Below are 68,135 nucleotides of genomic sequence, written 5' to 3'. Positions count from 1 at the left end.
AAAAAATTAAAAACTTTTTTCGTTATACAGAATCTACCAAAAGAGAGAACAAATAGCATGCTCCCCAATGATTTTACACTTCTACATCTAATGAAGCACATCAGACCCGGAATTCTCCATCAAAACGACACGAAAAGCATAAGAAAACAATCCAAAACAATTAACATCAATATTGAGATTTATGCATCTATATGTAGGTAGGTACCACACCTCCTCAAACTCAAGCAATAATACCTAAAGTTAGTATATGACACGTGGCAGCTTTGTTCCTCAGCACTCAAGTTAGCTGGCTTTCGCTCATCACTAGGATGCTTCTCAAGATCCACAATCTTCCTCTGATTTCACTTCTTGTGCTGTAGAAGAACCAGGAGCCTCGGTCAGAAACTGCTGCCAGAAGACGTCGTTTAGACCAGCTGCCACAGATGGGATGGCGCCATCCTGCTCTTGATCTTTTGGCATTCGATTAACAGCAGTCTTGGTTGGGCTCATGTTCACATCAATCCCTAGTGGCTTTAGCCTGGAGTCAAGATCAATGCAGATTGAAGATATCTCAGGGCTGCCTAGATAAGTCGAGGATGCAGCCAGCTCCGGGGAGGAATTGCAATCTCGTGAAGTTGATGCTGACATGTGGCAACCGCGCGAGGCATTATCAGAATCTCCAGATGATGCTGTGATGACAGGCGAACGCGTGGGGTGCAGCCTAAAGTCATGAAAGCCTTCAGCTGGAGCCTCAACTCCATGGATGAACTTCTCCCAAAAATTTAGGGATGAATCTATTTCCTCAACTTGTTCCAAGTTCATGAATGGAAGAGACAAAGCACCTGAATTTTCTAGGCTTTCGCCTTGCAAGAAATGCAAGGCCGTGGACCTTCTTTTCTTGCTCTGAAACCCCGGCTGTTCCATGGTGCTCGGCTTCTCCAACAGCTGAGCTAGGCTGATCATCAACTGACGCTGCCTGTGGTCAATGTTCTGCAATATCTGCCGTAAGGAATTGAGCTGATGCTCGTATCCTTGACTCTCGTGCCTACGCCTCTCTACTTCCGACTGAAGCATAACCTTTTCTCCTTTTAGCTGCTGAATCTCTTTCTCAAAATGCTCCCGTTCTGAATCAGTTAGTGGAGCCACATTTCCTTGACCTGAATGACTATGGATCGGCTTTCGCCTGTATATATTCTTCAAAAGATGTTTCTGCCCTCGGATAAACTCGTCATTTGCAAACTCCCATTGATCAGGATCAGTCTTTCTAAAACCCTGCAAATTTCAAGAAAATGTTAGGCCTATATAGTGAAGAATCCAACTAGATCAAACTACCTAAATCAATCTACAATCTGTATCATTCTTCAATCAGATCAGTTTCATATACTTGCTTTCTTCAAAGCAACCAAACAAGCTCTACGCAAAATAACTCAACACAAACAACACACAGCCTAATGGAACAACAAATGAAGCGAAGAGCGAGAAATGTCTTACATATGTATTCAATTGCCTAATGAAGCTGGAGAAATTGTTGTGCTTGAAATACTTAGGCAGCAAATCTCTAGCAAACTCAGGTGGATTCCAAACAACAAAACTATGGCCAGTTAGACTCCAAGATACAACAGAATTTGTCATTGGATCATCCACCATCTCATAAGTCTTCACCAGAAATGGCGCCGGCGACCAAGAACTGCCATTTGATCCATCCATCACTAATGATCAAAACTACAAACCTATAAACACGACACCCTTGACTGAATCTTTCCAAAGAGCTCAATATAAATGCTTCTTTTTCCAACTTCAGATTTCCTTCACTCATTCAAGACTTAGACTTCAACAAACAGACAAATCAATACCCACATAAAATTCAACTCAAAGAACCAATCTTTCTTGATTGATTGATGAACAGAACACAATAAAATCCAGCAGAAAAGAACAGACTTTTTCAAAACCCTTTTGATTATCACACGTGGTTGATCGATTACAAGTGAAAAATCTTGAAAACAGACAAACCAACAGCTAGTTAAGAAAACAGTGGTTTCTTGGATAAACCCCGAATGAAAGAGCTATAGCCTATATATATGTAGACAAAGCAGAGTGAATCATAATCGTCGGTGTTGGAGCCTTTGACGATAGGGGCTGAGGAGTGTGGGGATTGACTTTCAACAGCCCGGCAGAAAAAAGATTATTCGAAATTTGGGGAAAAGGGAGTTGTAATAAATTGTTTAAGATTGTTTCTTCCACAAGGAAATGATTATAACTACATGGGCCACGGGGATTGAGTTGAATTTTCTAAAGATTCTTGTAGCATTTTTGTTTTTATTGAAAAAAGCAGAGATTGTTGAATTCAGCATTGGTGGGTAAACGGTAAACCGAGACGCAGTCGTTGCTTTGTCTTTATTGACTAGAATCAATTACTCTTTGCTTCATCACTCGTATGAACTCCTACGACTGCAATCTATACAATTTTTTTTTTAAATGCAAAGGAATTGAATAAAAAATAAATAAAATGTAAATCTTATTCTTATATAAGTGTAAATAAAACGAGTTAAAAGTACTACTAGTATATTGTTTATATAATAAATGAAATATATAAAATATTCCACTTCATTAATTAAGCAAATTACCTTCGAAAAGTATTCCAGAGATTAATTTCATGAGTATTCCCTTTTAATTCAATACTTCTGATTAATTAAAAAAAAGTACTCATTCTTTCTCCACTTGGGACCAATTAGATCTATACTATTTATTAATTGCGTGCATGCATATGTACTTAATTGATTTTAATATTTACATTCTATACTGTACTAAATTTCCAGCTAGTTGGTTTTGTCCAATGCAAATAGGTCAGTCACTCTTTCTCCCTACCACGTCAGCAGCACTAAAAATCCACCTACCACATCAGATTTAGGTCAGTCATAGACTAGCCATAGGCTACCTATAATAAAAATAATTCAAAATATACTACATTTATCGAATTAAAATTACGATTAAATTACTGAATTAAATTTACAAGACATATAAGGGAAAATTCATTAATTTTATTTAAATAAAAAAAAGTACATTAACTAAAAATCAAAAAAATTGCATAATAAAAAAAAATCCGGGCTTCCACACACGAGCCACCGCCCCACTCTACTCCTCACTAATTTATTAAAAAAATACATTAAAAAATGTTAGTATGCCTTGAATCTATTATAGTTTGCCGCTTAGCCGAACGGTATGACATGTTTCTGTTTTAGGTCTTAATTTTGTATTGGGCTAGTTGTTGTTGTCCATCGCTAGATGTTGCTCTTGTACAGAAATTTAGAGATAGAGAAAATCGCGTTTATATAGTTTTTCAAAAATTTAAAAAAAAAAGAATTAAAAAAAAAATTAAAAAATAGCGCTGGCCGATCGGCACGCCACAATGGCGGCCAGCGCATCGCCATCGGCTAGCCCACGCCGAAATTTTGGCCGATTTCCCGCTGGCCTACTCCAATGGTTCGGCTAGCCAACCGGCTATCGACGCGAATCGGCTAGCCGACATTGGAGATGCTCTTAAAATAAGTAGGAGTACTATCCGCAGTTCAATTCTTATGGCTGTCCCAGTTCACACTTGTGTTTTATAAAAATATCCAGTATTGAATAAAAAATATTCTTTCAATTCATAATCCCACCAATCTTATATAGGTTGTCCTTGTCCCAACAAAATATAGCTCTTAATTTATTTTTCAATATTTTACCTGAGAACTCATCTCCTATTTCATTTCATCAAAATCCAATACATACGTGGACGGTGGAACACACTACACCAGATTTAAACACAATAACTCAACAGTTACAATGTACATATACATCAACAGTTTTGGATAACCATCAAATTTAAAATCCACAACTGCTCTTCTTCAGTATAAATGACTCTAACAAGTGGTGTTAGTATACAAACTTCACATAACTTTCTTTGAGTGTTAGAAGAAGAAGAAAGCAGCAGCTCTGATTCATATGCATGGCCATGATCCACAAGCCTTTAGCCAGCTTGACGACTCCAAACTCGGTGTCACTTTTCAAGAGTTGAATTCAGTTCTCCACTTGAACCTTGTTGAAAGCAATTTCTCGCAGCACCTGTTAGATCGTGTTTCTAGTTTTGCTCCTCTACACTACCCTGTATTTCCAATTATAGGAGGATCAAATTGCATATTGGAGTAATAAGACATCACTGAACTGAATTCAAGAAAGAGTAAGGGTGAGCAAATGAATTCAAGAACATTGAAAACCAACTAAAAAGGAAAGTGAGTCATCTTCATTGGGAAAAAGATTGGGACAGAGGGAGTATTTTTAGTATTTTTTCAAAGGCTGGAGAAAAAAATATAAATATAGGCCAAATTATACAAGCAGCACTTGTCTGTGAAAAAAAGGTATATGATGTACAGAGGCAACATAACAGAAATACCACACATGGAAAATGTACAAGTCAATCGTGTTAAATAAGAAGATAGAACAGGATTTATCAAGAATAATTATGGGAGTATAGCATCCAGAATCCTGATGAGACCACCGAGATTCATAACCAAGCTATGCTGTAACATTTGAGCAACAATCAACACGCTGAATAAAGCAAGCAGGACTTATGTCGAGCTTAGATGAGATATAAAAGTGGTGCAATATGGCATTCAAAGAAAATGTTCCCTGAACGGGTGGTCGGTATATGGTGTTTCTTACCTTCAGTGCGAAAGCCAAGATGAAAGGGCAACAATTGGGAACATCAATGCTACACCACAGTTAACTAAATTATCTATTTGTGTAATCTTTTCCATCCGGCCCAGAATTGTATTCCAAGTGTGTGTAAATGGGCAACCAACTTGTTTAGCCTGCAACACAAATCCCTCCTTTTCAGTAAAATTATGGTGGTAAAACAATAAGAGTAAAATTCAGCCTTCGTGCACCAGTAAGTATGTAGATTGTAGAGGTCTCACATTTAGTTTAGAGTCAGCCAATTCTTCTAGAATGTCTGAATCTTCTAATGCTCGTCGGTTACCCCCACCAGATTGATCCGAAGGCATCTCAGTTTTAGATTTCCTGTAGTATCGGTTTGAGAAGGCCCGATAAGGTGAATCCGTTTGGATGGTTTCCATGACAGAACCAAAGAAGTTGGTCACTGGTACCTACATCAGCAGGTGGGGCAAAAAAAGTTATTTGAATGTCTATAATAGCATTTTGACCACAAAGATACTTGTCCTCGTAGGCTGTCATGCATAATTCATCTAATTTTAGATAGTAAGAGGGTGGGGGCATATTCTGAAAAATCCAAATCAAGATTTATATACACCAAATCCTGCAAGTTCCTCTAAGGACTTTTATAATTTAAACTTGTAGATTAGAAAAAGGCCACCATAACAAATATACAGCATTCAACATGCACGTTAAATGAAGATGGAATAATATCACACTCGATGCTAGTAAAACCAAAAGAACAAACACATAGAAAACCAGTATCTATATTCTATATACCTCCTCCAATCGTCGTTGGTATAAATCAGTTCGATAATATGCAGTTGACATCAGTGTATTTGGATTGTACGAAGTGAAAAGACTGCAAAATGAAGTGGGTCAACCCAAAAGTTATTATCAGTAGTGGAGACATCATAGGCCAAACTGGAATTTCATCCTAAAGCAAAAAATCCAAAATAAGAAGGTCCTGCAAAATTGGTGTATACCTGCTCAATGAGGCATTGTCATACATATTTAACCTCTCAAAGAAGGCAAGAGTATAAAATGTAAATCGGTCTACAACAGATACACCAACCTGCAAGAAGAAACAGTATAAAAGTCAAAACCAATAAATCCTGAAGAAGGTACATTTACTACCCAAGGAATAAAAAGTAATAGCAATATAACATCTCCTAGAAATACCAATACCATCCCTTAAGCATGATGCCAGTAAAATATCAATACTTACGTCAGAGTCCAAGTGATGTGAATATGAATTCTCTCCTTTCTTGCTACTTCCAATAGCCAAAACACCAGGTGATTGTAGCTGCCGAACATTAAACAGACCCATTAGTATACGAACTACAACTAGGATAGCTAGAAAGTCGATGTTCACTCATAGTGCTTACAAAAAGAGATAAGTTGCAACACTCTATAGAAAACACACACACACACACACACACAAGATCAAAAGGCAACACTTTCCGAAACAATAACTCACCTGGGAAAATAGAGTGGCTGCCTGGCAAGTATCTACCATTATCAGCAGCTCTTTAAATCTGGAAGCCATAACAGAAACAAGCAGATGATTTATGCAACTCCATTTTCTCCAGTTCTTGGCCATGTTGTGAAAGCAAATAATTGGAATAAATGTGACTTAAATACTCCTTAGTTATATGATATCAGGATACCTGCGCTTTTCCTTCATTTGTTTCACTGCATCAGCTAAATCATGGCTTTGAAGCTCCTCTGAGTCTTGAAATTTTAGAAACTCATCCCCACCATGCCCAGTCATGTAAAGAAGTATATGACTTCCTTCATCACTTAGTAGTCGTTTTGACCTTGGAACTGCTGTTTCATGGCGCCCAGTCAATATTCGTAAAAAGTTTTCGACAGTCACTTCATAACCTCGGTAGTCTACCTAATATTTGCAAAACATTTTCAGAATAAGCAATCGTATCATTTTGCAGAGCGGAAAGATCGAAATGTTAAAGTGAAACAGTCTGTATTGCATACTCTTCTTATGACAGTGTTCATGGAAAAGCAAACAAGTTCTGCAATGCATAAATGAAAAATGAACGTTTATCTTTTAAGTTTCCCTGAAATGTCTTAGAGTTAATAACAATTCATGTCATAACATGTGACTGCTTCTTAGTCCCATAAAATAGAGTAGAAGGGTTTACACACTAAAAGTTTGAGCCCACCTCAACATTGTCTCCATACAAGTTGAGTCGGTGGTTTTCATTGTTGAAGACCTGGGCAGGATACTTGTTCCGAGCATTGCAAGCCATATCATCAGCCAGCATGAGAATTATCCTCTCATCTGGAATTCCTAATCGTTTCACCGTTCTAAACACGAAGAGTTTATAAGCCAAAATCATTTACTACTATATAATTTGTTTCCTAACACGTTAGTAGTAACAAATAAAAAACCAACACACACACATTGGGATGAAGAATAGATCCTGCTTACCTGTATAAGGATAAAGTATTGGCCATATGCCTATAATTAAACCTGAAAGATAAATTTTGGGAAAAATTGAATTAAATGCTGGTTACACGAACAAGCTGAAATAACAACAATGTAGAATCACTACTATAATAGTTCAACAGCATAGATAATAAATCTAGCATTCGATTTGCTTTACACTCAAAATTAAAAACAGTAATTCGGTCATACAGTAAACATTTATGGTTGCCACGAAGAAAGTCGTTGTCTTTTCTTATCAACTGATCTACCAACAACATGTTCCCTATCAAAAGATCATTCCTTTACGAATTTTTACAAAACAAACCATACAGTAAGAGCTCCAATAACTCGCCTACTATTTCTAAGGTTCCTTCATAACAAAATTCTCCAGAAATTTTCAGCAATTCAGCCAAAATCGAATAAATCGGGATAAAGGTGGAGTACAAGAAAAGTACAATACCAGAAGCGGGAGGTACAGACAAGAATAGCCCAATTGTTGGTGTGCATCGTGGTAGAAGAAGAACCGGACGCACTTGAGGCGATTGCATTGTAGAGGAAGAGTAGAAGGATCGAAATCGTCAAGGGCTTGAATTTGAATGATGTCGCCATTTGAGGTGCAGTTCGAAAAATATTTTCCGAAGCCTTGTATACGACTCCTATGTTCTTGTGTAATTAACCCTCTAAACCTATCATATTACACAGTACTTTTATACTCCGTCCACCATTAAATGTCTTATTTTTCCTTTTTCTCTTCCGTCCACTAATAAATTTCTCATTTTACTTTTAATATATTTAGTAAATGGACTTTACATATAAAATCAATATATAAAATAGGTCTCACATTCCAATAACTTTTCTACCAACTTTACTACTCGTTTAAAGTCAAACTCCTTTAAAGTCAAACAATTTCCGATCAAATATGAGACATTTAATGACAGGATACTCCTACTTGCAATTAAAAATATAAATTATTTTCACTTATTCGTCTCTTAAAATTAGATTATATTATAAAAAAATAGAATACCCTTCTTTTCTTTCACTTATTTATTTATTTTCTTTTGGGAGAAAAAATTACAACAAGTGGTACTTAGAAAGAGGTTGTAATTTCTACCCAAAAAAAATGAAAGAGGTGGTAATTTTCGAATGGAATTTATCTAAAACGTGATGGAGATTACTTTTTACCTCTACAAATGGCCGATTAAAAACATGTAACAAGGGGAAATCAAGTCGAAATTCATTAAGACCGAAACACGAACTGAAATTTATCTCAACTATTTATACAATTGATTAGTAGTAAAACACATGCTACTGCAGAATTGATGAATCTCAATCACTTGCTTGATTCACAAAGTTTCACACTCTATTGAGGAAGAATCGGAACTCAGGCCATTTGGACATGTTTTGCCGCACACAGTGGTAAACCTGGATGCTACAAGTGATGAGGTTACAAAACTCCACAAAATCTGGGAAGATACACATTAGAGGGATTTTCCACCATGCCCTCTTTATTTGATGTACAAAATCAGCGAACCACTGACAAATTGTAAGCCTACACGTATGGCTATATTTTGCCCAGAACCTGCCGATTGTCCTAATGAGTAATCAAATTTACTTGAGACATTGTTGGCTTCATAGATGGGGACAGGCAAAAATTCACATAGCGGTATAAATTAGGCCAGTTGGTAAAAAGTATCTTGAATGCAAAAATGGGAAGCACACAAACCTTGTTGCATAAAAATACAAGCTTCATCTTTTCTCACAAGATTGAAGACTGATCTGCGAATAAAATCAAATGGACACAGAAGTGCCTCTTTTAGATTAAAACTAAATGGGAGTGATTAAAAACACCAAACTCTCATCCACACAATACCCCACCAAAACGTAGAGAAATTATTGATTTTTTTTCTGTATTTTCAGGAAATGTTCACCATCCCCACTCGAGCATCTTCTGGCAAAACAGACCAATTTGGAGATTGCAGTGCCCTCAACCATCGAAAATCATCCACGTTCGCCCAATTCCCGGTCTCCTCGTCAAGATTTGCCTCTGCCAAATCCTCCTCTATCCCTCTGTAACTCAAGCAATACGGCGCGAACCTAACGCCATTACTGTCCTCGATTATAGGTCTGCTCCTCACCCGAAGATAGAAGCTGCAGTTCTTAGCATTATGAATCCTAATCTGATGCGAGGCCAGCACGAACACACACCCTTCCGCTCCCTCGATCAAAACCGAACCCATCACCGCCCCAACATACACCTTACACTTCACCACATTATCCACAAACAATGCCCTCAGACACCCCTTCAATCTCACCTCACAATCCCTCAAATTCGACAGCGTGAACTCCCCATTTCGGCCATCCACCTCGCCTCTCTTGAATTCCATCTCCAATTTCTCTTTATCCTTGTTCCTGAACCCGGGAGCACCGCTCGAATCCATAAACCCTAACTTTCCCAATTTGGGGATGATCTTACTGCCCTCCACTTCAGAAACGACTTCACCCTTCTGATCTGCGCTCTTCTTCGATGATTTATTCTTGAAGGAGAATTTCTTCTTCGGAGCGACGGCCGCGGAGGCGTCATCTAGGGTTTGCCTGAGTTGGGCGATGGCGGTGAGGGAATTGCGGACTTCGTAGGGCGGGAGCAAGTAGGAATGCTCCGCGACCAGCTTCTCGAGGGCAGAGATTTCGAGGGAGATAGCCTCAAGCTCGGCCTTTTCAGGCGGGTTGGGTTGCGTTCGGATCCGGGAGATTTGGGCGTCGATTGAGAGCTTCGATTGCGAGAACTGGGAGAGGAACGACTGTGTGGATCCGGATGAGTTGGAGTCGGGCTTTGCCGTGGCGCGGGACTGGTGGCGGTTCGCCAAACGCTCCAGCATCGCTGCGTGCTTCTGCTGGAGGGCGGCGGCGGCAGAATCATGCGACGGTTGCTCGTTGTCTTCCATTTCGCGTGCCGGAAACTAGTCCGCAGCTCTTGCCAAAAATTTGTTTTTTTTTTCCTTCTAAAATTGAACTCGAAATGTACCTATCAAATTATTTGCGCTTAATTGTTGTATTTGTGTATAATTCACTATAAAAATTTTAAGGGCATAAATAGAGGGTCATTAGAGTGCCACCATATTTCACAAGTGACAATCTACCATTAATCCTAGCCCTTGGATCTATAAGATGGATCTTAGGATTGAATTGATGAAATAGAGTTTGGATTGCAGTTTTATGTTTAGTCAATTGTCAAAAATTTAAATCAAAAATAAATTTGGTAATATTTAAACTGCAATATTTATAGAGTAATATTGCAATATGATAAAGTGAAAGACCATTACGAATTATCAGACACGTAACAACGCTATATTCATAGAGTAACACTACAATCGGGTAAGGTAAAAAACTTACGAATTTTGCACACGTAATACTGCAATATTCATAGAGTAAAACTACAATATTCATAAAGTGAGATTGCAAGCTGATAACTGACTGAAAATAAAGAATACCAATTTTGCAATTCAACGTTTTTATCTTCCAATTAAATTAAAATAGGCTGCCATGTGGCAGCTTAAAAAACACACGATCTTTAAATCTGACGGTCTAAATTAGTGACATGGTGTTACTATAAAAAGTACTATTATATCATATTAATACATCCCTATAAACAGATGCACACTACAGCCATACAAATAATAAATCAAATTATAAATCATACTAATGCTCAATCATAATCATAATCATAATCATAATTATATTCGAAGTGTGCCTCTATCACTCTTTGTTTATATTCGAAGTTTGCCTCTTTCACTCTTTGTGCGTCTTTTAATTATATTCGAAGTGTGACTCTTTGTGCTTCTTTTAATAATATTCGAAGTTATATTCGAAGTGTGCCTCTTTTAATGATGCACGTCCGGATAATCAAAATGGTAATGTACAAAAGCTACAAATTGTAATTTACAAAAATGTGCACAAGCAGCAAATATTGTGACTAGTCCTATTTGTGTTACTAGATGTTTCAACTATTGCACCAGTATAAAATAGTTAGTACTACTACTATGGAGTCAATACACTGTCGAATACATAAACCCAAGAAAGCAGACAAAACACAAGACATTCTAATTCTATATACACAGTTGGTTGGGAAAATTATAATACTAGTACTAATTACTAGGTGTAGCTGCTGCCTGCTGCATCATAATCAGCTTCCGGGATCCACAACTCTATCTTGATTTGAAAGGGAAGAATCAGAAGCATCTGTGGACATGCTAAGGCTCACACTAGGATGCTGCCAGAAGTGGTTTCTTATGGCCTTGTACTTGGAGTCTGCCGTCGAGAATCCCGGGTCGGACAGCAAATCCTGCACAGCTGTCCGACCCTCCAGCATGCTCACCACTTGCGACATGGTCGGCCTCAGGGTTGGGGCAGCGTTCGTGCACAGAAGAGCCACATTCAGCACCACCATTGCCTCTTCCGACGAGTATGCTGATCCCAAATCCGGGTCGACTAGCTCTAGTAGACTGCCCCTCTCTTGGAGAACATAAGCCTGATCCACAGAGTGATTGACTAAGGACGTTGTTTCGTTTTCTATGCAATCATTAAACATAGAAAAAAGATGGATGATATACCCAGTCAAGAAGGTATACGAAGTCTTCCTTGGGCCTGTAGTTGGTGTTGCTTTTACCACTGACTATTTCCAGCGCCACCACGCCGAAACTGTAGACGTCTGCCTTGTTCGTGAGGTAGCCACGCATCGCGTATTCTGGTGCCATGTAACCACTGCAATGTGCAAGCTCTCAGTATGCATAAAAGGAATCATACTATTAGAAGAACACATCAACATTCAAAAACTTACATAGTCCCAGCAATCCTCGTACTAATGTGAGTCTTATCATCCTCGTTCAGCTTTGCCAGCCCAAAATCAGATATCTTTGCGTTCAGATCCTTGTCCAGCAATACGTTGCTTGTTTTGATGTCGCGGTGGACTATCTTCACCATTGAGTCCTCGTGCAGATAAGCCAAACCTCTAGCTATGCCGAGGCAGATTTTCCTCCTTGTGGGCCAATCCAGCAGGTGCTTCTGAGCCGCGCCCTTCCCTGTAAGAAACGAGGATGAGGAGTTTGTCCGGTCGCATCATAATCTTGGTTGATTGGAAGACGAGGCTCACCAAAAAGAGCACGAGAGACGCAGTTGTTTTCCATGTACTCATACACCAGCATCAGGTGATTCCCTTCGACACAGCAACCGTAAAGCTTCACGAGATTCGGATGCTGCAACGCAGATATCATTCCTATCTCGTTAACGAATTCCCGCGTTCCCTGTTTGGACTTTGAGGATAGCTGCTTTACAGCAATTATGGTTCCATCTGACAGCAGCCCCTGTCGAGGAGAGGAGGAGCTGGTTTATGTTTCAGACGAAACGAGAGATCACAGTGAATGCTGGAAAATAAGAGTACCTTGAAAACGGAACCAAAACCGCCCTCGCCAATCTTGTTGGCTGGATCAAAGTTATTTGTCGCGGATTTGATCTGTCGTAGTGTGAAGATACCAGTTTGTAGATCGAGGCCTCTAAGCTCTTCTCATGAAGCAATAATAAGTTCGACTTAACTCACATGTTTCACATTAAAAGAAGTGAAATTATGTAGTCCAGTTTTTTAAGAAAACAATACTACCTTTATCTGTAGTGGATTTGCCTCCTAAATAGCCTTTCTTGTGCAAGAAGCCTAGAACCAAAGCTAGAAGGCAAACACTTCCAGCAATTGTTCCAGCCAACAAAGTTGAACTGATCCTTTTGTGATGAACCGGGGGTCTGAAGTCTGCAGCAAAATAAGAGATCAACATCCTCTAATTCGGTTCCTTTAGTAGACGCTGTTGACATAAGAGTCGATAACATACTAGGATCGACTGATATGGCTGATATCAGAGGGCCATAAGTTCCTCGAAAGGGGATGCCTGTAGTCCCTCTTCCTGCCCAGTAAAGATGGATTTTGAGAGTGTGGCTCGTCACAGAGACGGTGAAATTTTTTATAATGGGCTTTCCTGGTCCACCAGCCGCCTCTGCAATGTTAAAATCCTTCAAAACCAGCTTCCCCTGCATTCATTCGTGGTGGTGCATATTCATAAAACTTCCATCTTTGTAAAGATAATGTCAATGCCATATATATGCACTTACCTGCAAGTACACATCAAATATCCTCCTCCCAAGGCTGTTGAATGAAGTGTCGTTTGTAAAAGCAATCTCCGCGAAATGGAGTGTCACTGTGTAGTTCCCGTTCAGGAGGCAAAGGCCATAGTAGGTCAGGGAGAGGGGAGATACGCGTGCAGTTGTGTAAAGCTCTGATACTGGCGGGGCGGTGTTGTAAAGCGTGGAAACATTCGTGACAACATAGTTATCAGAGTCGAGATCATCATCCATGAAGTTCCCCGTGCTGCTAAACGCCCAGTTCTGCGCCTGCCCCATGTAGAACATTGAAGCACCTCTAGCTTCCGAATCAGCTTTGTATGTGGTGCCATTTGCAATATCTACATCCTTGCCACCACAATTGATGCGCAACGAGTAATTCTCTGTAGGTCGATAGATTCATATGATTAACTATAGCTCTCATATAGTCGAGAAAAAAAAATACTTGCCTTGATTTTTTGTATCAGAACAAGGAAACTCTTGCTTCATACATGGATGCACACTGCAAAGGTATAAAAATCGAGATTATTGACATGGTTCTGGAAAGCTATTGGTTTTTAAAAGATTTGATAAAAACAGATGCAGCTTACAATTTATCAGAGTGTGTTGACAGGCTCTCCACCAGGTTTCTGATGTAAATTAGCAGAAGATGTTAGGATGTCATGCAAAACAAAAATCATAGAAAGATCAAGAAGGAATTTGATGAAGATACTCACACACTCCCTCTCGGGCATTCGATTGGTCCAGATGTGAAATTATTATACGAGAGATCACTGCACGTGAAATAGCTTGATTAGTATGAGAAGCAATGTAACTAATGTAGCAATATGAGAAAGTAGATAGCAACTGAAATGAAACAAATGTGCACTTGATGTGAAGCACTCACGCATTCTTGTTTCTCTGTAAAATCCAATCTGGAATTCGTCCTGTGAGTCTATTTCTCGTCAGGAACCTAGCAAAACAAATGGGGATGGTTGAGCCTCAATTTGCCCGTGAAGTAAGGAATAAAGGGTGCATCAGTCGAAATAGAAAAGAACTCAAAAAGAATAAGAAGTACTTACATAAAATCAATTTTTGTAAGCTGATCAAATGATTCAGGAATTTCTCCAGTCAAATCATTGAAACTGAGGTCCCTGCGTTGCCAAACGCAATACAATATTTCAGTTCATAACAACGAGAAGAGTCGATCAGGCAGCAAGATATGCTTATAGTAGTAATACTCACAGATTTTTCAATTTTTCCATGGTTCCAATATATGGAGGGATCTCTCCATGTAACAAGCAACTTCTGAGTATCCTATATAGAAGAATCGAGTTGAGTGATCGTAGATCAAAGCACAATATCATCAAGATTGAGGGGAAATGTTTAAAACTCACAGCACTTTCATGGATTTCATTTTGCTTAGTTGGGGAAAAGTTGATTCCCCACCTGTTAAATCACTAATCCTCCTGAAAGTCGAAAAATGAAGGGAAAGATTAATGCACTCATACATGAAGAAAGAATTGAGTGAAACAATGTTTAGTCACTCACAAGTCACTTAAGCTCGTTAGGGAAGATATGGAAGAAGGAATCGGGCCCTCGAGAGAGCAACCTTGCATGTGCCTGCAAAAGTTAACCACGGAGATCTTGCTCTTTTACATTTCTTCAAAGTTAACTATCATGCAATTCAGAACTAGGAAAGTAGCTACTGCAGCAACTTACAGCTTTTGAACATCTTTCCAGCTGTTGATATACTCGGGGATCTTTCCTGTGAAGTTATTGTCACTAATCCTCCTAAAATAAGGCATCGACACTCGTCACACTCAGAAACAACTATATTTAAAAGAATCGAACAAGCCAACTTTGAATAACTGTATATAAATGCTGAAATTTAACGAATAGAAATGTACCATTGCCAATAACTAACTGTTAAAGTAGAATCACAGGACTTTTTCATTCACTAAACGCAAGTGCTATTGTTCAGCTCAAACCAAAGGAAATTTGAAAACAATATAAGTGGACTCACATGTCAAGTAGTGAGGTCAGTTTGGCCAATGCCGTTGGTAAAGCTCCTGTGAATGCATTTGAAGATAACACACTGAAAAAAGAGGCGTAAATATAAGCAGAACAACTAACTAAAATATGGAAGCTGGAAGCAGATATCAGTTAGTGGAATCCAAAACGAGTGAAAAAAAGGCTTACAGCTTTTGTAAATTGACCAATTGTCCAATATCTGAAGGAACGGGTCCAGAAAGCTGGTTCCCTTCAAGACTCCTGCGCATGAAATCCTCAAGATCAGTTTGAAACAGATTTTAATGAAAAATGTTAATGTAAACGAAAACACCATAGCAATTCAAGAATTACTGGAAGATCTTAGGGAAAATATATTAGAAGAGAATCGTGTCATACAGGTTGACGAGGGAGGTCATCTTGGTAATAACCTTTGGAAATGGACCAGACAATCTATTTCCCATAAAGGAGCTGCAAATTCGAACCAAAAAATTAAGCATATACGAATACGAGATACATTTTCCTAAGAGTTGAAGTATTATCAAAGAGGAGCCGGGAGAGTTACAGATCAGCCAAGGTCAATGTTGCCCACTGAGAAGGTATGGAGCCATTGAAGTAATTCCTACTAAGATCCCTGCACAATAAAAGAAGGAAAGATTTTAGTCGAGAAGTAACCCCATCACTAATTAAAGCAACAAGTTGAATTAGGAATTTTTTTCAAGCATACACAGATCAAAATGCAGTTCTAGACTAGTTGGATGTGAGCTAGTGATGAAACTCACAAGCGTTTAAGATGGTGAAACTTGAAAAACTCTGATGGCACACCTCCTGTTAAATTCTGTGCTTTCAAAGCTCTGCAGCAGCATAGCACAGCAAAATAAGAATTTTTTATGAACCAACATACAATGCAGAATCAGCAGAAATCATTATGTACTATGCATGATATGGCAGTTTTTAAAACTAGAAAACCATTGTTAGTTGATAAGCATTTTAATTCTTTGTCCCATCAAATCTATCTCCTATATCAGCATTGAATTTTCAAGAACTTGCAAACCAAATAGCAAGATCATTTTTTTTCACTATCAAAGTTTCATAATTTTGACACCAAGCAGCCAATCAAAACTCCCCAGTTTTCATCAGTTTCAAGTTACATTCACTTGGTCAACAACTCAGTCCACACTACACAGACACACTCAATAAACTCCACGCTGCTTTAGAAAATAAAAAATACAGTAAAACATGTTTTACATTCATTAAATGGAAATGGACCCTCAGCCCACCAATGACAGCTGGATAAGTAAGTAAACAGTAAGAAAGTCAACTGCCGACTCATCAGGCGTTGACTGACACTTTTTCGGTCAACACGTTTTTCTATGACCTCCCCTAGATCTCCTGCGGTGTAATACTTTCACACACTCTCACAAACACACACACAGATTGCATTTGTAAATTTGTATTGTATGCATGAAAATTCAAACAACTAACAAGAAAAATTTCCATGTATATAGCTCCTTCTCCAACCACAGAGACAGACAGTCCCCAATAGTTAACAAGCAGATGTAAAAAAGCAAACTTGAGAGAGAGAGAGAGAGAGAAAGAGAGAATACATGCTAACAATATGGCAAGTAGACATCTGATGAAAAGAGCAATCACAAGTGACAGAGCTCTCAAAGCCTTTCACTGTGACAGGCATACTCCAATTCCCTTCTCCACTGCAGGGATCTGTGCTGAAGTCCCAGTCTTTTTTCCCCAATCTTTTCGCTATCTCTTTCAAAGCCCTCACTGCAATCCAATAAACCACTCAAAAAATACTAAATTTTTTTCTGGGCTCCCCCAAAATCGTGTTGGTTGAGATTACCTTCATTTTGGTGGAGCTGCTGCTTGGGTGCTGAGCTGCACAAAGTGGTGGAGGCAAAGGCAATCAAGATGAAGCAGAAAAGTTTGAAATATCTGGTTTTCCCCATTATTACGAAGTGAGTAGCAATAAAAATCTAATCTGCATGGAATAGTGAAGCTTCAGCTTCCGTTACTAACTAGAAACTCAACCAATAGTGGAATTGAAGGAGTAATTTAATACATGTAAGACGCATCTATATATAGACAGAGAGAGGCAATTGAATTGCGCCGGGAGAGAGAAAGAGAGGTGTAGAATAGAAAGCAGTGATGGTGGTGTTGGATTGGAATTTTATATTGTCAGCTAGCTCTTGCATTTCTACTTTTTAATACTCCATTTGTCTTCATCGAAGAATTCTCTTTGTTCCATCACAATCAACCCGACCGTATGTGTATGGCTTTATTTTAGGGAGGGTGGAGGTCACTGTTCCAAGCCTCAAATAACATTAGATTACATTTAAGCATCGGGTTTAAGTAAAGTTGAAGTATGATTTAAATTAGTAATGAATCTTTTAAGATACTGCATCGTATAAATACTTTGAGATACGAGTATAAAAAGGTGGAAATTCATTAAATAAAGTAGAGATGATTAATCAGTTATCAATTTCGGTTAGTGGTAATGAAATATTCAAATATCAATATTAACCGACGACCAATATAAATATCAATATCAATATCAATATGCTAATAAATGAAAAAATAGATAAATAATAAATAAACAAATATAATATTTGTAAATTTTTTATTGGAAATACATATAGCAAAGTTAATGCATTCCCCTAACATTGCTTGCAATTATTCTGCGAGATTTGATTTGGATAAACTCGTACTCTATATCTATATGGAGTGATGATTTAGAGACATAATATCTCCAAAACATAATATTCCTATGTCAATTTGACATAAGCCAAATTATAATATAGACTAATATACCCTTATTTTCAAACTAATGCACTTATCAAATTAATTCACTAGTATAGTAAAGATTTGAACATTTCAAATCAATGCACTAATTTTGCAATTCTCATTATTTTCTGATTCTAAGCGCTAGCCAATAATTTAGTAAGATACTCCATATCATAATTTGAGTTTCTACAAAATTTGCATTATATAAAAACATTTGAATTCAATTATCTAATAGTCATATAGGAATACTTAATTTCTTAATATTATCCTCCAACGAAACAAAAATATTTATTCGCATCCAATTATTTTATTATTAAATAATAATTAAAGTTCTAGATTGTAAAAAGTATATACGTACGTAAATATGTTTAATTTTTAATTGTTTTCATCCAACGAAATAGTAATAGTTAATATACATATGTTATATAGTTAATTTCTACTTGTATCATCTAATGAAAGGATAATAGTCATTTGCGTCAAATTATTTTATTAGTATTAGATAATTACTAAAATTCTGAATCATAAAATGATTGCATGCATATACATACTTAATTTCTTAGTGTCATTGTTCAACGAAATAGTAATAGTCACCCACATCAACTTTTTTTTTCTATAATAATGTTTAAAATTCTAAATTCTAAAATAGTAGTCCAGTAGTATACATATGTTATATATTTAATTTCTACCCATGTCATCTAATGAAAGGATAATAGTCATTTGCGTCAAATTATTTTATTAGTATTAAATAATTACTAAAATTCTGAATCATACAAATGATTGCATGCATATACATACTTAATTTCTTAGTGTCATTGTTCAACGAAATAGTATAGTCACCCACATCAACTTTTTTTTTCTATAATAATGTTTAAAATTCTAAATTCTAAAATAGTACTCCAGTAGTATACATATGTTATATATTTAATTTCTACCTATGTCATCTAATGAAAGGATAATAGTCATTTGCATCAAATTATTTTATTAGTATTAAATAATTACTAAAATTCTGAATCATACAAATGATTGCATGCATATACATACTTAATTTCTTAGTGTCATTGTTCAACGAAATAGTAATAGTCACCCACATCAACTTTTTTTTTCTATAATAATGTTTAAAATTCTAAATTCTAAATTCTAAAATTCTAAAACACATTATTTTGACATCATGTAACAATTTAATTCTAGTATACAAATTTAAATTGTTGTTCCCTAACATTTTGTCCATTAATAAAATAAAGCATGTATAAATTTCGAATCTTTATTTGACGTTGTAAGAACTCAAGCAATTAAATTGATTAATTAATTTTGTAATTATAAATTCTAGATTCAATAATGTTTTGTAATAATATAATTAAGATTGAGTATCAAATCTATTAAGTACCTATAAGTTTATAATTTAAAAAATTTAATTGTATAATGTATTATTTAAAATAAAGTTTAAATTCATTATATTAGATTAAAATTTTAAAAAAAATTCGTGATGAAAGTTAGAATGAATAATTCAAAAAATTTATGGCATGTATTGTCCAAGTCTTCGTGACTCATGTTAGTAGAATTAAATCAAGTGGAATATTGGAACTAGAAAAAAATGGTGAGATTGTGGACTTCTTCCTAAACAAAATAGTGGAGTATAACATTAAATCCAATATATGATGCAGCCGATATTAGTTAGAGAGATTCGAGATTATGGTGAGAGAGATTGGAGATTATTGTGGGATGATTAGAGAGAATATTTGCTTAAATCATGTCATCCATATAAATGCACACAACTTTCCTAAGCAAGTAATTCTTAAATATAAATAAATGTTTTTATATGCACAAGGATAGTATGGTATATGTACAAAACATTTATTTAAATAAAAATATAAAACAATCTAAAATAACTACTTTAACCTCATTATGTCTTAGACATTATGTCTCCGAAACATTATTGTTAAAATAAGTAGATGGTAAGTTGTTGATCAATACTTAGTTTTAATTATCTTTCGCTCTACCAATTAATATTTCCTTTAAGTTAATTTATTAGTACATCCTTATATTTAAGATTTTATTTACTAATATAAAGGCCTAATTATTGGTCGACGAAAAGATACATCTTCAGAAATTAGTGATATCATGACTGGAAAATAGTAAATATTATAGTAATTTTTATCTCTCTTGAGTTCTTTTAAAAAAAATTCAATATATTGAAATTTTTATCGGATTTATCAACCAAACTTTCATAATTTTCCAATAATTCATGATTTCTACAACAATTTTCTCAAATAAAAATATCTCAATTGAGCTGAGGAATTACTATTTCTTTGCCTTGTTGGCTGAAATTTAGTTACATACACTTTATTTCATCAATCAATACAGATACATACTCACATTGGGATCCATTTTGGGCAACGAATTTGTGTGTGGCAGCGTGAAAAAAAAAACCGCCGAATTTAGATTGTACCAAATGATCTGGTTTGCCAATATTTATGACCTCTTATTGTAAACAATATTAAAAGTGCTCATTGGCCATTGCTATTTCCATCTCAAGATTTTGGATTATGTTAGAAATTAGAAGATTATGTTAAGTGTTGTAAATTCACATTTTTTATTTATTTATTGAGCTCAAATTTGATGCCGACTCGTTGTGTATATTGTCAGCCTTTGATAATTGTTGTCTGACGTTCGAAATACAATTCAAACTACCATAAAGTTAGCCGACAAATTTATCATTCGAAACTTTAAGTCAATTACTAAGATATCAGACGCTTTGCAATGAAATTGATTAAAAGGGATGAAAACAATCCGGAATGAGCTCCAAAAATCCCAGTCAAATTTAACCGCTCTCATGCAAATAAAAAGAATACACAAATTTGCTATTGACATGTAAAGGCATTAGCATGTTAAAATGGAGCCTAAGGTCATCCGCAATGGGGCGGACGATGCATCGTCCGCCACTGTAGCATCGCGGACGATGGATAACCTATCGTCCACGGAGGATACCTGATAGGGCCCTCGATCTAGCAAATCTCGCTAAAGATCTTCCTCAATATTCCTTTCTTTATTTTAGCATATCTTTTATTTTAGTTATTTATCTTTAGTTATTTTGCATATCTTCTGTAATCTTTTATTTTAATTATCTTGCTTGATTAGCAAGATAGGTTTAGGATTTAGAATTCTATAAATAATAGAATTCTATAGTATTTTGTTCCATTGAGAATTAAGAAATAAAATACTTCTTTTCTCAAAATAAAAAAATAAAAAAATAAAAAAATAAAAAAATAAAAAAAATTTAAAAAAAATAAAGAAAGGAATATTGAGGAAGATCTTTAGGCGAGATTTGCTAGATCGAGGGCCCTATCAACTCTTTTAGCATATCTTTTATTTTAGTTATTTATCTTTAGTTATTTTGCATATCTTCTGTAATCTTTTATTTTAATTATCTTGCTTGATTAGCAAGATAGGTTTAGGATTTAGAATTCTATAAATAATAGAATTCTATAGTATTTTGTTCCATTGAGAATTAAGAAATAAAATACTTCTTTTCTCATTCTTGTTCCAAAACCCTAGAACTTCAACTAGGGAATTATCGATTTCTTTCGGTTCAATCTTCGCGTGCTCTACAAATCGCTCGATAGGGAACTTAAACCCTATCAATTGGTGCTTTCCATTGATTACTCTTCCTCCATCAAAATTGATCTCTCAAAATACCTCGACTCACGCCAGTTCACAAAAATCTTTCTCCAATTTGTCAAAAACTCAATGCACCTAGGATTTTCTCTACATACCATGCCTCTTCTCGAGGAATCACAACAGCATGCACTCCAGGATGTCAAGGATTTGCTCGTGGAATTACAGCAGCAACTCAATGCCCACGGCAAATTTTTAGCAAAGTTTGGGCAGCACTCGCTGACCGAGGAAGCGCCGATCAGCCTCGACGCGTGCTCGCCTCAACTTTCGACGTGGCATACTCGGCCACCCGATGTGAACCGTCAACTTCGCGCACTTCCCTCTGGCAGCAACAACTCATCAGTCCAATCGCCGCAGCCAAAGGTCGCTTCATCAACTCGGACTTGGAGACTTCCGCCGTCACGCACCATTGGAGAATTTGTCCCCACCCGTGTTCGAATTGAAGCACCTCTCTTCAACGGGGATGACCCGTTAGGTTGGATTTTTGGTATTCAAGACTATTTCAATTATTTTGTCACTGATGAATCGGTTCGCTTGGCCGTGGTTGAAAAAATTATTGAACAACCGGCGTTGGATTGGTTTCATAATTATCAAAAGTCTGACATGAAGGGTTCGTGGGAGGATTTCTTGGTGGCAGTTCGTTACCATTTTGCTCCGGAAGTAGACGACGAAGAGCGATTAGGTGGCAGTTCATTGTGTGCTGGCATTCCCAATGAGGTGATGGGCGTCGTTAAGCCCACAGAGACTGGAGACGGGGTATCCGATGATTGCAATACTTTGGATGGAAAATTAGAGGATGCACGCGTGCTTCCGATGTGCAACAAGCATCTTCATGGCGCCACTCCTGTTGAGAACTCGGAGGGCCGTGAGAATTTTATGGAGGTGGCTGTGTCTAATGGACTAGCTGCTTCTATGATTTTTGAGGAATCTGCAGCTATGTTGAAAGAGGATGTGGCTGCCCTTGTTCCATTTGAATCTGAGCAACCAACCGGATCTTTCGAAATTAAGGAGTTAAATGAGCTCAATTCATTCCTTTGAACAGATAGATCAAAGTCATATGAACAGATAGATCAAAGTCATACTCTGTATTGGAATTTTTGGGCATCAATACTGAGTTGCAACACCAAATTTGCAATGTGATTAATGGTAAATTGCGTGTTTTGTCAGGAGATATACAAGGTGATTTCGGAGATGCAACAGGACTTCTTGATCGATATGGTGATGCTCGCACTATACCACCGAGCAAGATTCCCGATGATGTAGTTGTTCTTTCTGTTGCATCGAAACTTGTAAACGTTGTCTCCCATGGAAGTGATGCCAGAACTTACATAGATGGAGCAACTCCCACACTATCTTATAGTGATGATATGAAGGCGTCCTTTTGTGGAGATGCCAAATGGAGCCGAGCATCCCTTCAGTTTGGTGCAAACAACGGCGTTCTTATATTTGATCCGGGAGCTTTTGTGCCTAATGATAGTCGTAATCCGGCGTCATTCAATTTCTTAGTGATAATTTGTCATAGCTTGACACAGGAATTAACTCTGGAGGAGGTGGTCGATGTTTCAATATTACCTCGAGCAAGGATTTTCAGTGAGTACGCCAACCGGCCTTTCAACCACAACTCTGCTGACCACCATTTCGGCAGCGCCCCAGCCCGTCGTAGATTCTATGACAACCTACCAGCTGTTCGGAACCATTTCCATGCAGGAATGCGAATCCCCGCACAGCAGATCAGCAAGCTGCCGGTTAGGCCTCAGAAGAGATGGTCTCGCCCCTCTTTTAAGGGGCATACAGAGAAGAAGCAGTTCTCCATCACTCAAGATCTCGAACCCGGCAACGTAGGCAATGAAGATGATTACTCACCGGAGACCACGGATGATAAAGTAGGAACGGAGATGAGAATGGCTGTTGATTTGGCCACCACTCTTGTACGTGTAGAGAACAAAAAGGTTATCACTTCTCTAAGCCTTCTTGGTAATCATATTGTTTTTTATTCTACTAGTTTCCTGGAGTTGACAGAAGATAGTAGAGAAGAGTTCTTGGGTAGAAATTGCAGAGTAATGCAAGGTCCGGCAACTGATCCGTCAAGAGTTCGAATGGCGAGAGAATCCTTTGAGAACAACCATTGGAACTCATTTAATCTACATCCTACGTGTCTAATTGGGAGAAATGCTTTGGAAAGTGTGTCTGTTATTGGCTGTCTTGAAGACACTAATGTGGACCGGGTACTGCAAATTTTGAAGGAAAGAAAGATCTTCTCCTGCTACATTGAATCTACGAAGGCAGGATACGAGTTTGGTTGTTCTTATTTTGCCTTCCACCTTGAGGGCAAGGTGGTTTTCAACGGTGGGAGAGTTGATAGGGCCCTCGATCTAGCAAATCTCGCTAAAGATCTTCCTCAATATTCCTTTCTTTATTTTAGCATATCTTTTATTTTAGTTATTTATCTTTAGTTATTTTGCATATCTTCTGTAATCTTTTATTTTAATTATCTTGCTTGATTAGCAAGATAGGTTTAGGATTTAGAATTCTATAAATAATAGAATTCTATAGTATTTTGTTCCATTGAGAATTAAGAAATAAAATACTTCTTTTCTCATTCTTGTTCCAAAACCCTAGAACTTCAACTAGGGAATTATCGATTTCTTTCGGTTCAATCTTCGCGTGCTCTACAAATCGCTCGATAGGGAACTTAAACCCTATCAATTTAGGGTTTTAGGCTAAAGATCTTTAGCGAGATTTGCTAGATCGAGGGCCCTATCAATACCCATCGTCCGTCGCATCGTCTGCCACTGTGGACGACGCGGACGATGGGTCACGGACTATGCGACGTGGTTCCTTTTTTTTTAATTTTATTAAATTTTCAAAACCTATATATTCCTCTCATTTTCACTTTATTTTTCACTTCACTCTCAAATTCACTACATTTTCAAGCAAAATGGATTCCGGAGATTATCCGAATAGTCCGATGTTCGATGGTGCACGATGGCCGGGTACAGAACCCGACGAATACCGGCCATTCGACACCAACACCGAGTACGATCCCGACTTTTCCACCGACTCATACGGGTTGTCCGACATGGAACCTTCTCCCCACCGCCCTTCGCCGCCGCCGCCGCCGCTTCTGGGTCCGCCACCAAGAAGAAGCGGACCAAGGCACGAGCCCAGAAGTTGCCTACAACGGAGGTGTGCGAAGAGTTCGCCCCGGGAAGGACTAACTACCCCGACCCCGAATCCATCGTCTTGACAAGATGTTGGATTGATGTTTCGGAGGATCCGGTGTACGCCAACAACCAGAGGGTGACTGCGTATTGGGAGCGCATCGCCGAGAAATACAATGCGGCCAAGCCGGCGTACGCGTACAAGCGCCACAGAGAGCAGCTCCGCAAGCACTGGGATCGAATAAAGAAGCAGGTAAATTTATTCGCGGGGGAGTACGAGAAGTGCGAGAGGGAGCAGGCCAATGGCAAGAGTCTCGCGGATGTGCGGCACAAAGCGATGCAGTCGTACATTTCATTGTACGACGGCGATTTCAAGCACTACCAGTCCCGGGCGCTCTTGAGGGACAAGCAGAAGTTCGTTGGTGGTGTGATTCCCCAATCGACGTCGGCGAGGAGGAGGGCGTCGAAGCGCAACTTCACTGATTATACAAGTAGCGATAGCGGCGCGTCTCCGATGGACCTCAACAGTCCGGTGTTCGAGGATGAGAGTTCCGGCACACCGATGTCCTCCTGGCGTCCCCCTAGTGTCAAGGCTGCCAAGGGCAAGGGCAAGGGCAAGGCCACATCCTCCTCCGCCGCGCCGCCTGACCAGGCCCCGTCGCCGACCCCGAGTTCGACGCCGTCCGCGACTTCGACTGCGGCCCATGCGTACGCGGATTTGGCGGCCTCCTCCGACTACATGACGTTATTGGACGCGCACACCGCCCTCATGCAGGCGACCAACCCGGCTCAAATCGAGGGCATTCAGCGGATGATCGATGGCCTCAGCCGCAAGTTGGGACTTCTCTAGACTAGCCTCCTTTTTTTGTATTTAGTGCTTTTTTTATTTCTTATTTTGTAACTTTTTTTTAATTAAGTAAATTTAGAATTTCCCTTTAATTGTGTTGTTTTTATTTGTTTATTTTTATTTACATTTGCAAACATAAAAATATAAATACAAAATAGAAGTAAAATGCTTAGGGCGTCGCTTAGGGCGGGCTATAGTCCGCCTCACTGCAGGTGGAATAAGAGGAGGATAAAATGGTGACATGGCGGTGCACAGGACGTCGCTTAAGGCGTCCCATCGTGGATGCCCTAACAATAGTCTAAATTTGAGATTTAAATAATAATTATTTTTATTTTAAATAGATATAAAAGATTTGTTAGCTTCACACATTATCTTTAATTTTTAATGAATTTTTCATTAAAAATCGAATATAATGGACCACACCTACTGGCAACTGATATTTTATACTCCATGTATTTCTCATAGTAGTATTTATTAATATGTCAGCCAGAATTATATTGATTATTACTTATTGTAATGAATATTGTATCCATTAATAAATAAAGCTTTAAATCGTCTTTGACTGGATGCAGACAGATATGAACTCTTTGAAACGAGACAACGTATTGAAAGTCAAAGCACTATTATTTTTACGCATTTCAAAAAATCAAAATAGTAATTTGTGACCGTATTTTTGCCTTTCAATAAATTGTTACTTCGACTCTATATACCAAATAATATTAATTTTCATTAATGTGATAATATGACTTTAGCCTTTAGGAAAAGTAAAGGCTAGTTTCAATATAATAAATTTACTTTATATTTTTATTTACCAGTAAAATATTCACATTGTTTGGTTCGAATTAGTAGTAATCACATGTTCTTTGTTCATAAAAATTAGTACTAATATATATTTTTGTAAGTGGTCATCTAACTTCGATTACATCGACGAACATTAATAGGGAGACTAGGAGTTATGAATACTTACGATCGAATGCAAAAAATAATAGTTAGTACTAATATTCTCCATATGTATAAAATTACACTAAAACACAACAAAATGAAGTTGAGGATGTTAATTAGAAATATTTAAAAAGTTTGAAAGTAGAATATACAAGGACCCTAAACTAGGGCATTTGATCTCGAGGGTGGTAATTTAATAAAATAAATTACTTATTCAAACGAAATGTTTGTATTGCTTTAATTTGTTCGAGTAATCATTTGACATTTTGGCTTATGCCGGAGACATTCTCTATTATTAAAGAGGTTTTCAAGATCAAACTTCAATTCTTTATTTTCCCATTTCAATAAAAAAAAATCGAATAATCGAACGCGTTATCATTAAAATTGACCTAAGAATAGTGGAAAGTAGGTACTATCAATTATTGTCTCCAATAATTGTGACCTGACATATATATAATCCATACTTGAATAGGGAGTACTAAAATGAACAAGGATATTCTTAATATTTGTGGTCTAGGCTAACTGGCTAAACGAGAAGCCCACAAAATAAATATAAATGAAAATGTATTGAATTTAAGACAACAAAATGCCACAGTTGGAATGCTTTGCACATCAAAATCATCGGGTTGGAATTCACTGCTGTGCAAAATGCCATAGCAGGAATGCTCTGCACATTAAAATCATTCATTGCTTAAATGAAAAAAAATAATACAAGTATGTAAAATTATTTAAAGGTTCTCATCCCTTTGTGTCCATCGTTTACAACCTATTTGTGTTGGAAAAATGAATTAAAACGCAAAAAGTAAACGAGAAATGAAAGAGAACATTGATATTGCACATTGTTAAATTAAGTTACGGTCCGGTAAAAATGTTGTTCATCGTTAATTTTTTGACAGGAACATTAAATTTGGACAAAAACATACTACTGTTTATGACCAATAACAATCAAAATTAATGTGCACGATCAAAAAGTATTTTCAAACAAATATAGATATTAATTTTGAACTTAGTCAAATGTAAAATTAGAATTGAATAAGTAAGAAGAGCAGCACATAGAATTGATTCCATGTATCAACAAAATACTTATATGTTTAGAATTAAAATACTGTAGGTCTGATGTTTAAGTACTAGTAATTAGTAATGTTTACCTTTCTAACCGGCTCAAAATCATTTACTTAGCTAAATGTATCAACAAAATACTTATATGTTTAGAATTAAAATAATGTTGGTCTGATAGGATGATGATAAGATGACACAATTGACAAACAAAAGATCTACTGGGGTGATTTCATTATGATGTGAAACATGAAGGACCAAAACGAAATGAGTGAGTGATCTAATGAAGCACTGCTAAGCCTCACTCGATCCTCCGCCAAAAAATGCTATCCTCAGCCCAAACCCCTCGCCTCCTCCGCTCCCCCGCCGCCCCCCTCACCTTCAAATGCCTCCACACCTCCCCCATCCTCACCCCCGCCTCCGCTTCGCCTTCGCCCTCCCAAATCCTCACCAGCCGCAAAGCCCTACTCTCCCGCCAGACCTCCGCCGTCGACCTCGCCAAGTCGTTTCTGCATCGCCTCCGCCGCCACGAGCCCCAGCTCAGCACCTTCCTCTACGTATCCCCTGACGACATCGTCTTGAAGCAGGCCGAGGAGCTGGATAACAGAATTAAGCACAATGAGGAGGTCGGCCCCCTGGCTGGGGTTTTGGTCGGAGTTAAGGATAATATTTGTACGCGAGATATGCCGTCGACGGCGGGGTCTCGTATTCTGGAGAATTACCGCCCGCCGTTCGACGCCACGGCGGTGAGGAAGCTGAGGGAAATGGGAGCTATTGTTGTTGGGAAGACTAATTTGGATGAGTTTGGGATGGGGAGTACGACAGAAGGCTCTGCATATCAGGTTAGTTTATTTCAGCTCCTAAGTATGATAGATATTTGTTGGTGGAAAATAGTTACTAATTCATTGCATTCCTCTTCCAATTTTCGCTAATTTTGTGTATTGTGTTACTATTGGATTTGCATAATCGTCTACTGCATTGCATGTATTTTGATTATCAAGATGATCGATCACGGTGTCAAGAAATGTTAGCTGTGATCAGCAATTAATTTACATGCCATATGCTGATGTATTAGTGTTGAAGCTTGAATGTGCCTCTAAATTAGCATGTAAAGAGTTACAAGCAAAGATCTTGTGATTATTCGAAGGTACTTTGAGCGAAGCCAAATGGAATATTATTGATGGATTGTTCATTATGCTTATTGAATTAAAGGGGAACTATAAGAACAATCACCATAGGTAATTGCAGTTGTAGGTTTATTAAAGGAGGTGGCACTGTGCTGATGGTATCTTGATAACATGAGCTTATTACTTTGGTTCGTGGAGATGGTAAACTAAAAGTGATAATAAATCCAATTCACATTATGTAACCATATATGGTTTACTCAGGTGATGCATCTTCATATTCGTTAGGTGACGGCTAATCCCTGGGATTTGTCACGAGTACCAGGAGGTTCATCAGGGGGCTCAGCTGCAGCTGTTTCTGCTAGACAGTGCATGGTGGCGCTGGGAAGTGATACTGGTGGCAGTGTTAGGCAACCAGCATCTTTCTGTGGTGTTGTTGGGCTGAAGCCAACATATGGTCGTGTCTCGAGATATGGTCTTGTCGCTTATGCATCCTCCTTGGATGTTATTGGATGCTTTGGTTCTTCTGTTGCTGATGCAGGAATTCTCCTAAATGCCATTTCGGGTTTTGATAACTTCGATGCTACAAGTAGCAAACAAGTATGTTCCTATATCTTTGATGCTTCATATGCATTTTGACCATTATATTTCAGTGTCTAAACTCTAAAGTGAAAGAGGTGCAGAATACCATCCACTCCAGAATCTTCTAATCCAATTTAGTGTAACCTTGGTCAAGCTACTTCTCCTAATTGGAGTGTTTTTGTACCAAAAGCCCACTTAGGCACTTACTTTCACCTTGTCTGTGTTTTAGGAAGTCCCAGACTATGCATCTCAGTTTGTTCCTCTTGATTACTTGGAATCTAAACCCTTGAAAGGACTGCGAGTTGGTGTTATTCATGAAACACTTGGTAATGGAGTTGATTCAGAAGTAGTCTCTTCAGTCCGCAGTGCTGTTTCACATCTGGAAGAACTTGGATGCACAGTATCAGAGGTATGGTTTTTTTTGTTTGATTTTTCTCTCAATATAGTATCTATCTGTATCACTAGTAAAGTGCCACCTGACTTCATATATTTTTATTTCATTTTTGCATATATAGGTATCATTGCCATCATTTTCGCTTGGATTGCCAGCATACTACATTCTTGCTTCATCTGAATCATCTTCAAATTTGTCTCGCTATGATGGTGTCAGGTTATACTGCAACCTTTGGTCTGTTTCTACAAATATTACATATGTTTTACAAATGGTCATGTATAGAAATATACAACCTCACACACATGGAGGAAGGGAGAAAACTGGTATGTGATTTTGTGGCAATGTTTCTTCTTATCGTGGCTGTATAGTGGGGAGGGGGGGAAGGGGAGGTTTTGAATAACTTCAGACTGCAGTAGATAATCATCTGTCACTGAACTTGATAGTAATTTTAGTTCCCATCAACTCCATATATATTCTGTTTGCAGATATGGAAACCAAGTTTTTGGTGAAGAGCTCAAATCTCTCTATGGGGACTCCCGTGCTGAAGGTCTTGGTTCTGAGGTGTGACTTTGAAATGTTTGTGTATAAATTCTTTTTAGGCATTCTCCTTCCTAATTTGTGGCCAATAGAGAAGCCGTCCTATATTTAACTTGACAACAAATACTTCATTGTTACAGGTTAAAATGAGAATCTTGATGGGTACATATGCTCTTTCTGCTGGTTACTATGATGCATATTACAAGCGTGCTCAGCAGGTTTGACCACTGTCACTGTCAATTTATATTATTTGCTTCAATGATGAATTATTTGGAAGCTGAATTCTGTTTTTACTTTTTAGTAATAAGATGGTTAGCTATCGCTCTAAAATGCAATTTGGTGCAGTTGTTACTGAAATTTAATCTTACACTGTAAGCTGGCCTTATTTCCTGGACTAAATTTTTTTTCATATGAAGAAAATTGATAAATATGCTGGTATTTTCAGGTTAGGACAATAATACGAAATAGCTTCAAGGATGCTTTGGACAAAAATGATATACTGATATCTCCTGCTGCTCCCTCTGTTGCTTATAAGATTGGTACGGTAGTAATGATATCATAATGTGTGTTTTTTCTTAATACTCCATTGTTATGGCTTTTCATTTGGTGAACTTATAAAATATACTAATATACTTGGTGTTTTTTCTAGGTGAGAAGAAAAATGACCCATTAGCCATGTATGCAGGAGACATAATGACTGTGAGTTTCTACACCACGTCATTTATTTTGTAACATATTGGTCAAAGAATTAAAAAATCCTTTGTATTCGTTTGTCGTTTCATGATTTAATGTGAATGCAGGTTAATGTGAACTTGGCTGGTCTGCCTGCGTTGGTTTTACCATGTGGATTTGATGGAGGGTCAGCTGGAATGCCTGTCGGTATTCAAATGATTGGAGCGGCATTTGATGAGGTACAGCCAAATTTTTGCTTTCTACCAAGAATTTTGAATTCAAACTGTATACTGCTATTCAAAAGTTAAGGACACCAACAGGAATTGGGTTGGGGTATAGGTAACAAACTTCTTTGCCGGAATTCACAAAGGATTTGTTGATAATCACATCCTTCATGTAACATGATGATTTATAAGTAGGTCTAGAAGTCACACCCTTGAAACTATGGTTGTTCAACACTATATCAAAAGTTGTATTGTTAACCTTTGCAGGAGAAGTTGTTAAAAATAGGGCACATCTTTGAGCAGACTCTCGAGGGATATTCGTTCATTCCCCCACTCGTAGCTGATGAATAAACTTGTTAGTGAGTGAGCAGCATAACCTCTCGAGGGATGTTCGTTCTCCATGCCCATGGTCAAAGGGTTTGGTAAGATTGATTGTGTTTAGGCAGTAGTTAAATTCTTTTGTTGGTTTTCTTCGCTATTTAAAACTCCTGGTATATCTTCAGCTGACGAATATCGATTTTTCTGAATAAAGTTTTAAAATAATTGGTTCTGTTTATAAATTTTATTTGGTTGTTGGGAAAAATAAGTTACTGCTATTGTCAAATCGGGACCAACTAAGAGACAACTAACACATTGGGTCGAACTCTTATTTGGTTTCATTCTTCTTCATGCAAAGGCTTAGATGGATCTTTTGACTTCAAAAAAATTAATGAAATCCATTTATTTATTCTTGAAATTTTAGAAGCTTGTATTATGGGAGGGAAATTAAAATATCACATTTGCACAAATCACATTGTGATAAAAAAAAAAAAAACTATGAAGTTACCAAGCTCAGTTTCAAATTAATTTACACGAAATTCTGGTATTTTGTGGATGTTTTTAATAACACATTGCTTATCTAAAGGCTATTACTAGAGTTAAAAATTGTATGAAAATATATAAATATTTGTTCCTCCAATTTTTAGTTTTTTGAAGGATTCATATCCCCCACAACCCTGTCTTTCTTCGAGGGGAGGACTTGAATTTGGTCACTTGCATATTTGTGGTGCTTCAAAATATTAGCATCAACGGTCCACTTTTCTCTCGTTTCTTCTCCTCTCAGCATGCTCAACAATATGATTTTATAAAATATCGAATTCACTCTCCAACAATAAATTGATCGAGGAATTAATTGGGCTTGTTGACATACTGATAGGATTCAGCTCTATCGTACGAACTTGTTGACGAATACCGTTGAGGGAAGAAGATCAGTTTCTAGGGTTTCAGTCGAAAATCTTAGTTTTGTGAGAGAGGAAGTGAGGGAAATTTGATGAGAAAAACAATAGGTAGTATTTTATTTCTTAAAGAATTAAGTAGTAGTAATTCAATTCTCCTATTTATACAAAATAAAATAGAAAATGATGTCTCAAGTTTTACACCACTTTATATAAATTTTTTTGAGAAATTGCATCATACATACAAAATGTTTCATTAGTGTTTCAAATTGATACAAAAAGTTTCAGGTTAACATATTACATACAAAATGTTTTGTGTGTGTTTTAAACTGATACATCTTCCTTAAGTGATTAACACCGTTAGGTTTTCTGTTTCATCTTTACTTTAAATTCTTTATTCATGAGAAATACTTTGAATCACTTACAAACATAAAAATCAAATTCAAACACAGCTACAATCTTTCTCAACCAAATATAAATTCCCACATTGAAACATCACTCGTGATCTTGAAAATATTCTCACAACCTTAAATTTGTGACAAAATAGAATGCTGCTACAATTTATTGCTCCAATAACCACAGCTCCTTAAGCTTAGTTTTGACAACAAGTATTATTGCTTCGCTTGCTACAAGCATCCCAAACACTAATTTGTTCATTATTTCTAGAGCTGCTGCATTTAAACTCATGAACATGGGCATCAAATAATAGATTAAAAGGAAACAAATTCAAACACAAAATCATAACTGGTTTCATCAGAAGCATTTGAAGCTGACTAAACTGACCATCCAAGAGTCCCTCACAAAACAGACAATTTGTGTTCTCAATGAAGCTCCCCTGCAGCTCTTCCACCTCCATGTTTTCAGATGCATAAGCAATTAAAACAGCCAAGACATGTTTCTAAACTAAATCACGGTCAATAGCAATCAAAACTCAGAGTGAAAAATTTCTAGTATCCCTTTCCTATGTTTCATTCCTATGTTTCAATAGAGGTTCTCGACATGTAGAACTAAATTCCTATGTTTCAATAGAGCAAAAGTGAAAATTTTCAATGCTTTAAAGTAAGAAGTTTACCTGCAGTGGACGAGAGAAGTTCTAGAATTTTTTTTAGAGCATCTCCAAGGGGAAAAGTAAATGGAGCTAGAGACATATAATTACCATATTTACCTTTTTTTTAATGAAAAATCATTCTCCAAGAGAGAGGTATTTGAGAAGAGTTTATTATGTATGGTGCAATTTCTCCAAACAAAACTAACGGTGTTAATCAATTAAGGAAGATGTATTAGTTTAAAACACAAACAAAACAATTTGTGTAATATGTTAACTTGAAACTTTTTGTATCAATTTGAAACACTAATGAAACATTTTGTATGTATGGTGCAATTTCCCCAAAATTTTCACTAACATCGACCAATTCGTAATCCCTATACGGAAATAAAGAATACATGGAGAATTGGTTTCGATTCATTTTCTCTTTCTTTATTTAAATTTTCTTTATAAATTTTAATTGTTAAATTATTTATGTTAACATGATTCATTAGAATGATATACTTAACTCACCAATCTGGTCAAAAGGCAGTTGACCATCTATGTATCAACTATAGACTACTCTTTCATACAGTAAAAAAAAAATTAATAGAGCGAAAAATATTTTAATCTATGTACTAATATTATAATGGATTTAATAAATAGGTTGGTATTGTACTTTAAATTCGTGTTTAGAATCTTGTTGATGCTTTAGCAAAAAATTCAAGCAACTAGAAGCTATATGAAAACAACATTATACTACTCTCTCAGTCTGCGAATAAGAGTTCCGTTTTTTCTATTTGAGTCCGTCTGCGAATAAGAGTTCCGATTCACTTTTACAATAAATTGTAATAAGATCTCACCTTCCACTAACTCATTTCACTCTCATTTTATTAATTCATTTAAAACTAATATATACAATTGAGACCCCTGTTCCACTAACTCTTTTCCAGCAACTTTTCTTAACATTTCTTAAAACTCGTGCCGGATAGGAATGAGACTTCTATTTGCAGACGGAGAGAGTAATATTTTAAATTATGTAATTAAAACAACAAAAACTCTAATCCAATAAAACTTCTGTATCATAACAATAATAGTGTTTGGCAACATAAATAGTGTACTGGAGTAGTAAAATATGAGAATCCGAATATAGTTGGGCCTTAACCATGACCTAAATGAAATGAAAAAATAAAAAATACCAAGAGGAACACGCATTGCTATTGCTATCGTCATAATCCGTTGGTGCTGACGTCTTAATTTCCTCCCTCTCCTGCTCCGATCTCATCTAGGTATGCTCCTCAACCCACACCCTTCTCTTTTCTTTCTCATTTTGGTTATGCAGCCGATTCTTGATTCAATTTTATTAGCCGTTTGACTTATTGGTGCGATATATTGGTATATGAGTGGTGATAATTCGACGAATTTGATCTCTGGTCTGTTTATTCTTTGCTTTTATTTGAATTTAATTTTAGTTTTGTTTTTGTAGGTGATAAGAATTTGATAATTACGCACGTTTTTTGTTGAAAATTGATTTGTGCAGCTTCTTTTTTTGCAATTTTTTTGACTGGCAATATTGGGTAATTGATGATTTGATGCGATCCGTTGCAATACAAATTTCTGAAGTTGATATATTGGGTGTTTATTGGGAAATTGATGCGATCTAGCTGCTCTTGGCTTCTGGTGAATACGAAATTTAGCTAATTCACAATTTGAAATGCTTTTAGTTCTAGACTTTGTGACTTTTCAACTCTATTTGCACTGTATTGTTTTATTCCGAACTGATGAGAGAAATACTAGTAGTAGATAAGCTATCGGTAGAGTTTTTTTATAACAATCTCATTTTTTTTCCATTTGTATATCTTGAGAATGTAGTTTTGCAGAGTTGCAACGTGAAAGAAGCTTTCATAATGATGCGAAAAGCCCCGTCGTTGGTCGACTTGTGTGTTCATTTGGCCATAGACAATGTTAGGTATCTAGGAGATGTTGGAGAAACCGACCACCATCTCTTAGAGCGCATTTTATGCCACTGTACACTTGATCAGCTGATGCACATTGAGAATAGCACATCAGTAAGATATTTTGTTCATCAATTTCCTATTTGATGCATATTTCTTCTGATCCTCTAAATTTAACTTGTGATCTACTGATTCTTGGTCTTAAAGGATAGAGATCTTAGCCCAGTCACCGATAAGTTGTGGAAAAGATTTTTCAAGGACAGTTTTGGTGAGGATAGCTTCGATACTGTCGTTGAGAAGATGAAGCAGAGAAAAGTAACCTTCAGATGGAAACAATTGTATGAGGTACTCAATTTACTCCATTTAAAAAAATAACTAATGCAACATTGCAACCTTTGCCTTTGGTTGTGTTATGTTTACATCTGCGATCCCATAAAATAGGCTAAACTAAAAGAGAGGGAAGAGGCTACACAAAAATCTCTTGATCGCATAAAGCAGCGATATCATGAAGAAGATGCAAGTCAGTACCTTTTTTCTATCTCCGTTCTTAAATACTGAGATGAGATATTTATGACATCCCACTGCTTCAGTTACCTCCATTGTTGTCCAGAAAAAGAATGTGCTAGTAATTAATATGGGTTTTATATAAGGTTACTTCTGTAAATAGGTTACTTCAAAAGGCATAGTTCTATAACTCTCATAGGATATTAGCTCCTTTGTTTTGTCTTTCACAATTGCAATTTAATCATAAAACTCTCTTGCCAGAATCCCAGTTATTCCTTGTTGTTTGTAATCATTTTTGTTGGGGAATCTTATCTATAGATGTGAGATAGTGGTGCTCATTGCTTCTCAAGAATTTCTCAGCAGTACCAACATTTTACTGATTACCTTGCAGAAAAAAGAACCAGACAAGTGCAGCTGTGCTCAAAAGTTCCACCTTCTAGCAAGAAACGAAGCTTTTGGGGAGGTACCCGCACTCTTTCCCCTTGGCTTGACTAATAAGATGTTTTTAGATTTTTGGACCATTAAGTAAAGTAAGTATTTTGTTTAACATCCTTAGGTGAGACTGCAAGCAATATCTACAACACCAAAAGCAGCATTATGAAGAAGTCAAAGCTCGAGTTCATTAACAGGTGACTTGTGTTATTGGCGACGTAGTTTTCTACTACTACTTATTAACTGATGTCGTTTCCATATAACTTGTTTCTTCATTTTTTCCACCACACATTTGCTGTCTGGATTGGATAGAATTAGTAGAACATTTATATAAAAAAGCGTTTATTTCTAGTAATTTATCAAGAAATCTTAGAGTTCTCATCCTTGTGATACTTATTTCGTTGTGCAGCCGAGAGGTCAAGAATTTAGCTGCCATGAAAAATAAGGTGGTGCACAAGAATCATAGGTAATAACACATTCAGTACTATGCTTTAATCTGTTATTAACCTCTGTATCTACTGTTCCTGACCATATTTTGCATGATTATTAGTGTTATGTCCAAGCCAAAGCCAGTTGTTACTTCTAGATCTGCTTCGTCACCATCATCGTCGAACAAAATGATCAAGCCATTTCGGAGAAGATTCTGAAACATAGTGGAGTCTCTCTTTCTTGCATATTACAACTATTGTTGATGTTGTTGTATCATACTACTATGTTATTGCAAGCCGTAAAATCGGATGATGTTTGCTACTCCTAAATTTTCTCCTGATGCGGATGTTAGCTGTTTATAACTCATGACATGAAGGCTGAAGGCTATATATATGATAGCTTAGCACCCAATCTTTTCGATTTGGCCGTTCGATCTATATGATTTATTATTGACCAACATTGATAAGTTCCATCTATTTAGCAGTACCACAGGTCTCAGTTTGTAAATTGAACCTTAGGCAGAAGTCGCAGTTCATAAATATAACTGGAATTTGCTTATATAATTTCAAACTTTGCTAAAATTAGACTGTTTCAATGTCCAAAATATAGGTGGAGTTACTTTTTTCAATTAAAAGATGCAAATAATCATGGCTTAGCACCTTATTAAAACATAAAAAGAATTGTTATTAATTAATTAATTAATTATTATTATTATTATTATTATTATTATTATTATTATTATTATTATTATTATTATTATTAATGAATGCAGTACTACTATCACCTTTTAGTAACTTCATGTACTTATTCAAAATATTGAAATTGTTTATTCATTTAGATAGTTTTAAAGTCAAACTACAGCACAACATAGAATATTATATTTAACATACTTTTATTTGGGATAGTTTTATGATTTTATTTATTCTTAATTGTAAAATTATCTTAATAAGGCTATTTTAATGATTGGAATGAAATGTACAACCAAATAATTGAATTGGTGGTGTCTAAAAATTGAAACTAAATTCTAGTAGTGGTATAAATTTCGTACAAATTCAACTTTAAAAAACTAACAAAAATATGGATATCGATAACTAAGTGCAAATAAGATACTTTATTGGAATTAAAATTAAAGGGATATTAGTCCCTAAAAAACTATTCCTGCTTGCTCTAATTTTGGTATTTTCTTATGAACTTTAAAATTCATCTAAAATATCAAAAAACTTTCTATTCCGTGCACTACTATTTTCCAATTCGACCTAAATAAGATATTTTCGGCAAATACTTATTCAACGTAGGCAACCATAAAAATATTTATGACATATTAGACCACTCTTTAAATAACAGAAAATAGGTTAAAAAGTCACGTAGAAAGTTAAATTAATTTAGTTGTGCCATGTAAGGTAAAAACGTCTCACACATTAGTCGAATATGATGATTGATCCATTGTAAAAAATACTAACAAACAAAATGTGAAATTTGATATTCTAGACCAATTTTAAAATTTGTGAAAAATACTACAATTAGACCAAAGTTCAAAATTTTAGAGACCATTATCCCTACAAATAATAATAATAATAGTAGAGTAATAATAATAATAATAATAATAATAAAAAATAATAATAATAATAATAATAATAATAATAATAATATTTGGATTTTACAACATGCTGCTGATTTGGATATTTTGTGATGTTAGGAAATTAAGTAATACCCTTTTTAGTACAGTTCAATAACTCAATTGTCATCCTGTGAAGTTTATTAATACAACTTATGCTGTATGGCCATCTGCATCACATAATAAAATCAAACTGAGATGCCTCTTAAAAGCATGACACCCATGATTCAAGGACACCTGGAATAAGTTCCCAGTACTATAATCCTCGTTCCATCTGGAAAAATCCTAGGCCCCGAATCCAGCCAAACGCCTCCTTGTTGCATTGGACACCGCCACCTGACCAAGTTTATCCACTTCTTTCGATAGCGTTCGCTCTTTCAGTGGCGTGTAATTCCTTAGCCATACGCCGGTGTATACCTGGACGTAAAACCAAGATTAACATGGCATAGACCGGTGACGAATTCTAGCTAGAATCAAGATTAACATGGCATTCGAGTAGAACATGTGCAGGAAGTGTCATCAACAGGATAAATATCGCAAGTTAGCAAAGGAGAAATATAGTGTGTTGAATTATAGTCCATAGAATTTAAGCAAGTAAAAGATAACCTGCGCTGGTCTCATTATCTTAGTATCAGGGTCATCCAGAGACTCTCGCCAGTGAGATAAATAGCCAGCCATTCGGGGGATCGCAAACAAAATGGTAAAGAACTCCGGAGGGAAACCCATAGCCCTGATGACAATAATGGAGAAATTACGTGCTATACAAGTAAGAAACAGAGATGAAAATTTGAGCTATTCCCTTCTTTCCCCCCCCTCCAAAGATAATGAAGCAAAAGGACGATAAAAAACGCTAATGCAGTTAAGTCTCAGCATACTTACCTATAAATCAACCCAGAATAGAAGTCAACATTCGGATACAACTTTCTCTTAACAAAATACTCATCTGAGAGTGCAGCCTTCTCCAAAGCTATTGCCACCTGAAATTACATCATATCCATGCATGAGACTTCATAGCATAATAGAAACATGTGCCATTGAAGCCGATAAAAGCCAACTTACAACCTATAGTGGCATAGCCTCTAGATTAAGATTTTGGTCAGGAGTGTCTTAATTATGACATATGAAGTCCATTATATGAAATTGTAGACCAGAAGAACAGGTTTATATAAACATTGAAGGACAAAGGGCAAGCTGTCAGGTGGTCCAAGCATTCATCCATTTAAATTCCATCAGGGCTTGATTATGACTTCTTAGTTACTATTCGAGGTTAAAAAAAATGCACCTTTAAGCTAACTGTAAGAATATACGAAACACACCTCAATGAGAGGATCCCTGCCAACAATTGAAAATACTTCCTCTGCAAGTTTCTTGATAACTTTGGCACGTGGGTCATAGTTTTTGTAAACGCGGTGTCCAAAACCAGACATCTTTCTTTTCCTATAGATCATGGCATTATATAGGCTGGTGAGTTGTTGACATTTTGCACCGTAAGAAGCAGCTACTAAAAGAAAGTCACTGGAGGAACCAAACCTGTTTTTTACACCTTCAATGAATTCAGGTATGTTGTCAACACTTCCAATCTCACTCAACATCTTGAGCACAGCCTACATGGCGCCCATTGAAAGATAAACTCAATGTGATTCATAATGACACAAAGCTTATTTCAAGGATAATGTGTGAGTATTTATGTACAGGTAACATCTTAACATGCATTGGATCTCCACAAGATTTCCAAATAGTAGCTACAAAGGAACTCAGCGAAAGTTACCTCATTTGCTCCACCATGAAGGGGGCCATACAGAGCTCCAACAGCTCCAGCAAGGGCTGTGTACACGTCAACACCACTGCAAATGCATATATATGTTACTTACAAGTAGAACGTATGAATGTTTCCATCTTCAACAAGACAATTATATCCAACCTCGAAGCAAGGTGTCTTGCAGCTGCAGTAGAGCAATTCATCTCATGTTCCGCATGCAGTATGAATAGAATATCGAGAACCCGTGCAAGTCTAGGATTTGGTTTATAAGATCTGTCACCCCTGTTTGTTCCATGCAAAACCCATAGTTAATATAGTAGCTGAAATCTTTAGTGTCAGAGGACTGGTAACTATATCTTAGTGCAGCAGTGAAACAAACAAAAATTTCCAATCACCTTTAGGAGAAAAGAGATATAATATGACTGATATTTTCTACACCGAGCAGTAACAAACAAAAGGATGACTTACATTGAGTCAAGCATATATAAGAAGTTCTCAGAGTATGAGAGATTGTTGGATGGAAGGACAGGTGGCCTCCCTGCCATCCTTAAATAAGCAGCTGCAGCAATTGTTGGAGCCTGCAGTGAAAAGTAATAGACCTCTTATTGTTATTATGATAAGAACTCATGATAACATGAACATTAGTCCAACAGTAAAATTTGCAATAACATATGGAAAGAATGGGGATACTTTAAAATCAAATAAGGCAAGGGACACATCAGCAGAGTGATTATATCACCTTTCCAAGTATGCGAACAATTTGTTTGTCTCTCACTTGTTTAGACTTGTACAGATCTTGCCCCTATATAGAAGTGAACAAGATCAGAATTACAATGTGCCATGTTCAACAACTATAACAACAAGAAATAAGATATTGCAGCAAGGGGGCCAGAGATATCGGTTCTTCTGAGGTTACACCACAAGTAACATGAAATAAGCCATAAAAACTTTTGACACAAGTTCAAAATATGCTTACACTAGGCACTAATAGATACAAAACGGGTATTTTATTTCTAAGAGCCATATGTAACCAAAGGTTGCATCTTGATAGTATTCAAGTAAAAAAAATCCATAAACTGGAAGTCTGATTACCACTTTATGATCGACCCACAAGCAGGAGCAGGGATGCCAATGAGACTTAACGGAGCAAATGACTTGCTAGAACTACGATGAAAGACTTACTCTTAAAGCTGGATTAGCATCTGGATGAAAGACAGAAAGAGCACTCATCGCGCTAACAAGAACCCCCATTGGGTGAGCATCATGTGGCATTGCCTGTATGATATCCTGCAAAACATGATCAAAAGGCATCCTGAGTTTCTAATTTCTCTAAGGAGCTGAATGAATCCTTGAATATGGATTGCTAAACCAAGATAGCACCTTTGCATGTCACTATCAATTCATAGTAGTCATTACAAGAACGGAGAAAAACTGGCATTAATACTCTCTGTTAAAACATTTATAGAAAAATATACAATCGTACCAACAGTCCTTGTGGAACAGCTGAATGTTGTGCAACAGCAAACTCCCACTCTCCCAACTGACCTTCAGTTGGTAGGTTTCCATACACTAACATGAGAATAAAAAATGCAAATCAGAGTTGAGCTTGAGAAAAACTGAAATGAACATCTCAGCAACGTCTCAAACAATCAAAACTATATTTTGTCATTGTACCTTGAACTAATACAAGGTGATTAGTGATCCACTCATATATACACACGTTGATCAAAGAAACTTGAAAAGGATTCTAAGCAACTTACACAAAAGATAAGCAACTTCTAGAAAGGAACTCTTCTCTGCCAGCTCCTCAATGGGATACCCCCTGTATCTAAGAATCCCTTCATCACCATCAATGTAGCAAATCGAAGATCGAACAGGAGCTGTGTTGAGGTACCCCGGGTCATAAAGCTTCAGCCCCTTGTCATTCTTTCCTATGGATATCTGTGAAGAGACCAAAAATTAATTACTTTCTGGCGATTGCATCAAAAGGACTGTATCTAATCAAGCAACAACTTCAACCAAACAGAGATACCGATTGCCTTTACTACAAGCTTTTGTATTGCTTTCAAAATTGGCCACAAACAAAGGATGCCAAATCAATTTGCAACAAAACGCCTCAAAGATTTCACATTTATAGTTGATTCACAATTGACAGTAAAATCCATAGTAGAATTGAAAGAAAATTGGATAGGTTGAAGCGTGAAAGTTACCTTTTTAAGGTCGGTGGCTTTGATAGTGCCGTCTTGGGATACCTGAACCTGATACTTTATCCCGGTACGCTCATCAATCAAGGTCAACGTACCTTTGAGATTCGTGGGCGGCGCCACGTCGGCAGAGCAGCCGGAGAAGTCAAGGAAGGAGCCGGATCGATTAGGCGAAGCGGAGAGGTGAGCTGAGAGCACCGCCAAGCGGCCTCGAGCCGTAGCTGTAAGATCACAATTCTCCATTGATATTAGATTTTGCAGTGTGTCTTCTGATGAATTTGATGGAATTAATTGAGGATAATAAACGAAAGAAATCAAACTTCTCAATTCAATTGAATCCTCCCAATAATAAGTTTAAAAATTGATTAATTTAAATACTATTAACAAATCCGTTCTATAATTATAAGCGAATTAAAATTAATACTGGACTAGTATTTTAAATCCATATTTAAATGTAAATGTGAATATATAATTATATAAACGTCGCGTGCACGCCGCCGAACCGACTGTAAAGTATGGAGTTTGTAACGCATATAATAATAAATCTTGGAAAACCAAATAATAATAAGTCAGAGTGGAGAAGGATAGGATTGCATATCTCCATCATCTCATTTCTCGCTTTCCAACTAATGTACACATATTAGTCTAGCACATTTATGAACATTAATTGCATCAAAAGCTTTTGGATTAAATTTTAATTCATTTGAACTATTCCAGCCGTTCTACTATTAAAATAGGCTATTGGGTGATGCACATTTTAATACATAATTGGTGAAGTAAGATGAAAAAAAAAGTAGTTGAAATAACGTAATGGATGGTGGAATTCATAAATAATAAAGTAAAAGAGAAAGGAGAAAACGTTTTCATAAATGAATATGAATTATGTATATGAGACGTATGGAAATTGAAATTCAGTTTATTTTTTTCGGACGGAGGGAGTACTTTTCATCTCTGTGACTATTTTTTTTCCTATTTTATCCTTTACTAAGACTTCCTAATTTGTGAATCGCATTTTGAAGTCTAGTACACTGAGTTTTACTACAGTGTTATTAACAAAAAAAATTTAATATATGGTTGAAAAACACATTTCTGAATCTACATTTGTTTTTTAAAAATAGTTCCAAAATAAAATCAAAATCATAATTATTTGGAAAAAATAGTACAGTATGATTCAAATTTGTAAGCGATCGTAATAATTAAAGAATTTCCATAATTATAAATAATTAATGATAGAATAAATTAAATTTCTTTCTTTATAATCGGAAACTAAATCTATTAGTACAATCTTTCATAAAAAATAATTCATGAAAAAAGATAGATATACATATATTCTTTATGTGTTCATGGATAAAATAGAAAAAAAAAGACCTATAGCGATATTTTTCATTTTCACAGAAATGTGATAATATATTTTCATATTTAAAGATCTAAAAAATGCAAACCTATTTTTAGGAATTAAATTTACAGTTCAACCTTTTTTATGATTAATAACAATTTAAATCATGTAGTTTGGTCAAATTCTGGTATATCCTCGTGAACTTTGGAATTGGAATATTTTTTCCCAGCCATACACAAAATATCGTCTTTTAACGATATTTAAAACATGTTTCATTAGAATAAGTATTTTTGCTTTCATATTCCTTGATTTTTAGATTTTTCATTCTTATTTTATTGAAATATTATTGTTTTTAACATCACAAAAATATGTTAATTTGTGCATGGATAAAATAATTAAGAAAAATGAAATTTCATGATTTAACATTTCAATTTTAAAATTCGTGGGATAAACTAGAAGATAAACTAAATTTAAACAAACTAACGTAGACCCAACAATATTCCGTACGTTACTTACCAATGCCCCAAATCCACTACCAATTCAAAAAAGCAATGTAGCATTATTATTCAACGGACCAAGTAGATAAAATAAATCTGAAAACTATAAAAAAGAAATGTAGGACTAATCTACAATTAATAATCACACATGGTCAGCATAAAACCATCATAAGAGAATTTAAGCAAGATAATAATGTGCTGTAGAATTAGAGATGATTAAACAAAGTGTTCTTCATGGGTACTGATAAAGCAAGAATTATTCTTGCTGAAAAATCAACTACTAGCTAGCTAGGAGTATTATATTATACAATATTCAAATCATAATATTTGTGATTGTTCATGCATTTTTGTTTTTCCTAATGCCATGACATGAGAAATTCTTGATCCCAAACCCAGTACTTGTAACTGTTAACTGCAATCAGAAACAAGAAATCATTAATGTGTTAGAAATTCATAAATACTGATACTACTCATGAAAATAAATTTAGAAGATTTCAAATCAAGGTAGCCCCTTTTTAGCCTTGTCCGTGTTAACTTAAATTACTCATGTGTATGATGACTGTATCCTTAAATTTGTTCATTTCAACTTTAATCAAGTTCTTAATTTTGCACTACGCTAAACTTCTATTTGAGCAATTATATATACACAACTAAACCAAACAAAAAAGTTCAAGAACCTTAAATAAAGTGATAATTTAAGATGAAAAAGTGCAATTTTTGAAAGTCTTACACTAGCTGGAGAGGAGTTTGATCCTGGCAAGAGTAGTGGCGGTCATGTTCGGGTTGGAGGAGGTTGACAGGGAGGAAGTTTCTTACATCATAGTTGTGTGAACTCATGCTAGGCTGCTCGTACTCTTGATTCATCATGCTCATCTGCTGCTGCGCCCTCTCGCTCTCGCCTATCTGCTTCATATATAAATCAATCTCATCATCAATTCTCACTTAATTGGTAGGACTATATAAATTAGTTCAACAAGGGAAAACTACCTTAGCTCTCAGATACATGTTTGCATTGTGAAGCTCTAGCTCCTGCTACACATTAGTCATTAAGATTCTTGTTTTGATGAAAACACTTAATTTATGAAGTAGGAGAATAATATATGAGAGAGTACTGACCCGCTTCTGCATGAGCTCAATTTCAGCAAAGAGCATCTCATTCTATATCAAATTTTCAAGAATATTGTGAGTCTCAAATTTAACGTAGTTGTTACTAACTTTTATGATTTTAATTGATATAACCTTCTTGGTGCGGATGCGGCTGATTGCTTTCTCCACTTTGCCCTCCATATTCCTCAGTTCCTTCAGTGGCATATTGCTAACACCTTCTCCAAGCAGTTGCCTGCAGATAACAAGAGATAATTTGTGTGTAAATTATCGAAACTTGCAAAGCATATAATGCAGATGTGATTAGCTACCTGTTTGAATTCTGAATTTCTCTTATTTGTCTGCGGAGCTTGGTGGCTTCTTGCTGGTAGAACTGATGAGAACATCAACAACAAATCTTAGCATTTAAAATTACACTTGAATAAATTTCCTCGGAGATATTTTTGTAGCTGTGAAATGTACTCCCTTTTTATGGCACTGAGATGACTAACTATACAAAAAAACCTGACGAGCAAAGTTATTAAATTCTCAAGAATCTAGTTATATTTTGATCCAGGTTACAAAGTGATGGAATAAATTTTATTTACCATAAAAGTGATGGAAATTTGGAAATACAGTATCATTTAAGATTCAGTATAGAGTACTACAATTGTGTATTTACATCATTAATTGCATGCATGGAAAAGTGTGTATTTTAGCTGACGGAATATATATGGAAATAAAAATATGAACGTATGTAAACCCATTTCCCCAACTTTGTTTTATTACAAATATGGAAATAAGTATAAATGTATTTGCAAAATCTCCTATAACTTGTAAAACAAAATTACAAGTTCAACTAGCCTATGTAAGTTTAACACCCTAAAATCTCAATTTTCCTATTTCATGTAATTCTGTGAAGCATAGATACTTATTTTTGGTAAATAAAACCATATTAACTTATTAATTATGTGCAAACTAATAAAGAATATTAATTTAACTTGCCTGTGTGTTAGCTTCAGAGGTGGACATGGTGTTGGAGGAATCAACAGTTGCTTTCTTGTACCTATCAATCGTTGCCCTAACACTGAAAATATAAAAGTTTATCATTTCATTAAAATAACAAAACCAATTTATAGATATTACTACTGAAACATAACATAATATGCTCATGGCATGGCATCCCTCCTGCTTACTAGAAGATTGATACATCGCTCAATTCCTCTATAACATCACATCACCAACAAATTATAAATATGTCACCCAATTTGATGATTAACACATATGGTGATATGGAGTATATATATTTAATTTTATTTAATTGCATAAAAAGTAGACAGAAACATGAGTGATGGTGAAAACACACATACACTTCAAGTCGGCAAACCTTAATTTCCTCGACACACGATTGGCTGCTCTCTGCCACGTCGGTACGAGATCCCACAAATATGATTGGCTACGGAATCTATGTCTTCAGATCTCGCCACGTGTCACCCCCACCACTTTTTACCCGACGGTTAATACCCATAAAGCTTTTTACCCATCGACTTTTACCCAACCGGTCTCCATCACCTCGCTCTATTCCTACGTTTCATTTCTATTCCAAGAAATTCATCTTTTCACATATGTTTGAGCATTTCTATGTATAACCTCTGTCTAAATAAATACTAAAGAAAAGAGAGCGTTGGGATTACAAACTTCATTCTTATTTTTCTCACCATTCCAGTTTATTCCATATTCTAATAATTAAGAAATTTTTATAATCTTGTTAGTGATTTTAAAGCAGATTTGATAAAATAAGAGAGATAAGGTAGTATAAAAAAATGGTTATTATAGAAAGAAAAATACATACCATAAATACAAACAACCGCACATGTTCAAACATGGACACACAAATATGAACATGAAGGTGACATGATTTCTGTGTGTAAAAAAAAGTGTATCAGAGAAGTTGTAGAGCAACCGTTTTGCACCCTTATTGATTGTAGCAGCATGTTTTTTGCAGCATATTTGTGTTCCTTATTATCATTTCTTGGAAAACAGCAGATTTATATTTTATACTACTATATAGTATTCTCTCTCACTCTATTTATATATAAATTCTCTCTCTAGAATTGAGGTGAGGGAGTAGGGGGAGATGCTTTGCCAGTTAGCTGTCATTCCTCCCCCATATGTAATTGCCAACAAAAACTCTTTTTTCTAGTTTCAAAAAGTCAGTTTTTTTAGTGGGAGGAAAGAAATCTTAGTGGAGAAAATCTGCGCAAAATATAGAAACGGCAAGATTTTCACATATTGAGATAAAAAGTGGGCATGGAAGAGAAAAGATAATTATGACACTCCCCACATTAATGTTTCAATTGGTGATGCTAAATAATGTCTGACATGACCTAAGATTTCTGCCTCATTTTTTAGCCTTTCAAACCCTAATCACTACAGTACTCTGCATCTACCATGCCCTAAATCTAATCCCTAAATTTGGTGCAACAATCTTAAATCCAACATAATACAAAAAAATTACTACATCTTTATTTTATTTTAGGTTAGGTTTTCTTCTTCTTTTCATTTGAGTTGTGAGTAGAGTTCATGTTCAAAAAAGGGAGAGAGAGAGAGAGAGATGATTTCAGAAGAAAAAATTGTACTATCTCAAGTCAGATCTGAGAGTTATATGAGTAAATCAGCAGAAAAGAAAGGTAAAAAAATCAAGACAAGAACACATACAAGTGGAAAAAAAACATAAACAGATAAATCCTGTGATCTTAGGCCACAAAGGTTGATGATAGATTTGGAAGTGCAAGATGAAACAACATGAACAACAACACAAACCTGTTATTAGCATATTCATAGAGCCTGCCGCGGGTGGAGAAGACAACAAGGGCGACTTCAGCGTCGCAGAGCACCGACAGCTCATAGGCCTTCTTGAGCAGCCCATTCCTGCGCTTGCAGAAAGTGACCTGCCGATTGGTGGTGTTCTCGATCCTCTTGATCTGGATCTTCCCTCTCCCGTTCTTCCTCAGCGAATTCGATGACTCTGACTCTTGACTCGGAAACTCCATCACTAAATACACAACCAACAATTTGTTTAATTAGCAACTACTACTATATTTTAGATGATGAATTTCTAAGTCTCTCTCTAACCTCGCAACACCAACTGTAGAGATGTGCTTTTCTTCAAACTTCAACAATTGGAAACGACCAGTTTCAGTAGCTTTGTATTTATAGCTGAAATTTGGTCATTTCTGTCCTACATTTCAATTGCTTACTTTTTTTTCCAGTTGTGCACGTCAATACTACGGGATCATTTTTATGCTAAATAATGTACTACGTATTCCCCCCTTCACAATTTCAACTCTACTTAAATTTTAAGAAATTGCTTTAACTTTTTGAAGGTAAGTGTATGGAAGAATTTTGTGAAATTTGGATCTTATTTTGTTGTAGTAGTATTGATTTTAAATCAAGGACATATATAAATGGTGAAATGAGATATTTAGGTTAGACTTCTTTAAAATTTGTTTATAAATTGATTTTGTGATGCTATTCTTACATTTATTCAAGTTTCACAATTTGGTTAAGAGGTGATGGGCAGTATTTTTGACGTGGTGAAGTCCATAAGTTTTAGGCATGACTTTTTAACCTGTATAAATTTAAATATATGAAAATTTGAGATATTTCACGTTGTGCAGCTGACATTGTTTTATGTGGCCCCCTTTTCAAAATGATATACTGGAAAAAAAGAAGCAAAATGACGTTGTCTTGACCACATGAAATATAATCACAATTTTCTGCGTCATTTCGATTTGGGACAACAAAATCTGGTTGCAAATTGACCAAATTCATTATGGTTTAAGATTATCACAAACTTGAATAATGTACTATTTATTGAAGTTGGGACTACAACTATCACTTAAGTAACTTATGTGTATGGGGCTAAATAAGTAAATTTGGCTTGTTAAGAAGTGCAACTACTTTGGCACTAATTAGGTTATCAACAACGTGGAGGTTTCGACGCGTTCCAGGGGACGCGGTACTATAGGGACGCGTTGCAGGTGTTCCGATTCCTATTGGACACTCGTCCTAGGGACGTCCCTTAGATTTTTTTATTACTCCCTCCGTCCCCAAAGAGTATGAACATTTGGTTCGACATGAGTTTTAATGCATAATTGAGAAAGTAAAAAAGACATAGAAAGAAAAAGTTTAGAAAGTATGAAGAATGGGTCTCACCTCATTAGAGAGAAAAAAGTTTCCAAAATTAGAAAGTTCATACTTTTCAGGGACGGACTAAGAAGGAAATAGTTCATACTTTTCAGGGACATGGACAATATTATTATTTCTTTTTTATTTAATTTATAATTCTGTTTTTTTGTTTTCATTTGGATTTAGTTTTGCTTTATTTTTATTTTAATTTTATTTTTGCTTTATTTTTATTTTTCGACATCATTTTGAAAAAAAAAATGGATTTTCTCTCTTTTAATTTATTTTTTATTTTATGCTACTTATTAAAAAATATTCATTGTTTTTTGTTTTGGTAAATTGAAGTTTCAATAAATTTTTTATTTTGTTTAAATTATGAATATTCATTAATGAATAGCCTATTTCAATTATAATGAAAATTTTTAATTAGATTTCATAATAAATAAATAAAAATAAGAATTTTTTTAATTAGATTTCATTCCACATATATTTTGAATTAGATCGAAATGAAGATGACTAAATTATAAACCAAAATGAGCATGACTTATGTTGTACTAATACTTAACTTGTAAGGTGTACCCTAACTTAGTTTAGAAGCCGTTAAATTAAGATCTTATAAACAGTCAATATAAAAACGAACTTAGTGAAGAACCGGTCCGGATCACCTAATGCATTCTCTAATCCATTTCCTATTCCACCCCTCACAAACATATTATATTATAGTGGGGTCCATTTTCATGTATGTGAGAGGTGGAGTATGAAATGAATTAAGGAATGCATTAGCTGATCCGGATTGGTGAAGAACTTGCTATCTATGCGGCTTAATTAATGTACATTTGCGGTGCTTGAAAACACGTGCATTTAATAAAGTACATTAGCCAAAATTACCGATTGCGTGATGAAAAATTTGTCCAATTTAAACATTAATTTGAGTAGCATTTGAGAGAAAATATTACTCCATTATTTACACCGTTTGTAGTTACACTTTTCATACACACATGAGTTCAAGTGTAAATTATAAATTATCCTGGTTCTAGTAGTAGAAATCGATTTGGTGTGAGATATTGACGAGAAGATGTAACAAACATGATAGGCAAAAAATTAATATCGCAAATTGATTTCTAGTTACCAGAATAATAAAGGTTTATATATAATATACTGCTAATATGCTGACGACAACGACTAAATCTGGGAGCCAGATTTAGGGTGTGGATGAATGAGATTGACCTTTTGGATTTTATTGAGAATCAATACACTAATCCATATTGAATTGTATAATGATCCACAATATTGATCCGGTATGAATTGGTTAAAAGTTTACGATTAGAACTTTGTTAAAATCCTTATAAAATTACCTTTTATTTGATATATACTGATATGTTACAAAATAATTTAGATTGAAAAATTATGACAAATTTAATATTTTGAGTTATTTTAGATTTGTGAGAAAAGAATCAACAGACGAAAAGATGTATCATTATCATTTGAAAAAATATAATTAATGTTAATTGTTACGTATATGCAAAAGTTTTATTAGTTTTCGGGTAGTTATATGTAATTGCATTTATCACTAATTCACAATTAATTTGCTTGCTTTCCGGTTGGCATTTTCTGTTTATTTGTCATCTTTTGACATCAAATCTTGAAATTTAACAGTCCATATCATAGTTTGAAGTTTGTATATTATCATTACCCTTTATATATGTCATATGTGCATGTTATGTGAATAATTTAAGTATGATGGTTATGGCAAAGTTTGAATAAGGAAGGAGAAAAGACGGTGGTTTTGTCCATATAAGTTGATAAAAGTTAAGAGGGATCGATTTGTTCAAGTATGCGAAATGATAAAAGGTTGTTTTGGAAAGTGACTTGTAAATGAGACCTTGCTCTCTACCTTAACTGATTTCATGCAAGTGGACTCAGGGACGGAACTAGACTTTCAAATAAGCCGGTGCTGAAATCCTTAAAAATAATAATAACAATAATAATATAATAATAATAACAATAATACCAAAAATTTCAATTCAAATATAACGTCTTTACAATTTTTACGAGGCTCTAGATGATAATTGTTTCCGACGTGTCGCCATTTCTTGAAATCGTCGAAGAATGGCCTCATTTTCAATTTTGTTAAAAATATCCTTCTCAATGTATACAACTAAGATATCATTCATCCAACCGTCTCCCATTCTGTTTCGCAAATCAGTCTTGATAAATTTCATCGAAGAAAATACTCTCTCAACAGAGGCGGTCGCAACAGGAAGGATCAGAGTCAATTCAATCAAACGGTATACCAAGGGAAAAGCCTTATCTCTTGTGGTAGCGACCAAAATCTTTGCAAGATTTCCCAAATCTTCAATATTGGAGAACTCGACTTTATCAACTATATCACTGATATAAGTTTTAAGTTGATATTGGAGAGCCATACATTCAGTGCACGAGAAGTCATCCGGATAAAGTTCTGCGAGACGGACCAACTTGTCGATATTGAAGCTAGCAAAGGAGTTTCTTGGACTAAGGCAATTCATGCAAATAAGCAATTCTGTATTTGTTTCTGGGAAACGATTTTCCATCTCTTGAATAACTAAATCAAGAACCTAATAATTATAAGTAGTATGAAATTAGAATACAAAGAAATATTTAATAATAATCATAACTAAGAAATAAAATAGAAATCGTACCTGACAGTAAACCTCCACCTTGTAATGATGATAATTTGTAACGCGTTCCCCTCGTTTCATTCGCACACCAAACTTGACGGCATCATCCATATTGATGACATCAATGGAATTAGTCACACAAAACTCTTCAACCTGTCTCACGAATTGGTTCCATCCATTCTCCCGAAAGTCTTGCAAAGTCCTTTTAGTTGTATCATCAAAGATATAGCTTGAACTATATTTTGATCCCGAAGTTGCAAAACTTTTGACAAATCATTTGTTGACCCAAGCAACTCAATCATCAAGTGTAAAATAAAAACAAAGTCATAGCTTCCAAGCCTCATACTCAATGTTTTTGATATACCTTTATTATCTGGATTAGTACCATCTTCATACACATTTTCAAGTACTTCAATTACCGATGACCACATACCTTTTAGACGAAGCAAAGTAGTGAAGTGTGATCCCCATCGAGTGTCACCCGGCCGCCTTAAACTCATCTCTTGATTTAAACCTCTTCCACTTTTAATCTCTTCCCTTTCTAGAGATTTGACAATTTTCTCATGCTCAGCTTGTCGTAGTTTGTCTCTCCTTTTACAAGATGTTCCACATGTATTTACAATCATAGTGACAATGGTGAAAAAATCACTTATAGCACCATGTTGTTTTGTAACATTTACCACGACTAGTTGGAGCTGATGAGCAAAACAATGGATGTACTTCGCAGATCTATTTTCATTCAGTATAAGGGTTTTCAGACCATTGTACTCACCCCGCATATTTGATGCACCATCATAGCCTTGACCTCTTAACCGTGATAAAGATAAAGCATGCTTAGCAAACACTGAGTCAATCCCTTCCTTCAATGACTTTGCTGTAGTATCAGTGACATGTACCAAGGCTAAGAATCTTTCTATAATCTCTCCATTATTGTTCACGTATCTAATAACCAAAGCCATTTGCTCTTTTATCGATGAATCTCGCGCTTCATCAACCAATAGAGAGAATTTGCGATTTTCAATATCTTCCAAAATAACTTTCGTAGTCTCAACAGCACAACAATTTGATAATTCCTTTTGAATCAAAGGACTAGTCATCTGATTATTACGTGGAGCGTTCTCCAATGTAACTGCAGCTACCTCTTCTTTATGCTCACAATACCATTTAAGTATCTCTAGAAAGTTTCCCTTGTTTGTAGACGCAAATGATTCATCATTCCCACGAAATGGCAATCCCTGTCTTAACAATAATCGAATCACATCTAAAGAAGCAGTCAAGCGAATGCGGTAGTTGACTTCGTCTTCCTTATCATATTTCCTCAAATTGTAATCAACACTTTGTCTTTGATTTTTAAACCCTTCAAAAAGTATTCTGGCCTGATCATGTGTGCTATTTGCTGAACCTTCATGTTCTCTAAAAATAGCAAGCGCCTTTTTCCAATTTTTAAAGCCCGTACTCACGAATACATCATCTCCAAAACGATTGGCATTAATAGGCTTGAAAAGATAACACCAAAAACAAAATGCCGCTTCTTTTTCAACACTATATTCCAACCATATATGTTTTTCAAACCATTTAGCTTGGAAGCTCCTTTTCTCTTTACCATACGAAGTTTTCCTAAAGACATGACCTTTCGGTTGACAAGGCCCCTTAGAGACATATTCTCTTCGAATGCGATCCCTTATTTGAACATCATAACTAGCAATAGGACTCCGTAGCCCCGGGTCACTAACTATGTTTTCCGGATTAACTTCAATATTTATTCTTTCTTGATTCAAAATCGCATTCGGGTCACTAACTATGTTTTCAGAATTAGCTTCAAAACTTGCAACATTGATTCCATCCTGGTTCACAGTCGAATTCGGGGTTGCAATACTCGAACTAGAAGTTGAATCATTCCTTGATTTTTTAAAATATCGATGCATAACTGTAGCCAAGAATAAACAAGATTAATTAGATAATTTGCATTCGTACATTTTAAATTATTGCAACGTGTAATCTACTAATAAGAAAGTAAGATACTGCATTAGAAAAACATTTATGTTAAATTCATGCCACAACTGCATATTTTTATATATCAAATTGTAATGATTCAAAAACTTGTGTTATCACAATTCTCAAAGGTTAATTATGTTTTTCCTATTCAAGCAACAGAATTAAAATCATAATAAATAATTTTAGATTTCATGCCTTAAATCAAAGTAAAAAGTTAAAATCACAATTAGAATCAAACCTTTTAATTTTTCTACAAGTATAGGAGACCCTTGACCTCTGATTTCTGATATGATTTTGCGGCTGCTGTAATTTGCGTGCGCCTCCGATATGATTTTAATTGGAGAAGAAGAAACGTTACTTGTAGTATAAATTTGGGCTTCTATATTCAATAAAGGCTATTTTAGTTTATCTATTATTATTATTATTATCATTATATATTAAAGGCCCAAGTCTAATACTCCAATCCAATATAATTAATGACCCAATTTAGAAGCCCAATTTCACCATGTGTCGTCTTCTTCAAATTGGGGGTCTCTCAACCTCTTCGCCTCTTCCAGAAACTCACAGACGCAGTATACATAAAAATTCAGGCTATCCGAAGCCGGGGCGGAAATCCGGCGGGGCGCGGCTGCATAGGGGGGGGTAGGGGTCCGGTTCCGGCCAAGCCCCCGCTGGAGCGGTGGCTTGGCCGCCGGTATCTCCGTCCCTGAGTGGACTCTACTAACCAACTATAGAAACTACGCCTTCTAATACACCTTCTACCATTCAATTTCCATCCTTCCATCTCTTTAGCTTCTAAATCTAGTTTTTGTTGGCTAGATCAATTTCTACTCTTTTAACATTTGGTGGAGTATATCTTCCAAGTAGCAATTGGTTAATTACTTTTATGTCCCCTAATTTAGTAGTAGTAAAATATTTGTGATTAAATCTTTTTAATAAAGTGAGTTTAATCCGTTTGCCCTTATTTTGTGGAAATTTGAGAAATTTGGTGCTTTCCGATGACTATGAGAAATTTTAGCATGCTAGGACTTCGACTCTTTCAACTTTTTAGCCTTATCAACCCAAATTTGATGAATAATATTATAAGAAATACTTTTTTTTTTCGTATGAAAATAAGTATTTTAGTTGTGAGCGTGTATACCTGTCACCACAAAATCCCGAATTTTAAAAGTTTTTGGCAAAATTAGGGGAAAATAGATCAAAATTTAGTAGAATACACATGCAACTAGTTAAAAACTACTCTCTCTGTCCACGAAAAATAATCTCATTTTGCCATTTTGGGATGTCCACAAAAAATAGTCTCAATTTTAAAATTGGAAAGTTTCACCCTCATACTTTATCCACCTTTTCTCGTCACTCTCATACTTTACCCACTTTTTCTGCCTATCTCTTTAACAATATCAATTTCTCATTAAAACTTGTGTCGTTCACAAATGAAATTATTTTTTAGGGATGGAGAAAGTAACTGTCATCTTCTCCGACGTGTACAACTGATTAACAACTGATCATGCCAAATTCATTTTATTGACGTATGTCTTTCTACAATATTTTTGTTGTACTAATAATTTAATGTTTACATTAAAAAATGAAAACAATAAATAAAGTTTCAATTAAATATATGAAAATGACAGGGTGTCAAAAAAATTTATTTCAATTTCATGTGTGAACCACAAAGTTTTACACTGGATTATTGTGTGATCTGTAGTTTTCATGAAAAAAATATAATTGAAACATTAAATAAACATTCGTATGATATATATTAGAATCTTTAATAGTAAAGTATTTGTCATGCTATAATTTATAATTTCAAAACATAAATTTCTACATAATAATCTCTTACAATTAGAAAACAATACACACAATAAATAGGAGTATATAATACTATAAATAAATAGCACGAGAGTATCGTTTAGCCGATTCGTTACTATCTGGGCCATTATTAAATATTTTTATAAAATTCTCGAATACAAACTACGAAAGAAAACAACTACTAGATAGCATATTATCCAAACCCTATTTCTAAACTCACAAATCACAATATATACGTAGGCCCGACAAAATTCAACTCGGATGGGGTGTTCAGTCCATTCAGGCTGAGCTATGAGAAATGCTACATTTTAATGTTTTAAAAATAATTTAGTAATATATAAAATAAGAAAAACATTACACATAATGCTTACTTATAATTTAACAAAAGTGGTAGTAACTAATAACGAACTTCGTCTTCGTCAAATATGACTAGTGATATCAGATGGAATAAAAATAAAGTATTTTCAGAAGGGGCAAAATAGGAAAAGCCGTAATTATAGGCACGATGAAAAAGTTTTGTGACCGAAATGTGGTGTGCATTATTGTATGATAGATGACATGTACCAATGTCATCCTACTTAGTTTGCGTCCAACTTTTGTACATGTCCTTATTAGTAGTATATAATCAACGTTAATATTTTTAATTTATTAACTTTCTTATATTTCAACAATTACTTACACAACAAACCACTACCATGAAAAAACCAAATCCTAGAAATCCATCTCCCTTAACTTCGAAAAAAGGAATAAAACTGCTAAATTCGACTTTTGATTTGTATATGTATTTGAAAATTTTGTGGGCTCTTTTCATAATTTATGAGATATATTATTACATTATTTATTAATTTGATTGAGCAAATTAATTATACTCCGATTAACTTACTATCCCAAATTAAGTAGAATAAATACACTTCCTTAATCTTTGTGAGAATCTATAGGAGACTATAATTTTGGACGTGTTTGTAAATTAGAGGATTAATTTGTAAGCCTCACTCGAAAAAAATTGGTCCAAAGACTAATACTACGGCAACAGCCGGTGCATGTGCGGTTTGCAAGATTGTATCTTGAGATTAAATATGTAGTGGGTTTGGTTCATGAGATTAAATCTCACAACTCAATCTAAGATGGATAATCATGTGTCAATTAGTTATGATCAACCTTCTCCAACTAAAATAATCTCACATTTTAATCCTAGATTATGTATCGATATTATTTTATTTAAGAAACCGAACATCACTCTAATAGAAAGGAACTGACCCAAAACTGAGTTTATTGATATCCATTCATCTCTATCTATCATGCCATAATAGAAATTTTACGGCAAACCAACCAACAAAACCTAGGAGAGCTTTAAAGAAAAAAAAACAAAAGGAAATTCAATTATAAGAACTAAGATCTATTTTCAATCATTTGTTTTGCTTAACGAATACAATCACATCAATGCAAATTCACATTTTGCATCTTATTCATTGAGAGGTGCATAAGTGCATTCAAATTTAAGTTCTCAGCCAATACATGCATGGAGACGGATGCTTATCGATAATTTCTGATTTAAAAATATTTGTAAATAGGTCAAGCATCTTAGAGCATCCGCAATGGTTAATAGGCCAGCCATAGGCCAGTCATTCTCTCCTCTGCCACGTCAGCAACACTAAAAAAACCACCTGCCACGTCAGATTTAGGCCAGCCATAGGCCAGCCGCAATAAAAACAATTCAAAATATACTACATTTACGGAATTAAAATTACGATTAAAATACGGAATTAAATTTAGACACGTGTACGGGAAAATTCATTAATTGCATTTTAAAAAGTTACATAGATAAAAAAAAAGTACATGCATAATAAAGAAAAAAAACTATCGTCGTGCAGTCCTCCGTGCCCACAACTCTTCAATTATATCCTTTTGGAGTTGAATATGAGCATCCACTTGGCGCATGCTGGCAAATTCCTTGAGTCGGCCGGCTTCATCGAGGGGTACCCCCTGTCGTACACTGGTGTAGGGTTCAAAAATTGTGGACCAATTTTGAATTGCCTCAACTCCCAATATTTATGACCCATATTATTTTTTAACCTGCCAAAAATATAAAATTAAATTCGCTGAAAAATATGCTACACACACTAAACTATACCATTTTCCAGTTTTGAATCCTTGATGGCAGTTATCAGATTTTGTACAATTGAATTTCTTTTCCCAAATTAACACTATCATTTCATTCAACACAGCAATAAGTCTGTTACATAACCACGCGTTATCAAAGATAGTTCACTACTTGGTTAATTTCAAAAACATATTCCACCTTCGAAAATAAATCAAATAGTTGCTTGCACACGATTGCTCCATGGTCTTCACCTTGAAGTTTCGTGATGCTATGCTTACTCAACGCTCACATGATCGCAATGTTTCAAATCACTTCCTCGGACTATTATTCATGGTTGAGCATTCCAAGCGCAGCTCAACAAGCTACTTGCACGAAATCACTGCTTAAACACGGGTGCTTTCCTGCTGTAAGTAGAAGATGCATAAGTGGAACCAAGTATTTACATTACAAGATTCACCGTTAAGGTCGAAACATATCCTTAGCACCTGAACATCTCTGCTGCATTTTCAGAATCTGAGAATCTGAAACCTATGTTAGTAGTAGGCAGAGAGATGTCGTGATCTGTAGAGCTGGTGCTATCGTGATCCTTTTGCCGAAGAGGATTTATTACATGCTTCACTCCAGCAGTAATCTTGATGGGACTGGTTCTTGCATTCTCTACGTAGGAACCCGACGATGGTGGAATAGTTTGTCCATCCTCAATAGTCGGAACCTGTTCATCGGACATCATGAATCCTGGACTCTGTGTAACTGAACATGGTTCAAATTCTGCACCTTCCATACCTTTAACAGTATCCTCAAAGCCAACGCAGGAGTCTGGTTTTCTAACAGCACGTTGATGACCTTCATGGAATCCTAAGATAGGCCTCTTCAAGGGCTTAAAGGGAGCATTCAATTTCTTCCCAATGTCAAGGCTTCTAATTCCAATCCTTGATTTGAACCGTTCTTTGATCATGTTTGGATTTCCAAGTTTTCTTTGCATATTAGAAACAGGAAGAACCCCGGAATAGTAAGGCACAGGACCCAATGGAGACGGAGCTACAGACTGCAAGGCAGAGCCGGACGACAAAGGACTGAACGTGAAAAAATCATCGGGTTGAAAGGACACTGAATCATTAATTGCGCAACTAGTTCCAGGGTTCAGATATGGATGATCGCGTCCCAGTGCATAAGATTGGCTGTTACCTAACTGTGCTGCCCTTTCTGAGACATCAAAGCACGAAGGGTGCAGGCCCAAAGAAGATCTTGGAGGCCAGGAAGAATTGGCATTCCCATCAAGATCTGGATGCATGAAAGGAAATTTGATGGACGATTTTGGGGAGTAATTCAGATTCTGCTTGTTTTTCAGATGAGTGGCACTGGGATTCATATCAGAATGTAGTTCCTGATATGGAGCCGTTGCTGTAGGGAGCTCAAGGGTAAACAACTGAGAGTCGTATCCGTTGGCATAGGGCTCAGAGAACAGACACTTGTTGTTATAAACTTCAGAAAATGTACCTGAAGAAAGGCCACCAGTATATAATTTCTGAGCATGGTCGTCTGTTCTTGTAAGAAACAAGCTCGTGCACGTTGAGCTAGTTTGACTATCAAAGTGAGGGAGAGGATACGTGCTTTCTGATCTGTGATTGACTGTTATCTCTGACGGATAGAAAACAGTTTCTCTCAACTGCCTAAAAGATGGTTCATTCGGATCATTTTGATAATGAAGCTCGTCTATGATCTGCTTATCCTTCCACATGCGTCCATCCTCAAATCCTTGAATGCTTCTTCCCCCAACTTCAAATTCCTTACCCATCAAACGCATTGTTGACTGAAACTTCTCATTTTCAGGACACCTCCGAACCTGATTTTCACCTCTGCATATGGTTTTTGCCCGACTGTGAAAGGGATGATAGTTTGTTTGAAGAAAATCCAAGTGGTGATTTTCTCTTTGAGACTCAATGATGCCCAATCTTGATGGAAGAACAGAAACAGCATTCTCTTTCACGTAGCTCTCGACAGGGAAAAGATTCAACTGGCCCATTGAGGACGTTTGACTATCCAAGTCTCTGTACTCTGAATCATGGCCTGAGAACTTTGAGACGGCGTTGCTTGGCAGAGATAAACCAATACACTGAGCACCGCTAACATTTGAGTTCATCATGTGGTCAGCCTCCCTCGTGGCACTCGAGTTCAACGCGATCAACTCTCCTTGTGAGTTAAGAGGTAATCCAACAAACTCCTCGTCAATGCTATTGATCCTTCTTCCACGAACATCTACAGTCTGGCTCCCAACTGGTAGTGATGAGAAAGTCTGAAACATTTCATTGGGAGAAAGACGTGGAAATGTTTGAAAATGGATAGAATGAGCACAATTTACAACTGTGTTTTCAGGAGAAGCTTGAGTTAGTTTGTATGCCCCTCTCATATTTGACGGGTGAGATACTGAAGCGTCAGGATGTGTTCTCAGATAGTCTTTGAAACACAATGGAGGAAATATGGGACGAGGAGTCCCCATATCTTTGTTCAGTCTCCTGCAGGTAGTTTTTGATGAGGTTGTCATCAGCTTCATATTTCCATTTTTGTAGTACCCGTCATGAGGCATGTGAAAGAACCTAGGAGAAAAGACATCCATTGTATTATCTGGAGCATCTGCTAGGCCATGGCCAGACCACTGTGGATTAAAGCTGCACATTGCACGTCTATCTGACCATCCAGATCTGGTAGAATATTCCCCTTCATATTTCTGTTTTCCAAATGTAGTTGAATCAACATCAAAGCTAGCGAACACCTCGTTAGTTTCAAGTCCAGCACCTGATTCCTTTCCTGTTCTAGTAGAAGCATCCTCACTACCACTGGTTTCCAAAACAGTTGAATCTTTTTCCAACTCTACAGCATAGTCAGCATTGCCTACATCGGAGCCACAATCCTTTTGCTTCACAAAACATTCCACAGATTTAGTTGGTTTTTGATTTAGTCTAAGAACTTCACCATTCTCTGAGAAAGTGACCTGTTTGTTTGCCTTCTGGGGATTCAACTGCAAGATACAGTTCTTTGACTGCTTTAGGGAAAATTCTCTGTCAGGATTCTTTAAAATACTACGCACAGGAAGCTCCAGGTGTCGGTTTTGTTCAATAAACTTAGACGAATTACAAGGCACGAGTTTCTTATACAGACCCAAATGCTGTAGTCTTGGTTTCATCTTGGGGATGGATGAGAAATCATGAATGTCAGTGTCTACTTCCTTGCTGTATGATACACTAGAGTTTCCTGTCGATTTCTGAGTCCGCAGTTTAAGTTTAAAACGATTTTCCTGAAACAACTATTACAAGCGTGAAAGAAAGGAATGCAGTTTACGGATAATATAAATCAAAAGTTTCGAAAATAAAAGATACTACTAGAGAGCACCAAAATGAAGTAAGAAACTTACAAATTCACACTGGACATAACATACATTAGATGAAATTATTATCTATATTAGATTGTGACCGTGTACCAGAAAACATACTTAGTTTATGTGCAACCACAAAATGTCATATTCAATCTGTATAACTAAACATTAGATTATTATGGGCTCCTATACAGTAAGCTTGTAGACATTTTTTCTATTCATGTCTATTATTTTATGTGTCAACTTGATCACAAAGGATCTAACTTTAACCTCTCTATTGTGAAGACCTTATCAGACAAGGCCCACAAAAAAGGTGAGCTAACATACTAGGCATACTTCTACCACTATCTCCCCCATGATTCCATTCTTGATGATTAGCACAACATAAAATACTCGTGTTATAGCATCTCATATTGGAGAAATTGCATTGTAGTTCACTAATCCCCACTCCAACTTTTGGTGTACAATTTCCACAGTGCCAATTTTCTTGATTGCAAAAGTTTCAACGCGGCATAATGCTCCTCTCCTAAGGAGAACCAACATTATTTTTAGTTGAGGCTTCTCAAATACAGTTAAAAATAACTTATCAACCACCCCCTCCACCAGCATATTGCTTCAAGATTGTATATTACTCTATCTTACTAGTACATAAAATCACAGTAGTCTGAGATACAACAACAAGTGTTATAGGCTTATAGTATGTTGCAAATACCCAAAAACAATAACTTGACCATATGATCTCATTCATATTAGTTCATCCATTTTCAACTAGCATTACACGTTCACTCTTAAGTCATACCAAGTATATGGTCATCCTTAAACCACAACACCCCAAAATCAGATAATTAACTTCCGAGCTTCTGATTGATTTCATACAACTTCAGATCACAAACAATATCATTGCACCCACCCAAAGCACACATCCTCTTAGTAAAACCTATGCAAAACAAAGAAAGCAGCCTAATCGAGCTTTGAGTAAAATTAGCTCCACAAATAAACAGTATTCCTTGAATTCTAACCCCTCAAAAAGAAAAAAATTGGGCATTCGACCCACGCCAAAACTGGCCTTAGATGCCATGACAATGATTGCTCAGGAGAAACATATGCAAACAGTAGAAAAAACAGCATAATTAATGTACACCGCTTTCAATCTCATAAAATACTTCTGTCCAATTCGTACACAGCACAGCTGGACTACCATAACCTCTTCCCTAATAAGCTTCTCTAATCTTCTTAACCACATTCTCTTGTTTATTTTATTTTATTCTTTACTAAAAATCTCATTGCTACACTCAAAGATGCACAGTCTCTCACCAGCTTTTTCAGCGATTGATTCTATGCACTACGGTATAAAAGTGACCCAAATTTGCAGTGTGGTCTGATTGAATTGATGTAGTCAAGATCAAATAATTCAATGAACTGTTTGAGACCCTTGATATTTTATGCTAAATGCGACCCTCCAAATTCCCAAATCCACAACAAAATGCAGTTAAATGAATGCATACCTTGTCCGAAACACCGATCTTATCGCCCCGTTTCTCCACCTTCTTCCGCTTGATTTTCTTCACGGCTCTCAACGCCTTCCTCAAGATAGCATCTGTATTCTTCATCTTCCTCGACGCTCGATTATTATCATCATCATCTCCATCCTTCTCCGGGTTTATAGCCGGCGGCGCCACCGCAAATATCTCCAAAATTGACCTCTTTTTGGTGGCTCTCATTTTCCCTTTGAGTGACTTGAGTTTCCCCGCTTTCACGCCCTCCTCGGCTGAATTTCTAGAAGACGTTTCGCCCCTTTGGTAGGTCTGTTTCTGAGAATGAATTGTGAGTTTGTGGGCTGTTTCGGAGGTGAGTTCATCAAGCCACCAGGTGAATCGTTTGACGACGATTGGAGGCAGCAGCGATTTCACAGTTTGGTCGCTGAAATCCCCATCGAAGGGCCAGCAGTTCACCACGTTTATGCTCCTCATCCTCGAAGCATATTCCCTAGCAAGAAAATTAGGAAGCATTACTACATAAACGCGTGTAAAGAAACCCCAGAAATGGGGGGAAAAGGGGGCTATAATTAACGACTCACCGTATGGAAAACCCCCCTTCCATCTCCACAGGCAGCGCTTTGGGGGAGAGAGAAAGAAAAAGGTGAAAGGCAAGAGTGGTCAAACGAGAAACCAAGGCAGTGAAATCTGTGAGATAGTGCGTTGTAAAAGCAACAGATTCACAATTGAGGGAAAACCGCAGCAACCTAGCTAGGTAGAGAGAGAAAATCGGAGAGAGAAACAACTACAAACTAGACGCATATTATGGAGATGGAGATGAGTAGAGAGAGAGAGAGAGAGAGAGAGAGAGAGAGAGAGAGAGAGAGAGAGAGAGAGAGAGAGAGAGAGAGAGAGAGAGAGAGAGAATAGAGAATAGAGAAATGGGTTTCCCGCTCGAAGGGAGAGGGCGTGATGTGGTGTCAATCCCCATTTTCAGCTTCCCTATTTACGACTGAAAGTGACCTATCGGACCCACCCCACCCCCTTCACCTCCAACAGTATAAAAGTGTTCCATCCCATTTACTACAATTAGCTCACTTTGTATATACACTCCAGCCAACCCTCTCTACCTCTATAGTAATAATATGTACTACTACTACAATTTATTTCTACACCTATTAACTAATGCAAGCTACGAGTGCAAGACATTGCAATAAATTTTCAATTTTCCACCATTGCACTATCTAATTATTAATAGGTGTGAAATATCTATCTTCGTCACATCTTTTATAAACACCATTATTTAGTCACGAGTATGTGGTGAGACATGTATAGCAGCAACACATTCAAATGCACAACAATAATTTTTTTATAGGGAGTAAGGACTATAAAGAAAAGTACTACTACTATTAAAAATTTACCAGTTGTAATTAGGGTTGAACATGAAAATAGAAACACAACAAGCTTTGGTCTAATTAGTTTAAGCACTTTAATCACCATTTCCCTATCAAGATAATGACTTGCTCTTCATATTGGAGAAAGATTTGACTCGAAATTTGCAACCAAACAACAATATTTAGTAATTGCCTGCTAAATGTCCAATAATTAGTAGTAGGATGTACGAGAACAACGCATCGTAGACAAGAGATGAAATGTAGTTTGGAAATATGCTATACGAGTCCATCAACTTGAAAATATATATGTTGCCTGTAAGATTGTCGAATCGACGAATTTCCTATATTTAACACTCCATAATAAATTATTTATGGTGGTGTGTGTTGTTCCAAACTTATTCAATTATACTATGTATGGAATGTATGCTCTCAACCATTAAATAAGGGGGCCAATCCAACGCAGAAAGATGATTTGGCATAGATTTATTTTCAGTTCAACTCGTAATTCACATTGAAAAACAGTCAACGTGTACTCCCTCCGTCCCATTAAAGATGACTCACTTTCCTTTTTGGTTTGTCCCAACCAAGATGACTCATTACTTAAAATGGAAACCCATTTATCTCTACTTTATCCCCTCTCTCTTACTTTACTCTCTCCATTTAACACACAAAATAAAGTTGCATAAAATCCCGTGCCGCCCAAGAAATGGGTCATCTTCCTTGGGACGGAGGGAGTACTGTATAGTCGAAATGGATAAAATATGGAGTAAATATTTAGCTAATAATATGAGACCATTGCATCATATAGGGAAGTAACCTCAATCTTCTTGTATTCGAAGCCCTCCGTATCTTAATAGTAAATCAAATCAAACTCTAATTAATAACTTCAAAGTAGTTATAATGAGAATAGATATTCAAATGAAAGTTAAGCTACAAGAATAGTTATGATCAAATTTGTGTTGTCTCTTTCGTTATGCACTTTAAATTAATAATAAATGAGTGTGTTAATTGTTTGGTTATTAGTTATAGGACAAGAGCACTTATTACACAGCACAGAACAAGACATCACAGATTCTGTCATATGATCAAATCGCTGCTCACGGGCACGGTTGTCCCTTCATGCCTCAAAATCTCTATATTAGATTAGATTTCACAATAATTACCATTTCAAATGACACAATAAAATTAAAATTTAATAGAGTAGTACCCCTCTTTCCCATATTAAGAGTCATTTTTTTGCCATAAAAGTCTGTTCCAGTTTAAAAGTCACTTTTAGAATTTTCCATATTTGGTCATACAATTTTACTTCATTCTTCATCAAAATTACATCCAAATGTCATTATCTACATTAAAATAAACCAAAACAAAAATCAAAAGTCAAAAGGGACTTACCTTCAACCAACTCCACCATCTCACTTCATTTATTACACACTCCACCATCTCACTTTATTTATTACACACTACATCTTTTTTCTTAAAACCTGAGCCATAACAATAAGTGACTCCAAATGTGGGACGAGGGGAGTAATCAATTTAGAATAGGTACCCTAGTTTAATCTTATGTCCTACTTATATACTAGTATGTAGTATAAGATCGATGCCTAACATTAATTATTGTAATTATTTTCCATACAGTTAATAAACATGAAATTACATCAATCGTAACTTTATAAACTCTCTTGTGCAAAATTCGGTGCATTATATCTGTAAGGTTCCATAGAAGAAATTCGGAAGTATTTCTCCAAAGTAACTTCATAAAAACAATCTAGAAAATGTTTGTTTAATCATAAACCTAATTCCAGGTTTCCGATAGATCTAAGCTAACTTGCAAGACTTTATAATTGTTTTACTTAAAAGTTACAACTCTCTAAAATTTGCAACTTTATTTTAGTAAACTAATTAAGGTGGAGAGCTTTGAAAATGCTTGAAATGTAATTATACATTGCCTAGTACTAATAACTTGTGAAACTCTATAATCTTATTGTGTTTTCATATGATTCATGAAAACATGTTTAAATGCTATCCTTCCGTTGAAATTAATAATTTTCTAATTTATGCAATACGTACTAATACTATACAATAATACTTTAAGGAGTACTAAAATAAATTTTTATATTACAAGGATATATATATATATATATATATATATATATATATATATATATATATATAGGGGAGCACTAGGGTGCCCCCTTATTTAGAGTCACAACGTACATCCAATCTGGTGCTGCCATGTGGCACAAAACATGCAATATTTTATATACAAAAATGCAATCTAGTTGTATATGCATTTTCGCAGATTGCATTTTTGTTGTATGTAAATTGCATTTTATAGTGTTGAGTTTTGCATTTTCACATAAATTGCATTTTTTATTGTTAAGTTTTGCATTTTCACATATAAAAATGCAATCCGTCTATATATAAAATGCAATTTAAACAGTCAATATCTAAAATGCAAAACTTAATAATAAAAAATGCAATCTGCATATAACAAAAATGCAATCCGCCAAAATTCATTTATAACTTCTACAAATGCGTATTGCATTTTTCTGTATACAATATTGCATTTTTCGTGCCACATGGCAGCACGTGGTTGGATGTACGTTGTAACTTTAAAATTAGTTGTTATACTAGTACACCCCTATATATATATATATATATATAGGGGAGCACTAGGGTGCCCCCTTATTTAGAGTCACAACGTACATCCAATCTGGTGCTGCCATGTGGCACAAAACATGCAATATTTTAAACACAAAAATGCAATCTAGTTGTACATGCATTTTCGCAGATTACATTTTTGTTGTATGTAAATTGCATTTTATAATGTTGAGTTTTGCATTTTCACATAAATTGCATTTTTTATTGTTAAGTTTTGCATTTTCACATATAAAAATGCAATCCGTCTATATATAAAATGCAAAACTTAACAATAAAAAATGCAATCTGAATATAACAAAAATGCAATCTGCCGAAATTCATTTATAGCTTCTACAAATGCGTATTGCATTTTTCTGTATACAATATTGCATTTCGAGTGAATTTAAGTGGAGAGCACACCGATGGTGGACTTGCTTTTGCTTTTCAGATTAGGGGTGTGGGACTGCAAGCATATAGTATAAGTATTGACTATGACGCTGTACTTCTGTGTTTATCCACATTCTATACTACAGTGTATTATTATATTACCTAAACCTTTATTTTTATCACTTCTGCTTTTTCTAATTCTCTATGTAGCCATGACCTCATATTTTTCAACCACTTAGCTATAAACTACTGACATGATAGGACAACTTGCTCTATAAAATAGAAGGGCATCTTTTTCAACTAAAAAAAAGATTTTACTGCTAGTACTTTTTAAATACGGTTTAATATCTCCATCCAATTCTAAATGGAACATCTTCTATCCTGACATTGACACTGGATTTTATATATTGTTATTCTATAAATTATGTTGAAAGAATAAAATAAGTGAGAAAAAAAATAAAGAGAGTAATATTTTTAATGTTAGAAATATAATATTCTCTTCGTTCGTGAATAAGAGTCCCATTACTTCTCAGTACAGGTTTTAAGGCATGTTAAGAAAAGTGGGTGATGAAAAGTTAGTGGAATAAGAGCATCCGCAATGGTGCTTTTTTTCCGTCCATCCGTCCGTGCCGCTGAGCACCATTACGTGGCAGCTTCTGATTGGCCAGCAGCATAGCCGTTGGCAAATTCGATTTTTTTATTTTTTTTAAAAAATTTGAAATTTATTTAAAAAATTTTTTAAATAAAAATAAATATTTTCCCACTTCCCAA

The 68,135-nt window shown here is 35.8% G+C and overlaps 10 protein-coding genes across 23 annotated transcripts in view; 2 read left to right on the top strand and 8 right to left on the bottom strand.

Moving 5' to 3' along the window:
* LOC125192474 (heat stress transcription factor A-4c-like) overlaps positions 1–2,181 on the bottom strand; it is a 2,705-nt gene extending 524 nt beyond the window's left edge. The window contains exons 1-2 of one of the 2 annotated variants that reach the window (XR_007171405.1): positions 1,471–2,181; positions 235–1,251 (exon numbers count right to left, since the gene is read on the bottom strand). Coding sequence is in view for 1 of the 2 variants with exons in the window: in XM_048090060.1 (XP_047946017.1) it covers positions 316–1,251; positions 1,471–1,686 (1,152 nt within the window). In the remaining variant the exon portion in view is untranslated. Of the gene's footprint in view, positions 1,252–1,470 lie in introns of both variants that reach the window. The other variant, XM_048090060.1, reaches the window with a different exon arrangement.
* A 1,563-nt stretch (positions 2,182–3,744) lies between these two features.
* LOC125192653 (putative GPI-anchor transamidase) lies at positions 3,745–7,804 on the bottom strand. The gene is made up of 11 exons (XM_048090275.1): positions 7,596–7,804; positions 7,139–7,180; positions 6,870–7,014; positions 6,357–6,586; positions 6,167–6,224; positions 5,915–5,992; positions 5,673–5,761; positions 5,467–5,548; positions 4,932–5,120; positions 4,678–4,826; positions 3,745–4,120 (listed from the first exon to the last, which is right to left on the bottom strand). The coding sequence occupies exons 1-10, from the start codon at positions 7,742–7,744 to the stop codon at positions 4,680–4,682; spliced, it is 1,209 nt and encodes a 402-aa protein (XP_047946232.1). The 5' UTR covers positions 7,745–7,804; the 3' UTR covers positions 3,745–4,120; positions 4,678–4,679.
* Positions 7,805–8,779: 975 nt separating this feature from the next.
* LOC125197252 (tubulin-folding cofactor C) lies at positions 8,780–10,180 on the bottom strand. The gene has a single exon (XM_048095975.1). The coding sequence runs from the start codon at positions 10,075–10,077 to the stop codon at positions 9,049–9,051; it is 1,029 nt and encodes a 342-aa protein (XP_047951932.1). The 5' UTR covers positions 10,078–10,180; the 3' UTR covers positions 8,780–9,048.
* Positions 10,181–11,030: 850 nt separating this feature from the next.
* LOC125195785 (probable LRR receptor-like serine/threonine-protein kinase At1g07650) lies at positions 11,031–17,534 on the bottom strand. The gene is made up of 24 exons (XM_048094015.1): positions 17,142–17,534; positions 16,891–17,065; positions 16,066–16,137; positions 15,849–15,917; positions 15,683–15,754; positions 15,476–15,547; positions 15,300–15,371; positions 14,996–15,067; positions 14,825–14,896; positions 14,671–14,742; positions 14,519–14,590; positions 14,356–14,427; positions 14,181–14,246; positions 14,011–14,067; positions 13,885–13,923; positions 13,744–13,796; positions 13,286–13,677; positions 13,009–13,204; positions 12,786–12,929; positions 12,570–12,688; positions 12,282–12,492; positions 11,970–12,210; positions 11,743–11,893; positions 11,031–11,660 (listed from the first exon to the last, which is right to left on the bottom strand). Exons 1-24 carry the CDS (start codon positions 17,245–17,247, stop codon positions 11,316–11,318), a joined length of 3,012 nt encoding a protein of 1,003 aa, XP_047949972.1. The 5' UTR covers positions 17,248–17,534; the 3' UTR covers positions 11,031–11,315.
* Positions 17,535–28,068: 10,534 nt separating this feature from the next.
* Positions 28,069–31,853, top strand: LOC125196602 (glutamyl-tRNA(Gln) amidotransferase subunit A, chloroplastic/mitochondrial). Of its 2 annotated transcripts, XM_048095187.1 has the most exons (10): positions 28,069–28,602; positions 29,173–29,484; positions 29,696–29,875; positions 29,982–30,076; positions 30,346–30,421; positions 30,538–30,615; positions 30,843–30,936; positions 31,047–31,096; positions 31,198–31,308; positions 31,561–31,853. In XM_048095187.1, the coding sequence occupies exons 1-10, from the start codon at positions 28,084–28,086 to the stop codon at positions 31,642–31,644; spliced, it is 1,599 nt and encodes a 532-aa protein (XP_047951144.1). In that variant the 5' UTR covers positions 28,069–28,083; the 3' UTR covers positions 31,645–31,853. The 2 variants fall into 2 exon arrangements, 1 of the variants encoding a protein (XP_047951144.1); XR_007171910.1 differs by lacking the exons at positions 31,047–31,096; positions 31,198–31,308; positions 31,561–31,853 and having other exon boundaries at positions 29,982–30,183; positions 30,843–30,913.
* Positions 31,854–34,666: 2,813 nt separating this feature from the next.
* On the top strand, positions 34,667–37,262 carry LOC125192773. 5 transcript variants are annotated; one of them, XM_048090418.1, is made up of 8 exons: positions 34,667–34,820; positions 35,404–35,600; positions 35,694–35,831; positions 35,928–36,006; positions 36,382–36,453; positions 36,547–36,619; positions 36,832–36,888; positions 36,973–37,262. In XM_048090418.1, exons 2-8 carry the CDS (start codon positions 35,439–35,441, stop codon positions 37,067–37,069), a joined length of 678 nt encoding a protein of 225 aa, XP_047946375.1. In that variant the 5' UTR covers positions 34,667–34,820; positions 35,404–35,438; the 3' UTR covers positions 37,070–37,262. The 5 variants fall into 5 exon arrangements, with proteins under 5 accessions (XP_047946375.1, XP_047946376.1, XP_047946377.1 ...); XM_048090419.1 differs by having other exon boundaries at positions 34,679–34,820; positions 35,397–35,600; XM_048090420.1 differs by having other exon boundaries at positions 34,686–34,820; positions 35,412–35,600.
* Positions 37,263–38,541: 1,279 nt separating this feature from the next.
* LOC125195776 (citrate synthase, glyoxysomal-like) lies at positions 38,542–42,773 on the bottom strand. Its single transcript, XM_048093998.1, has 13 exons — positions 42,436–42,773; positions 41,986–42,166; positions 41,709–41,794; positions 41,408–41,512; positions 40,965–41,027; positions 40,694–40,803; positions 40,388–40,507; positions 40,235–40,310; positions 39,997–40,070; positions 39,783–39,903; positions 39,346–39,443; positions 39,073–39,196; positions 38,542–38,883 (listed from the first exon to the last, which is right to left on the bottom strand). The coding sequence occupies exons 1-13, from the start codon at positions 42,670–42,672 to the stop codon at positions 38,752–38,754; spliced, it is 1,527 nt and encodes a 508-aa protein (XP_047949955.1). The 5' UTR covers positions 42,673–42,773; the 3' UTR covers positions 38,542–38,751.
* Positions 42,774–44,414: 1,641 nt separating this feature from the next.
* Positions 44,415–48,641, bottom strand: LOC125195777 (agamous-like MADS-box protein MADS1). 6 transcript variants are annotated; one of them, XM_048094007.1, is made up of 9 exons: positions 48,481–48,641; positions 48,169–48,400; positions 46,351–46,432; positions 45,678–45,739; positions 45,478–45,601; positions 45,379–45,384; positions 45,250–45,291; positions 44,993–45,168; positions 44,415–44,674 (listed from the first exon to the last, which is right to left on the bottom strand). In XM_048094007.1, exons 2-9 carry the CDS (start codon positions 48,396–48,398, stop codon positions 44,671–44,673), a joined length of 726 nt encoding a protein of 241 aa, XP_047949964.1. In that variant the 5' UTR covers positions 48,399–48,400; positions 48,481–48,641; the 3' UTR covers positions 44,415–44,670. The 6 variants fall into 6 exon arrangements, with proteins under 6 accessions (XP_047949964.1, XP_047949959.1, XP_047949961.1 ...); XM_048094002.1 differs by having other exon boundaries at positions 45,250–45,294; positions 45,379–45,420; positions 45,502–45,601; XM_048094004.1 differs by having other exon boundaries at positions 44,993–45,165; positions 45,250–45,294; positions 45,379–45,420; positions 45,502–45,601.
* Positions 48,642–51,581: 2,940 nt separating this feature from the next.
* LOC125195194 (zinc finger MYM-type protein 1-like) lies at positions 51,582–54,118 on the bottom strand. The gene is made up of 3 exons (XM_048093379.1): positions 52,558–54,118; positions 52,215–52,384; positions 51,582–52,130 (listed from the first exon to the last, which is right to left on the bottom strand). The coding sequence occupies exons 1-3, from the start codon at positions 54,116–54,118 to the stop codon at positions 51,582–51,584; spliced, it is 2,280 nt and encodes a 759-aa protein (XP_047949336.1).
* Positions 54,119–58,195: 4,077 nt separating this feature from the next.
* On the bottom strand, positions 58,196–63,800 carry LOC125191667. 3 transcript variants are annotated; one of them, XM_048089060.1, is made up of 4 exons: positions 63,546–63,800; positions 62,974–63,454; positions 58,584–61,399; positions 58,196–58,502 (listed from the first exon to the last, which is right to left on the bottom strand). In XM_048089060.1, the coding sequence occupies exons 1-4, from the start codon at positions 63,566–63,568 to the stop codon at positions 58,475–58,477; spliced, it is 3,348 nt and encodes a 1,115-aa protein (XP_047945017.1). In that variant the 5' UTR covers positions 63,569–63,800; the 3' UTR covers positions 58,196–58,474. The 3 variants fall into 3 exon arrangements, with proteins under 3 accessions (XP_047945017.1, XP_047945018.1, XP_047945020.1); XM_048089061.1 differs by having other exon boundaries at positions 58,584–61,390; XM_048089063.1 differs by having other exon boundaries at positions 58,196–61,399.
* Positions 63,801–68,135: the final 4,335 nt, after the last annotated feature.

The sequence above is a fragment of the Salvia hispanica genome, chromosome 6 (assembly GCF_023119035.1).
Source record: "Salvia hispanica cultivar TCC Black 2014 chromosome 6, UniMelb_Shisp_WGS_1.0, whole genome shotgun sequence".
Lineage (NCBI taxonomy): Eukaryota > Viridiplantae > Streptophyta > Magnoliopsida > Lamiales > Lamiaceae > Salvia > Salvia hispanica.
The sequence above is the reverse complement of the archived record's forward strand: the minus strand, read 5'-3'. Positions and strand labels throughout refer to the sequence as shown.

Bases quoted from the DNA above. Each gene is read 5' to 3' on its own strand.
- LOC125197252 (XM_048095975.1), bottom strand. From the start codon at position 10,077: ATGGAAGACAACGAGCAACCGTCGCATGATTCTGCCGCCGCCGCCCTC.
- LOC125191667 (XM_048089060.1), bottom strand. From the start codon at position 63,568: ATGGAAGGGGGGTTTTCCATACG. The intron at 63,455-63,545 runs GTGAGTCGTTAA...TTTTCTTGCTAG, and splicing joins GAAGGGGGGTTTTCCATACG to GGAATATGCTTCGAGGATGA. The intron at 58,503-58,583 runs GTGCTAAGGATA...TTCTACTTACAG, and splicing joins AATGCAGCAGAGATGTTCAG to CAGGAAAGCACCCGTGTTTA.
- LOC125196602 (XM_048095187.1), top strand. From the start codon at position 28,084: ATGCTATCCTCAGCCCAAACCCCTCGCCTCCTCCGCTCCCCCGCCGCC. The intron at 28,603-29,172 runs GTTAGTTTATTT...CATATTCGTTAG, and splicing joins CAGAAGGCTCTGCATATCAG to GTGACGGCTAATCCCTGGGA. The intron at 30,422-30,537 runs GTGTGACTTTGA...TCATTGTTACAG, and splicing joins CTGAAGGTCTTGGTTCTGAG to GTTAAAATGAGAATCTTGAT.
- LOC125192653 (XM_048090275.1), bottom strand. From the start codon at position 7,744: ATGGCGACATCATTCAAATTCAAGCCCTTGACGATTTCGATCCTTCTA. The intron at 6,587-6,869 runs GTGGGCTCAAAC...TGCAAATATTAG, and splicing joins TGTATGGAGACAATGTTGAG to GTAGACTACCGAGGTTATGA. The intron at 4,827-4,931 runs GTGAGACCTCTA...TTTGTGTTGCAG, and splicing joins TGGCTGACTCTAAACTAAAT to GCTAAACAAGTTGGTTGCCC.
- LOC125195785 (XM_048094015.1), bottom strand. From the start codon at position 17,247: ATGGGGAAAACCAGATATTTCAAACTTTTCTGCTTCATCTTGATTGCC. The intron at 15,918-16,065 runs GTGAGTTTCATC...TTTATTGTGCAG, and splicing joins TTTCACCATCTTAAACGCTT to GGATCTTAGTAGGAATTACT. The intron at 15,068-15,299 runs GTGAGTCCACTT...GCCTTATTTTAG, and splicing joins CTGACCTCACTACTTGACAT to GAGGATTAGTGACAATAACT.
- LOC125195776 (XM_048093998.1), bottom strand. From the start codon at position 42,672: ATGGAGAATTGTGATCTTACAGCTACGGCTCGAGGCCGCTTGGCGGTG. The intron at 41,795-41,985 runs GTAAGTTGCTTA...TTCTCATGTTAG, and splicing joins AGAAGTTGCTTATCTTTTGT to TGTATGGAAACCTACCAACT. The intron at 40,804-40,964 runs GTGATATAATCA...TTTTCACTGCAG, and splicing joins TTGTTCGCATACTTGGAAAG to GCTCCAACAATTGCTGCAGC.
- LOC125192773 (XM_048090417.1), top strand. From the start codon at position 34,931: ATGAGTGGTGATAATTCGACGAATTTGATCTCTG. The intron at 34,965-35,403 runs GTCTGTTTATTC...TTGAGAATGTAG, and splicing joins TTCGACGAATTTGATCTCTG to TTTTGCAGAGTTGCAACGTG. The intron at 36,007-36,381 runs GTCAGTACCTTT...ATTACCTTGCAG, and splicing joins ATATCATGAAGAAGATGCAA to AAAAAAGAACCAGACAAGTG.
- LOC125195194 (XM_048093379.1), bottom strand. From the start codon at position 54,118: ATGCATCGATATTTTAAAAAATCAAGGAATGATTCAACTTCTAGTTCG. The intron at 52,385-52,557 runs GTATATCAAAAA...GGACTTTGCAAG, and splicing joins TACTAATCCAGATAATAAAG to ACTTTCGGGAGAATGGATGG. The intron at 52,131-52,214 runs GTACGATTTCTA...TATAATTATTAG, and splicing joins AGGTGGAGGTTTACTGTCAG to GTTCTTGATTTAGTTATTCA.
- LOC125195777 (XM_048094002.1), bottom strand. From the start codon at position 48,398: ATGGAGTTTCCGAGTCAAGAGTCAGAGTCATCGAATTCGCTGAGGAAG. The intron at 46,433-48,168 runs GTTTGTGTTGTT...TTATATTTTCAG, and splicing joins TATGAATATGCTAATAACAG to TGTTAGGGCAACGATTGATA. The intron at 45,740-46,350 runs GCAAGTTAAATT...TGTTCTCATCAG, and splicing joins CCTCTGAAGCTAACACACAG to TTCTACCAGCAAGAAGCCAC.